The 69,619-nt window shown below is 51.6% G+C and overlaps 3 protein-coding genes and 1 long non-coding RNA gene across 5 annotated transcripts; 2 read left to right on the top strand and 2 right to left on the bottom strand.

Moving 5' to 3' along the window:
• Positions 1–10,706: 10,706 nt before the first annotated feature.
• ZG16 (zymogen granule protein 16) lies at positions 10,707–12,397 on the bottom strand. Its single transcript, XM_036412997.1, has 3 exons — positions 12,281–12,397; positions 11,985–12,117; positions 10,707–11,119 (listed from the first exon to the last, which is right to left on the bottom strand). The coding sequence occupies exons 1-3, from the start codon at positions 12,333–12,335 to the stop codon at positions 10,804–10,806; spliced, it is 504 nt and encodes a 167-aa protein (XP_036268890.1). The 5' UTR covers positions 12,336–12,397; the 3' UTR covers positions 10,707–10,803.
• Positions 12,398–20,178: 7,781 nt separating this feature from the next.
• LOC123651315 lies at positions 20,179–41,837 on the top strand. Its single transcript, XR_006739939.1, has 3 exons — positions 20,179–20,189; positions 21,059–21,061; positions 41,503–41,837. It is a non-coding gene; the product is annotated as an uncharacterized LOC123651315 (long non-coding RNA).
• Positions 29,275–41,445, top strand: CUNH16orf54 (chromosome unknown C16orf54 homolog). 2 transcript variants are annotated; one of them, XM_036412988.2, is made up of 3 exons: positions 29,275–29,364; positions 39,463–39,670; positions 40,017–41,445. In XM_036412988.2, exon 3 carries the CDS (start codon positions 40,017–40,019, stop codon positions 40,731–40,733), a length of 717 nt encoding a protein of 238 aa, XP_036268881.1. In that variant the 5' UTR covers positions 29,275–29,364; positions 39,463–39,670; the 3' UTR covers positions 40,734–41,445. The 2 variants fall into 2 exon arrangements, with proteins under 2 accessions (XP_036268881.1, XP_036268884.1); XM_036412991.2 differs by lacking the exon at positions 29,275–29,364 and having other exon boundaries at positions 39,366–39,670.
• Positions 41,838–54,217: 12,380 nt separating the features above from the next.
• On the bottom strand, positions 54,218–69,239 carry QPRT (quinolinate phosphoribosyltransferase). Its single transcript, XM_036412964.2, has 4 exons — positions 69,175–69,239; positions 55,482–56,017; positions 54,618–54,749; positions 54,218–54,544 (listed from the first exon to the last, which is right to left on the bottom strand). Exons 1-4 carry the CDS (start codon positions 69,185–69,187, stop codon positions 54,326–54,328), a joined length of 900 nt encoding a protein of 299 aa, XP_036268857.1. The 5' UTR covers positions 69,188–69,239; the 3' UTR covers positions 54,218–54,325.
• Between the last annotated feature and the right edge of the window lie 380 nt (positions 69,240–69,619).

Genomic DNA, 69,619 nt, shown 5'->3' with positions numbered 1-69,619 from the left:
TGGCCAGGCGGCTTAATCGGTGAGAGCGTCCTTGGGCTCCTGGAAAGGTTTCAGGTTCGATTCCTAGTCAGGGCACATATCTCGGTTGTGGGTTCAATTCCTGGCCTGGGTGCATTCGGGAGGCACTCTATGGATGTCTCTCTCTCTCTCCTTCCCTCTCTCCACCCCCAACCTCTTCTCTTTCCCTTCTCTCTCCAAAATCCTCTGGTGAGGATTAAAAAATAATTACAATAACAAATCCATAGAGACAAAGTAGATTAGCAGTTGCCAGAGGATGGTGAGGGGTTGGTATATTGGGACTATAGCTAATGAGATAAGCTAGTAGCCAGAACAAGCAGAATAGTGAAACTGAGACAGAAAGCTAAATCTACTAAATTGAAAAATCCCATCTTCCCTTAAACCTAAGATACTTAAAAGTAAATAGTTTACATTTCTCCCTAACCAGAGAGTAAATAGCTTAAATCACCCTACTCAAGAAGATAGATAGCAGAAATCCAATTAGTGCCATTTTGCCACCACACCCAAGTACAGATAAAGTGAGGGGAATAAGTTTTTTTTGGCACAACATAAAACATGAATATTCTATTGAGATTCTCCCCTAAACTCCCAGCCTTTAAAACCCCTCAAACCGAAGATCCCAGCTCTGACCTCTCCTTCCTAGGAGCATGCCCCCGCCTTTCCCTCCGCTCCGCTCCCTCCAACCTCCCCCCTCTCCCCTGCCCCCTGCTAGTTCTTCCCTCACAGGCACGCATCCCCTAAATGCTAAGGTGACCCTGCTAGTGGTTCTCAACCTGTCACCACCCACAGGTTGAGAACCGCTGCTGTAGGGCCTAAGACCATCGGAAAACAAAGATATTTACATTACGATTCATAACAGTAGCAAAATTCAGTTATGAAGTAGCAACGAAAATAATTTTATGGTTGGGGGTCACCACAACATGAGGAATGGTATTAAAGGATTGAGGCATTAGAAAGGTAGAGAAGCACTGTGCTAAGGGAACACACAAGAGTTGGTGGGCAGCAGCAGCTAATCCCAGGCTAACCCCCTGAACCTGTCTCCAAGGCTGCCTGTTCTCGGACTTAGTGAGCCAAAGCGACCCAGCATGGCTCATTTCCCCACCTAGTCCCCTTCCTGGTGCTTCCTCTATGCTAGACCCTTCCTTGTTTCATTGTCCCCAGCTTTAATAAACTTCCCCTAGCCCTGACCAGTTTGGCTCAGTGGATAGAGCGTCGGCCTTTAAACTGAAGGTCCCAGGTTTGATTCCGGTCAAGGGCACATTCCCGGGTTGTGGGCTTTATCCCAGTGGGGGACTTGCAGGAGGCACCGATCCATGATTCTCTCTCATCAAGGATGTTTCTGTCTCTTTCTCCTTCTTCCTTCCTCTATGAAGTCAATAAAAATATATTTTAAAAATTAAAAAGTAAACATCCTCTAAAAAGTCACCTGGACTCATGTTGTGAAATCTTTCCTGCACAAAGTCAAGAACCCACACATGACTGACAGGCCCACGGCAGATCCTCAGGGCCAGGTCCCCTTTCTAGTAACACTAATAGGTATGCAGTTTCTTTTTGGGTAGTGGAAATGTTTTGTAATGAGATAGTGATGATAGCTGCCCAACATAATGAATATAATAAAAACCACTAAAGTGTACACTTAAAAATGGTAAATTTTATGCTGTGTGAATGTTATCTTCATTTTAAAATCTGCCCCCAAATTACAATAACAAATGCATTACATAAAACATTTTAATTTAAAAAATAATGTTTCCAAAGCAAAAAAAAAAAAAAAAAAGTGAGAAGAGAGATACTGTTTTACATTTTTACAAATCTAATGTATGACTGGAGAGAAAATAGCTGGGCCCAGTTGGTGTGCTCAGTGGTTGAGCATCAACCTATGAACCTGGAGGTTATGGTTCGATTTCCTGTCAAGTCCCATGCTTGGGTTGCAGCTCAGTCCCCAGTATGGGATGTACAGGAGGCAGCTGATCAATGATTCTCTCTCATCATTAATGTTTCTTTCTTTCCCTCCCTCCCTCTCTTTATCTCTGAAATCAATAACAAAAATATATACTATATAATAAAAGTGTAACATGCAAAGCGACCAAACAGCAGAACTACTGGTTGCTATGATGTGCACTGACCTCCAGGGGACAGATGCTCAACACAGGAGCTGCTCCTGGAGGTCAGTGTTCTCCCACAGGGGAAGCACTACTCAGGCAAGAGCTGCAGACTGCCTCCGCAGCAGCTCTAAGGCTGTCCCACTGACGGCTTAGACTTGGGGAGCGAGCCAAGGACTCTCAGACTGCAAAAGGGTGCAGGCCAGGCTGAGTGACCTCCCTCACGCCTCAGTATACAAATGTTGTGTACCAGGCCTCTAGGCCTATATAATAAAGAGGTAATATGCAAATTGACCATCACTCATTGCACAAGATGGCTGCCCCCATGTGGTCAAAGATGGTCACCCCCAAGTGGACATAGATGGCTGCCACAAGATGGTCGGCAGAGAAGACAGTTGGGAGGGACCAGGTCTGCAAGGGAGGGCAATTGGGGGCAATCAGGCCTACATAGGAGGACAGTTGTGGGGGACCAGCCCTGCAAGAGAGGGCAGTTGGGGGGACCAGGCCTGCAAGGGAGAGCAGTTGGGGGCAACCATATATGCAGGAGAGGGCAGTTAGGGACAACCAGTCCTGGAGGGGAAGGCAGTTGGGAGCAACCAGCCCTGTAGGGGAAGACAGTTGTGGGGGACCAGGCCTGCAAGGGAGGGCAGTTGGGGGGAGACCAGGCCTGCAGGGGAGGGCAGTTGAGGGCAACCAGGCCTTCAGGGGAGAATAGTTAGGGGTGACCAGATCGGCAAGGGAGGGCAATTAAGGCTAACCGGGCCAACAGGAAGGGCAGTTGGGGGCGACCAGGCCTACAGGGAAGGACAGTTAGGGGTGACAAGGCCTGAAGGGGAGGACAATTAGGAGTGACCAGGCCCACAGGGGAGGGCAGTTAGAGAGGATTGGGCCAGCTGTGGAGCAGCTCAGCATTGATCAGGCTGGCAGGGGAGTGGTTAGGGGGTGATCAGACTGGCAGGCAGAAGCAGTTAGGGGCAATCAGGAAGGCAAGCAGGTGAGCGGTTGGGAGCTAGCAGTCCTGGATTGTGAGAGGAATGTCTGACTGACCATTTAGGCCCGACCCCACTGGAATTGGGCCTAAAGGGGCAGTCGGACATCCCTCAAGGGGTCCCAGATCGGAGAGGGTGCAGGTTGGGCTGAGGGACACCCCCTCCACCCCCCCACAGCCCCCCCGTGCACCAGGCCTCTAGTCCTATCTAATAAAATAGTAATATGCAGCCGAAACTGGTTTGGCTCAGTGGATAGAGCGTCGGTCTGTGGACTCAAGGTTCGATTCTGGTCAAGGGCATGTACATTGGTTGCGGGCACATCCCCGGTGGGTTGTGTGCAGGAGGCAGCTGGTCGATGTATCTCTCTCATCATTGTTTCTAGTTCTCTTTCCCTCTCTCCTACTCTCTGTGAAAAATCAATAAAATATATATTTTTTAAAAATTATAAACTTGACTGTAGCTTAAAAAAAATAGTAATATGCAGATTGACCATCACTCCAACACACAAGATGGCTGCCCTCATGTGGTCAAAGGTCCTGTCCCATGTGGACACACGATGGCCACCACAAGATGGCCAGCAGGGGAGGGCAGTTGGGAGGGACCAGGCCTGCCAGGGAGAGCAGTTGGGGGCGATCAACCTGGCAGGGGAGGGCAGTTAGGGGTGACCAGGCCAGCAGAGGAGGGAAGTTGGGGGCTGGCAGGGGAGCAGTTAGGCATCAATCAGACTGGCAGGGGAGTGGTTAGGGGTGATCAGGCTGGCAGGCAGAAGCAACTAGGGGCAAAAGAGTAATATGCAAATTAACCATCACTCCACTACACCTGCCAGCCACAGGCAGTCGGACATCCCTTGAGGGTTCCCAGATTGGAGAGGGTGCAAGCTGAACTGAGGGACACCCCCACCCATGCACGAATTTCATGCACCGGGCCTCTAGTATATATGAAAAAAATAGCTGGATTCTCATATCTGCTTCTGCTATCACATATCATATAACCTCTTGAAAACACCTCCATACACTTAAAAAATCAAATGGCATCTTAGTTTTATTATGAAAACTAGTAACCCTACACATGAATCTGTGCGCAAGTAGCTCGCTGCCGCTTGCTTCAGGGTGCCACCGGCCCACTGCCTCTGCCCTGCCCTCCTATAGCTCTCTGCCCACTGCCCCACCCTCCTATAGCTCTCCCAGGCTCATAGCATGCTGCCCCACCCTCCTGCTGTTTGGTCGTTATGCATAACACTGTAACAACCATTTGCATATTACCTCTTTATTTTGTAGGATAGTATTGAACTTGCAAATTCCCTTGAAAATGTCTCAGAGATCTCCAGAATCTTCTGGACCATGCTTTGAGAACCACTGACTTAGAGATTGGCAGTTTGATTTCCCCCCTGCACTTCAGAAAAGGCTAGCCAGGTTTTCACAGTTGTTGCCAGTCCTCAGATATTTGGTAAGATACCTGCCAGAAATAGTGGAAAGAGAATAGGCCAGCCTTGGCTGGGTGGTTCCGTCCGTTGGGGTTTTGTCCTGAACTCCAAAAGGTTGCAGGTTCCCTTCTCAGTCAGGGCCCATGTCTGGAGTATGGGTTTGATACTTAGTCGGGGCATGTGCGAGAAGCAACTGATAAGATATTTCTCTCTCACATCTGTGTTTCTCTCTAAAATCAATAAAAAACCATATCCTCGGGTGAGGGTTTTTTGTTTTTGTTTTTGTTTTTAAATCACATAATTAAAACAAAAAAGCATAGGTGAGGGATTCAGGAGTTCTAAGGGTGAATGGATAACTCGGATACAGGGCTTTGGTGCCAGGTCACCCACAGTAGGGATTTAGCCTCTTTGTGCTAAATTTCCTCAGTTTTTAAGAGAGAAAAATGGTTGGACCCGCCTCCCAGGTTTGATTTAAGGGATTCATCTGCCTTGTGGAAATTAGGATTGTTAAACACCTGACATTCAAAGACAATAAAATAATTCAGTCCACAGTGTATTATTTGCTTGTAGTGTGCTAGCCCGCTCTCCTAGGTTGTAGGGATACCATGGTGAACAAGAAGACAGACATGGTCCCTGTTTTCCTAGAGTTTATTTTTTTGTGGGGATGAGGGTGTGGGAGTGAGTGATGGTGACAGACAATAAACAGAACTTTTAAGAGAAGAATGGGTAGCAAGATCTGCATCTGCCTGGTTGAAATTAGGGTTGTTAAACACATGATATTCAAAGAGAAACAGTTATTTTTAACTTCCAAACTAGACTCTTAGAAAACAAAGGAGAGCAGAGGAAAGTAGAACATAGAGTTATGCCACAAAAATTAGAGACTAGCGAGTGACGCAGATGATTCTGTTCTTCAAGCCTAAAAAGGTTAAATGAGGGTCATCTGGGGTGAAAGCCATAGTGGCAGTGATGAAGAAGGGAAAGGAGGCTGGGGAAGAGCGGAGCACACTTGGAGGACCAAGAGGAGAAGAAGGAGTCTTAAATCAGTGATTTTCAACCTGTGAAATCTCATGGCACACATAGACTAATTACTAAAATTCTGCGGCACACCAAAAAATATATTTTTTTGTCGATCTGACAAAAACAAATAAGGTATAGTTTTGGTTCATTCACACCAGATAGCTATTGTTGTGTTGGCTGTTACCATTTCTTTGTTTGACAATCTAAGGGGAAAGCGGTCTGTCAGTGCTCTTGACCTAAATAGTCAGATATTGCATCTTTTAAAAATTCTTGTGCCACAGTAATTAGAAATCGCTGCCTTAGATAACGGAGCACCACAGCTGGCCAGGAAGCTGGCACCATGCCAAAAGGGCATGGAGACTGAAGTGAGCTTTGGTGTTTGCTGTGCAGGGGCAAGTTTGATGTGCTCACTGGAATGCTGAGCTTGCTCTGCAGAGGTTGTGTTGAGAAGACAAAAAAAGAATAGTGTATTAATGTTTAAAACAAAATATTGTAATCCCTAGAGCAAAATTTCTCAAAATGTAATTTAGGAGTTCGAGGGATTGGTCCTTGGCCTTACAAAGTTAATACCAGGATATTATTTGCCTTTTCTCAGTATTTATTTATTTCATTGATTTTTAGAGAGAGAGAGGGAGAGAGAAACATTGATTGGTTGCCTCTGCACATGCCCTGACTAGGGATCAAACCCACCACCCTTCGGATGTGCAGGACAACACTCCAACCTGAGCCACACCAGCCAGGGCAACCTTTCCACTCTTACTCTCTCATACGTGTACAGTGGAGTTTTCCATAGTTTACATGATATCTACTATCATAACAGATTGAATGCAGAATGGGCTAACTTAGTATAGTGTGAAAAAGTCAGAAGAGTGGTGCCTCTTGGGAGTTGTGGGCAGGAAGTGATTGGGAAGGACCCAAAGGAAATTTTCTGAGGTGATGGTACTGTCCTATATCTTTAAAGGAGTTTGAGTTATATAAGCATATGCATTTGTCAAAGCATGACAGGTTTTTTTTTTCAATTGTGTGATCATCATATTAGAATTCCTTATAATATTTTGTTTCTAAGATGATTGAAAATCATGGACATGTGAAAAATGCCCAATTTTGCAACATCAGAAAGACCTGAGTGTAATCCTGTGCTTCATACTATGTTTATGACTTAGGACAAATAGTGGCATTTCTCAGAGTACCTAGTAAGGCATCTGTTATATGACTGAATTAAGTAATACATTATTCAAATAGGCTTTATCCAGTCAAAGGCTGAGAACAAAACTGATATTGTGTGGTATCACTTTATATAGAATTTAAAATTATGAAGTCAAACTCATAGAAAGAGTGTAGAATGGTGGTTGCCAGGAACTGGGAAGTGCAGGAAATGGGAAGATGTTGGTAAAAAGGTGTAAATTTTCTATTATAAGGTAAATTCTGAGGATCTAAGATATACCATGGTAATTACAGTTGACTAGAGGCCTGGTGCATGAAATTGTGAACGGTAGGGTCCCTAGGCCTGGCCGGTGATTAGGGCTGATCTGCTGATCGACTGGCCAGGTGATCATGGAAGGGGGGGGGGGGGTGGGAGGTGGGGGGGAACTGCTGGAACCTGCCTTGGCCAGCCTGGGGCCTGCGGGCTGGGGGTAACTCCTGTGTTGAGCGTCTGCCCCCTGGTGGTCAGTGTGTATCATTCCCCTGGTTGGTCGATATGTGATTTAGGCTTTTACTATCCTACCTAATAAAAGAGTAATATGCCACCACCGAAACCAGTTTGGCTCAGTGGATAGAGTGTCGGCCTGCAGACTGAAAGGTCCTGAGTTCGATTCCAGTCAAGGGCATGTACCCTCGTTGTGGGCACATCCCCAGTAGGGGGTGTGTAAGAGGCAGCTGACTAATGTTTCTCTCTCATTGATGTTTCTAGCTCTCTATCGCTTTCTCTTCCTCTGTAAAAAATCGATAAAATATATTTTTTTAAAAAAGAGTAATATGCCAATTAACCATCAATCTGCTTTACCAACCAGCCAATCAGCGAGTATGCAAATTAACCCAACCAAGATAGGTGTGGCCACAGAGAGCAGGAGAGAGGCTTGGGTTTCCCTGGCGATGGAGGAAGCCAAGCTTTCCAGACACCCTGGCGGGCCCAGGCCTCCACTCAAGAATACAAAGTTTCAATTACAGAAGGTAAATAAATTCCAACAGAAATGGCAGCAGCCATGGAGCTGAAAGAGCAGGAGGCTAGGGTTGCCCTGGGAGATTAAGGAAGCCAAGCTTCTGCAGCTCTGGCTGGCTCAGGCCTTCACTCCAGGCTACAAAATTTCAATTATAGAAGACACATAAATTCCAACAGAAAGATCTGCCACAAGGGAGCAAGCAGGAGGCTTGGCTCCACTCTAGGCTACAAAGTTTCAATTGTAGAAGGTAAATAAATTTCAGATACAATGGCCTCCACTTGGGTCACCGGGGTTGTGTGGCTGGCCTGCAAACTACCACAGGCCCCTCGCCCAGGCTGCCCCATGCCTCAAGGGAACCCCCACCCTGATCCGGGACACCCTTCAGGGCAAACCAGCTGGCCCCCACCCATGCACCAGGCCTCTATCCTATCTAATAAAAGAGTAATATGCAGACTGACCATCACTCCAACACACAAGATGGCTGCCCCATGTGGTCAAAGATCCTGCCCCCATGCGGACACAAGATGGCCACCAAAATATGGCCATCAGGGGAGGCAGTTGGGAACAGGCCTGTAAGGGAGGGCAGTTGAGAGGGACCAGGCATGACTAATTTTTCTTTCAATAAAATGTTCTGCAAGATTCTGATATGTAGACTAGACAAAAGCCAGAAATCCCATCACTTAATCCTTTTCTGCTATGTCTGCCTTTTACTTGCCAGTGCCTTCACTAGGCACAGTGTGAAAAACCACTGGTTTAAAGGCTGTCCTAGCCCTAGCTGGTTTGGTTCAGTGGATAGAGCGTCGGCCTATGGACTGAAGGTCCTGGGTTCGATTCCAGTCAAGGACACATGCCTGGGTTTCAGGCTTGATCCCCAGAAGGGGACATGCAGGAGGCAGCTGATCAATGATTCTCTCTATCATTGATGTTTCTCTCCCTCTTCCTTCCTCTCTGAAGTAAATAAAAAATAAATAAAAATAAAGGCTGTCCTAAGTTGACTAGATTTCTGATCTATCAAAAGTCTGTGCTGATATATGCTACAACATGAATGAACCTTGAAAACATGTTAAAGGAAGACACTTGACACAGAAGGCCACACTTTTGTAAGATTCCATCTGTATGAAATGTCTGGGATAGGCAAATCCCTAGAGACAGAAAGATGAGTGCCTGCTTAGAGGATATGGGGTTTCTTTTTTTTTAAAGGAGGAAACTCAATTTATATTTTATTTTAGTTTATTTTTTTCCCATCACCACTTATCTCCCCTATACCCTTTTCCATCTTCACCTCCCTCTGGGGTTTCTTTTTGAGGTGGTGAAAGTATTAAGGAATTAGAGGGTGGTGATTCTGTATATTCAATCTGTGAATATACTAAAAACCATTGAAATGGCACAAGGGTGAATTTTATATTATGTGATTTATATCTCAGTAAAGAAAATTACAGTGATATATATTCCATCCAATGATATTGATTAAGAGAAAGGAATTGCTATAAAAATAGGTTAGGCATGAGTTTGTTTCTATCCTATCTTAATAAAAGAGTAGTATGTAAATTGACCATCACTCCACCACACAAGATAGCTGCCCCCATGTGGATACAAGATGACTGCCACAAGATGGCCAGCAGGGGAGGGCAGTTAGGGAAGGGCAATGTGGGTGATCAGGCCAGCAGGGGAGGGGAGTTGGGAGTACCAGGCCTGCAAGGCAGGGCAGTTAGGGGTGATCAGCCCTGCAGGGGAAGGCAGTTAGGGGTGACCAGGTGGCAGAGGAGGGAAGTTGGGGGCAACCAGGCCTGCAGGGAAGGGCAGTTTGGGGGGAACCCAGGTTTGCGGGGAGAGCAGTTGGGGGGACTAGGCCTGTAGGGGAGGGCAGTTAGGGGCAAACAGGCTGGCAGGGGAGCAGTTAGGCATTAATCAGGCTGGCAGGGGAGTGGTTAGGGGGTGATCAAGCTGGCAGGCAGAAGCAGTTAGGGGCAATCAGGAAGGCAGGCAGGTGAGCTGTTGGGAGCCAACAGTCCTGGATTGGAAGAGGGATGTCCAGCTTTAGATCCCAGTAGGATCAGGCCTAAACCGGCAGCCGGACATCCCTCTAAGGGTCCCAGATTGGAGAGGGTGCAGGCTGGACTAAGGGACACACACCCCTGTGCACGAATTTTGTGCACCAGGCCTCTAGTAATGTTAATATTTCTTTATAAAGTTACATGTAAATAACTGTTATCCTTGTCTAATTGGGAAGAAATGTTTTAGGACTGGGAACTAGAGTCCTAAGAATTATTTTCAAAGCAGCTTTTATTGCTGAATCTATCCAGTCACTCTAAGGCTTACCATGAAATCTAACCAATGCCTTATGTGCATAAAAACCCACTTTGAAAAGCCCTTTAGTTTGAGGATGGTATTGATAGCATAGAAGCTGTGAGGAAGTGGTGACTTCCTAAGGAAGGAACCTCAGTTCTGAAGGAGCTAAGTAAGGACACCAGGGCTGATGGGTAAAGGTGGAGAGGAACCAGTTTGGGTAATAGGCAGAGTCCTTGACACATTAGGCTAAACTTTGGGAGTCAGTGGGTTCTGGGAAAGAACAAAGGATATAGGTCCTGGCCACCCACATTCAGGGAGTGGGTTAAGATCTAGAGAGTAAGGTGAGAGCCTTAGTGAAGAGGTGCTATCTCAAGGGGAGGAGAGGACCAGGGGAGAGAAGGGCTGGGGAGTGAGAGTGGCATATCTTGGGTTTTGGCAGTAAGTCACATCGAGGCCTTATCCTCAGCCTCAGTACTCCAATGTGGGTAAACACTCTCAGGAGCTATCCTTGAAAAATGAATTAGTGCAAATCAGAATCTTATCCCTTTTTGATAAATAATGAAGAAAGCCCCAAGACTTTAACACCTTTTCTTCATCCTCCCATTCTTCCCTAGATTAACATCCTACAGATAGCCGAGAAAGAGATTCACACATCCATACCCAGAGTCCGGAGGTGGATCCCAGCTGCAGACACCCACATACACACAAGTTTAGCCATGCCCTTTTATTTTTTTAAATGGAGCCATGTGGGTGGGGTTAGTGGCAAGGGGGCTCTCACTCCTCACACTGCATTGCTCTTCTGGGTCTCAGCAGCTGCTGCAGTCGCTGGGATAGGTGTCCCAGTGCAGGCCGATGGCATTAATGAGGGAGCCAGAGCGGCCACTGATGAATCGGAGCACGGTGTTGGGGTGCAGGGGGACAGCATTGAAACTGGTGCCCGTGTCTTTTCCAAAAGGCAGGTAGCGGCCCTTGTCAGTCACGAAGACCAGCTTCCTCAGGTAGTACTTGTACTTGCCAGACACCTGGATCACTGACTCCCCGGGGTGCAGGAAGATCTCCTCCAGGTCTCCCTGGGTGCCACCCACATAGTCGCTCCACACCTTGCCATAGCGCACCTGGAGACTGGGGACAGGGTGAGGAGGGAGAAAGGGGAGACACTCAATAGGCCTGTACCCTGAGACCTTCAAACTGTGAAGGGGATGATAAGCCTCCTGCCAGTTCCACAGTGTGTGAGGGTTGGGTGGGCCCTTGGAGATCAGACAGGGAACTTCAACTCCTCATTTTGAACAAACAGACTCACAGAGGGAAAACAGCTTTCCCAGAGTCACCGCCAGAGCTTGAGCTTGAAGTGTAGACTCCCACTGTACCCTCACTCCCACCCAAAAGCAGTTTCTCAAAAATCTGAAAGGCTCTCGTGAGGGAGAAGACTTGTCGCTGCTGTACCAGCATGCGGATCCAGGATCAGAAGGATACACATTTTGGGAAAGGCATCATGCAAAGATGGAGGATGCAGAGGGGATTTAAACCTGGGGTAGGGCCCTGGCCAGGTAGGTCAATCCTGATATGCGTTGTCCCAATATGCTAAGGTTTTGGGTTTGATCCCAGGTCAGACCACATACAAGAAACAACTAGTGAATGAATAAAAATATTAAACAACAAATCAATGTTTTTCTCTCTCTTCCTCTCCCTTAAATCAATAATTTTTTTTTTTAAGTAAAAAACAAAACAAAACCTCGACTGGGGCCAAACCAGACAACTTCCAGGCCCCTGAGAGTTATGGTATGTGACTGATCCAGGATCACTCATGTTTGGGTTGTAGAGGTTTCAGCAGTGCAGGTCTCGAATCCAAGCCTCTAACAGCTCTCACATACCATGTTATCCCTGGGACTTATTGATTGAAACAGATGTGACCCAAAGCAACTGAGAACTTCCCAATTTAGTAAGATCCCAGAAGGTCCTCAAACCACAGAAACTCAGTGAATCTTACCCTACGATGTAGTATTTGTTGACTCGGACACGCAGGGCAGTGATGGGGCCGTCCATCTGGTTGCCAGAATGAGAGAATCGATGTCCGCCACCGCCTCCATACTCTCCATTGTAGGAGGAGGACCTAAGCTGAACTGGAAGGAAAAGTAAGAGATTGAGGGAGAAATTCCCTAAGAGCTGTTTCTCCCTACCACGCATATTCCTCCCACAACTCGGTTCCCAGCACCCCAAGCCTGCCTCTGAAAGCCTTGGCCACCAGCAGTGACCCCCGTGCTGGGCTCCCAGCTTCTCACTTACTGGCATTGGCAGAGGCCGATGCACAAAGAAGGGCAAGAACAGCAATGGCCAACATCCTGGCGCTGGAACGGGAAGAAAGGAGAAAGTGAAGATTTACCCTATTCCTCGGGACTTTATTTACTCAGTCATTCCTGACCTCCAGCTGAGACTCAGACCTAGCTGACCCAGTCTTGGCTTTGAAAGGATGGCATAGTCTCTAGTCCTGTTCCTCTCAGAGACTATCTTCTGTGTCCTTATCCCCTCTACCTCTCCCTGGTCTGCCTGTAGCCAACCCTCCTGTCTGTCCCAAGGCAGAAGATCAATCCTAACCCCCCATCTGGATTCAGCTGTATGAGTGCTGTTCCTCCTGGCACAAAGCAGGAAAGGAGTTTTCTAAAGAAGACGAGGCAATCTCCAAACCATAGAAATGGTTGAGTGTACCAGACCAGGAGTCTGAGAAAGCCTAACTGAATTCCAGCGGGGGTAGATTGGCCTGACTTATGGGGCATCTGGGGCATAGTTTAAATTCCTATATTAACCTGGTCTCAGAAGGAAAAGGACATGTTAGAGTTGTGTCTCTGTCACCTGAGGAGTGAAGGCAGTCAGAGAAGAGACTGTGCCAGCACCAGTTTCCAAGCAGTTCTGGTGGAGAGGGATAGACTGAAAAGTTGTACAAGTTGAGACTAGCTCAAGATATTAGATCCCTGGTGTGTAATCTATTTGTTATAATTCTTTCTCCATTATCACAAATATGGCCTTGTCCATGCCCCTGAGCACCCCAAGTGTCCCCAGTCTTTCAGCTGAGACCCAGATATCGATACGCCTGACTAATTCCGACCCAGATGGCCCCAGTTACTGACACCCCGCTCTCCCCTCTGCCATTCAATCTAAGCCACCTCTTCTCCTGCTCAGCTTGGATTCCCCCTAACTGAAATCCAGGTTTGCTTGCTTTCCCTTAGCTCAGGCCTCTGCCACCCCTTACCTGGCAGCTTCAGATGCAAGGTAACCCCTCAGGATCCTGCAGATCTTTTATACCAGTTCTAAGCCCTCTCCCTTCTCTTTATCGTGTGAACCTCACCTCCTGGGCAAACATGACCAATCTCTTAGGGTCAGTTGTCAGGCAGGGTCTGGAACATTTTATCCAGCCCCTCCCCTTAAAGGTTACAGGTGGCAGGGCGGGGTCCACTCTAGGCCAAGGCCCAGAGTGGCTCAGGAGGAGCAGAATAAACTTGAGAAATATCACCAAGCAAAGGGCAAACAGCTTTGGGTGGACAAAGTCACCAAATCACCTCTGGGTGTGGCCTAGGGTTCTCCCTCCCTACTGGATGTTTGCAAGTGCTCTCCCCTACAATCTGTTCTCCTTTTGAATAACAATGCCCTCTCCAGCCATTAGAAAGGAATTGCACTGACAACGTCTTATACTTAGGAGGGCCTACTATTTGCCTGACAAATTTTTTTTCCTTCTCCCCTAGTATTTTATGTGAAAAAGTCCAAACATATAGAAAAAGTAGAACAATTGTACAGTGAATACCCATACACCATGTACATTGTACCATGGTTAAATTTTGCTGGACTTGCTTTTGTTTTCATCTATCCATCCTCAAACTTCTAAAGCCTTCACAAATCTTTGAAAAGGGTGACTTGGGACTACAAGTGGACACTTGAACACATGCAGATCTCCAGGGACACACAAAGCCAGTCCAGTGGGCAAGTGGGAAGCTGAGGAACTAAGAGTAGACAGGTCCTCCAGAGGGGCGCAGGGTCCTCAGGCCTCAAGCTGTAGCCTACACAGGACACCTGTTCCTCCCAGCAGATCTGAAATTTCCCCAGGGTTGATATCAGAGATTTTTTAAAGATATATATTTTATTGATTTTTTACAGAGAGGAAGGGAGAGGAATAGAGAGCTATAAACATCCATGAGAGAGAAGCATCAACCAGCTGCCTCCTGCACACCCCCTGCCAGGGATGTGCCTGCAACCAAGGTACATGCCCTTGACCGGAATTGAACCTGGGACCTTTCAGTGTGCAGATCAACGCCCTATCCACTGAGCCAAACCGGTTTCAGCTGATACCAGAGATTTCTTGTCTTTGCAGGCCCTTCCCCTCCAGGATCAATTCCTCTCTACCTAAATCCCTAGGACTGACTTCTGAGTTCTACTTTGTGATCCTCTGACCCTCTGAGTCAGCAGGTCCTTCCAAGCAGAGAAGCAGGGAGCCTGTCAATAATGACCACCCCTTACCAGTTCCTCTCCCCTATGGCTCCCCGCCCCTTGCAGACTCACCACCGGGGACTGAGTACTCCTCCTAAAAACAAGGGGGCCCACCCTGAGGAGCTGGAAATAGGGTGTGGCTCCTGGCGGGGAGATTCCGGCGCCTGGAGGACAGTAAGGATGCCTTGTCTGAGCCCTCCATCCCCACCTTCTCCATGTCCTCTTCCAAGACGTTTGCTCATTCTAGCCGGAATGTCTATGTCTCTGACCTCTGTGTTTGCCTCGCATTGCCAATTTTCTCTTGTTAAATAAAAAACGTAACTTCTGTGGCTGAAAGCCTTTTTTAAAGGAAAGGGTTTATTGAGCCAAGTGCTAGCCGGAAAAGGACAGTCCTGGAGCGAGAAGTCTAAACCAGCAGCAGCAGGGCCAGGTGGAGAAGACAAGCGTGTCTGCTGTCCTGGAGTTACACAGCTCTGTTATACATATGTTTGGGGGAAGAAGATGTAAGTTATTTTGAAAGAATTTATCCAGACTACAGATAAAGGGGAGGTGGGGGTGGGGAAGGTTGAAGGGGGAAGTTCTAGGATAGTGCACAGTCCATAAGGAAGAAATATTTATTACTCTTGATTATGTACAGGAGACAGTCCTGAAAGTTCTGGCAGATTCAGGATGTGGTGGTGTCCAGTGGTGGCTACAGATGCCTGGACTTGAATCAAAGCCAGGAATGCAGCTGTCTTTTGCTCATTGGCCCACAGCCAATAGAAAGCTAATTGTTTGTGCTTCTTTCTCTTACATTCTGGCAGCTGTAATTGAATTTGAAATGTTTCCCTTGTCACTCTTCCTTTATGTCTTGACCTTCAAACACATCTGCTCTGAGGCTTTTTTTCCCTTCTTTTTTTGAGGCTTTTCTTTACATCACCTCTTTCATTTTTCCTTCTATATATATATATATATATATATATATATATATATATATATTTTTTTTTTTTCCCCCTTTCTGCCTCTTCTCTGTCTCTCCACCTCTTCCAAGCTTTTTCTCTCTTTCCCTCTGTCCTCTCACGATAGCCCATCTCAACTCTTTCTCTGAGGATCCTATCACACAGTATGTGTGTGACCAGAAACAGGAAGTCAATGATAGCAGCTCAGAGAGGTCTGGAGGTGGACACCATGTGAGAATGCCCTCATATTTCCATGCATGACACATCAGGGACCCTCAGAATGCAACCTCCCACACTTGTCACAGGTTCACTCTGATGTACCGATCCCGCCTATGCGAAGACCAAGAGTCTCTTCCAGGCCTGCAGACTGGTCCCTGGGTTCCCCACAGCCAGTCTCAGTCCCCTCCTCAGAGCATAAGAGATGCCTTTCCTGTGGTGGGAGGGGTCTCCGGGTTCACCCTCCTCAGGCCCCACAGACCACTGTGTAGCTAATGCTGGTGTGGGTAGGACTTGCCTGAAAAGCCAGAAGGAAGAAGGGGAAGGCAGTGGGACACCAGGCCCCACTCTGCTTCCACCTCATCAGTTCCCACTTGATCTGTTTCACATTTTTAAAATTGATTTTAGAGGAGGGGGTGAACATCTGTGTGAGAGAAACATTAATCAGTTGCCTCCCTTACATGTCCCAATTTGGGATCAAACCTGCAACCTAGGTATGTGCCCTGACTGGGAATCGAACCTGCAACCTTCCAGTGCATGAGACAATACTCCAACCAGCTGAGCCAAATGAGGGCTGCTCTGTTTTATATTTTACCCGTATGCCAGCTGTGAGCCTACCTGCCCCTTAAAATCCAGATCAAGTTACCATAAACCTCACCCCATCCCCAGTCCTACAAGCAGTGAAAGCCTAAACTCTTTCAAAGCTTCCTGCTATTGACAGCTTCCTGCTGTCTCTACCCCTCTCAGTCTCCTCTGCCCCTGGCAAAGCAACTCATTCAACACACATTTATGTGTTGAAGGCACTTTCTAGATGCTGAAGAGATAGCAAAGAGGAAGAGAGAGAAATCCAACTTGCTAGGCACTTTCACTCCAGTTTGGGCAGTCTGACAAGTGAACATTACTGCATGATATATGCTATAAAGAAATAAGCAAAGTAGAAATCAAGGAAGAAATAAAAAAAACTTCCTGGAAACAAATGAAAAAGAACACACAACAACCCAAAATCTATGGGACAAAGCAAAAGCATTCCTGAGAGGGAAGTTCATAGCTCTATAGGCCTACCTCAAGAAACAATAAAAATTTCTAATAAACTAACACTACAATTTAAAGAATTAGAGAGAGGACAATAAGAAAAGCTCAGTAAGTAGAAGGAAGGAAATAATAAAGATCAGAACAAAAATAATGGCATAGAGACTGAAAAACAAAACAAAACAAAAAAACACACCAAAAAAAAAAAAAAAAAGATCAATAAAACTAAGAGCTGGTTCTTTGAAAAGATAAACAAGATTGATGAACCTTTAGTCAGACTCATCAAGAAACAGAGAGGACCCAAATTAATAGAATCAGAAACAAAAGAGCTAAAATAACAATGGATACCACAGAAATACAAAGGATTACCAGAAAATACTATAAACAACTCTATGCCAACAAGTTGGACAAATTCCTAGAAAAATACAGTCTTCCAAAACTAAATCAGGAAGAAATGGAAAACCTGAATAGGCCAATAACAACTCATGAAATTGAAGCAGTAATTAATAATAATAATAATAATAATAATAATAATAATAATAAAAACCTCTCAGCAAACAAAAGCCCTGATCCAAACATCTTCACAGGGGAGTTGTATTAAATATTCAAAGAAGAACTAACACCTATCCTCCTCAAATTATTCCAAAAAATCCAAGAGGAAGAAACACTTCCAAACTCTTTCCATAAGGTCAGCATTATCCTATCTCAAAAACCAGATAAAAACACTACAAAGATAATTACAGGCCAATATCCCTGATGAACATAGATGCTAAAATCCTCAACAAGGCCTAACTGGTTTGACTCAGTGGAAAGAGCATTGGCCTGCAGACTGAAAGGTCCCAGGTTCGATTCCAGCCAAGGTCATGTACCTTGGTTGTGGTCACATCCCCAGTAGGGAGTGTGCAGGAGGCAGCTGATGGATGTTTCTCTCTCATCGATGTTTCTAACTCTCTATCCCTTTTCCTTCCTTTCTGTAAAATAAAATGCATATTAAAAAATCCTCAACAAAATATCAGCAAATTAGATTCAGCAATATATTAAAAAGATCATATAGCATGACCAAATGGGATTTATTACAGGGATGCAAGGCTGGTATAATATTCACAAATCAATAAATGTGATACATCACATAAACAAATTGAAAGACAAAAGTCACATGATCATATTAATGGATGCAGAAAAAAGCATTCAACAAATCCAACACCCATTTTTGATAACTCTTAGCAAAGAATAAATAGAGGGATCATACCTCAACATAATAAAGGCCATGTATGATAAACCTACAGCCAACATCATGCTCAATGGGTAAAAACTAAAAATTTTCCCTAAGAACAGGAACAAGACAGGGATGTCTGCTTTCACCACTCTTAGTCCACACTAGAGGCCTGGTGCATGAAAATTTGTGCACTGGGCAGGGGGTGGGGGGAGATTTGGGGGAGAATCCCTCAGCCCAGCTCATGCTCTCTCACATTCTTTTTTAATTTAATTTAATTTTATTGATTTTTTACAGAGAGGAGGAGAGAGCGATAGAGAGCTAGAAACGTTGATGAGAGAGAAACATCAACCAGCTGCCTCTTGGACACCCCCTACCGGGGATGTGCCCACAACCAATGTACATGCCCTTGACCGGAATCGAACCTGAGACCTTTCAGTCCACAGACCGATGCTCTACCACTGAGCCAAACCGGTTTCGGCCTCTCTTGCATTCTGAGACCCCTCAGGGGATGTCCACCTGCTGGTTTAGGCCTGCTCCCTGGGGGATTGGGTCTAAGCTGACACTCAGACATCCCTCTGGCAGTCCAGGAGCCCATGTGAGCAGGCCTAAGCCATCAGTCGGACATCCTTAGTGCTGCCTTAGCACTGCCAAGGAAGCAGGAGAGGCTCCCGCCACTGTTGGTGCCCTTGCAGCTCTCAGCTCAGCTTATGGCTGAGTGGAGCTCCCTCTGGGGGAGCACACTGACCACCAGGGGGCAGCTCCTGCATTGAGCACCTGCCCCCTGGTGGTCAGTGCACATCATAGCGACAGGTTATTCCTGGTGGTTCCACTGTTAGGGTCAATTTGCATATTACCCTTTTATTATATAGGATAGTATCAGAAATATTGGTCACAGTGACCAGACAAGAAGAAGAAATAAAAGGCATCGAAATTGGAGAGAAGGATATAAAATTGTCATTATTCACAGATGGCATGATATTGTGCATAGAAAACCCTAAAGCCCAGCCAGTGTAGCTCAGTGGTTGAGCATCGACCCATGAAACAAGAGGTAATCAGTTCGATTCCAGACAGGGCACATACCTGGGTAGTGTCGTGATCCTCAGCAGGGGTGTGTGCAGGAGACAGACAATCAATGATGTTTCTTTTTCACGGATGTTTCTGTCTCTTTATTCCTCACTTTCCTCTCTAAAATCAATAAAAACTTTTTTAAAAAGAAAACCCCAAAGATTTCACCAAAAAATCTACTAGATTTAATAATTGAATTAGGCAATGTAGCAGGATACAAAAGTAACACCTAGAAGTTAATGGCAATTTTATACACCAATAATGAACTCTCAGAAAAAGAAACTAAAAAATTACTATTTTCCATTGTAACAAAAAAATAAACTTAACCAAGGAGGTAAAAGACCTGTACTCAGAAAACTATAGAACATTGGAAAAAAGAGATAGAAAAAGATATAAACAAGTGGAAGAGTATACCATGTTCATGGACTGGTAGAATTAATATAATTAAAATGTCCATACTACCCAAAGCCATCTATAGATTCAATGCAATACCTATCAAAAGATCAGTGGCATATTTCACAGATCTAGAACAAATCTCAAAAAATTTATATGGAATCAAAAAAAGACCCCAAATAGATGCAGCAATTTGAGAAAGAAGAAAAAAGTTGGAGGGATCATAATACCAGATATCATATTACAAAGCACTGTAATCAAAACAAACTGGTACTGACACAAGAACATATACATCAAGAACAGAACAGAGAACCCAGAAATTGACACACACCATTATTCTCAATATTTGACAAAGTAGGTAAGATCATACAATGGAGTAAAGACAGTTTCTTCAGTAATGGTGTTGGGAAAATTGGACAGGTATATGCGAAGAAAATGAAACAAGACTACCAACTTACACCATATACAAGAATAAACTCAAAATGGAAAACACTTAAATGTAAGTCATGAAACCTAAAAATCCTAGAAGAAAACATAAGCAATAAAATATCAGACATCACATAGAGCAAAAATTTCAAATACATTTCCTAGGGCAAGAGAACAAAGGAAAAAACAAGTGGGAGTACATCAAAATAAAAAGCTTCTGCACAGCAAAAGAAACCAGCATCAAAATGAAAAGGAAACCCTGTGAGAAATCATATTTGCCAATGATATATCTAATAAGGTGTTAATTTCCAAAATAAAAAGTACTCATACAACTCAACAAAAGGAAGACAAACAGTCCAATTAAAAAATGAGCAGAAGAGCCGAAACCAGTTTGGCTCAGTGGATAGAGTGTTGGCCTGTGGACTGAAAGGTCCCAGTTTTGATTCCAGTCAAGGGCACGTACCTTGGTTGTGGGCACATCCCCAGTAGGGTGTGTGCAAGAGGCAGCTGATGGATGTCTCATCAATGTTTTTAACTCTCTCTCTCTCTTCCTCTCTGTAAAAAAATCAACAATATATATATATATATATATATATATATATATATATATATAGATAGATAGATAGATAGATAGATATAGATATAGATATAGATATAGATATAGATATAGATATAGATATAGATATAGATATAGATATAGATTTAGATTTAGATTTAGATATAGAGATATATAGAGATATATATATATAGATATATATTTTAAATGGGCAGAAGGCCTGAATAGATACTTCTCCAAAGAGAACATACAAATGGCCAGAGACATGAAAAAAATGCTCAACATCTCTAGTCATCAGAGAGATGCAAACTAAATGACAATGAGGTCAAATATCCTTGGGTGAGGATTTAAAAAATCAATAAATTTAAAAAGAAAACAAAGAATTTCCTTATATTTTAGTAATTTAATTCTGTACAGACATTAAGCATTGTGTAAAAAATTTTGTGGAATAAAGTATCTTCAATTTCCAGAAGGGAAAAAAAGAAACAAAGCATAGAGCCTGAGGAGAGAAGTGGACACTCTTCAGACTCTGCCAGGGAGGGGGCGGGAGGCCCTCTGTTGGGGTAACATTTGTGGAGACCTGATTGAAGTGGAGAGAGATACAAATATCTGGATGAAGAGTAGGTCAGGCAGAACAAACAAACACCAAAGCTCTAAGCAGGAAGTGTGTGGGATGAGGTTAGAAACAGCAGGGAGGGCAGGGTGGCTAGTGTGAGGGAAGCCTGCAGGAGGTGAGGTCTGGGCAGCAGCCAGTGGGCAGATTGTGCAGAGCCTGGGAGGCTGTGGTCACGAGTTTAGCTTCTTTCTGAGAAGAGAGGGGAGCCTCTGAAGGGTTTTGCCTTTAAAATAATTATTCACTCTGGGTTTTGATAAAGGGAGAATGGCTTGGAGGATGGGTAAGAGTGGAGATGGGAAGCCATGTGGGCCTTTTCCTGTTTCACTGGGTCTCTCTCTCCTGCCTTCCTGGACTGCCTGAGATCTGTTTCCTCCCTCAGACAAAGCAGCTTTGTCCTCTTCAAGCCTTGTTGCAAATTCAGACCCCAGGGTGAGAATCTGCTCCTTTATCCCCACTAAGGATTTTTGAAAAAATATTTCCAAACAATGGCATAATCTGGCCACTAGGTATATGTTTCCTGTTTAAGGCAAAAATAATTCCCTACCTCCTACTTACACGCTGGGCCTCCACAGCAGTTTCATTTGAACAAAGGATTTTATCAGATAAACAAATGTGAACATGGCTTTTCTGTTCATCCTTCATTGTTCCAGTGATTAGTCTAGTGAGCAGAAGTGACTTCACTGAGTTGCAAGAGGATCCCTCCACTCCCTACCCTCGTTGGCCTGTTTCTGTGGTTTGCTCATACTACTCCAGCTGCCTGAAATGCTCTCTTTCTGCCCACCTACCACTATCTTTTGTCCTCAAGACATTCAGCCCATACCATCACCATCACCACCACTCTCCTGCACCCACCACCTAGCCTTCTCTCACAAATTCCTGGGGTCTCTTCTCTTCCCAGCACCTCCCCTTCAAACAGAATTCCTCCTTCCTTTCCCTGGCCTCCAGCGGTGTTCTTTCCTCACGAGGCTGGTTATAATTACCTGCACGTTAATTTATCTGTTTACATGGAAGCCTCCTCCAAAAGCAGGAGCACATTCTAAGGCAGGTCTTACCCACCTCTGAATTCCCAACTCCATCTCACCTGGCACAGAGCAGGTGAGATGTCTGTCAAATGCTCCTCCATACCTCTGTTTCTCTCCTCTTGCAGGCTTGGATTTGGGTGTTTTTTTGGTTTCTTATTTACAATTCCTCTGGAGAAACTGTATTCAGAATAATACTGGACATAAAGACAGAATTCCAGATTGAGATCTATCCAACACTTCTTAGAGAAGTCACTTCATTCTTTGGAGCCTTTATTTCTGCATTTGTAAAATGAGAAAAACAAGTCTCAAGAGCAACCAAAATCTTAAAGGACAGTCTTTTTCAAACTGTGGCTCGTGTATGTTGTTAATTTTTAAAATTAAAATATAATTGACAACATATTAATTTCAGATATACAACATAATGCTTTCATATTCATACTAGAGGCCTGGTGCACGAATTTGTGCACATTGAAAGGAAATTAATTAGAAGAAATATTTTTATATTGCTATTTGCCCTTTCTCTATAATAGAATTGTCAACCAAATTCACAATCGACCATGGCAAAACAAAACACACGCATGCGATTGGTGCCAGCGAGAGCTTTATATGTATCATGCATGCGCGAATCAACTTAGCCATATATATATATATATATATATATATATATATATATATATATATGAAACTTGCTTAATTAGACCTGATCTCTGATTTAGCTAAACTTTATCCAGTCCAGTGAAGCACCCAACTTCTCTTTCAGGTAATTGTCAACAACACAGCAGTAAATATCAACATAAAACAGATTATTATTGTAGATCACACAAGGAGAACAAAGGGTAAAATATTTAGCTGCAGCAGTGTTTGATTATATTCTGTGCAGTGAGAAAACCTGAAGTCATTTTCAAGGTCCACCATTTCTTAGTTCTTTTCAGTCCAGTAAAGTTTCTAAGCTTTCTAAATCTCCCATTTTCCAGCTAATGAAAAGAAAATAGGATTCTACCAAGTCTTCTATCTACCTACTCCAGAGCTTCTGTGAGAATCAAATGAGATGAGGCATAGGAAAATGCTTCACAGACATTTGGTTAAAGTGTGAAATGTTTGCATCTGGCTATAAAGCAAGTTGTGTTCCTGGACTGAAGAAACTACAAGGAGGCTAGTCATTGCTGGGAGAGGAAGCTGGGAGTTGCTACATGATGTCATTACCTGGCGCCCACAACCATCATTTTCGGGCTGGGCTGGGCTGTGGGCCGCATTTTGCTTCATGGGGGTCTCGGCAGTGTTGGCTGTGATTTGGTGGCTGTCACTCCAGGGTGGTGGTGGGGCCTGTGTCCCACTTGGAAAAAGCCGAGTGTTGCTTTGTGGGCACCAGGTCTGCAGTGCCGCTTTTCTGTGTATGGCAGCTCCTGCATTGGGTGTCTGCCCCCTGGTGATCAGTGAACCTCATAGTGACTGGTTGGATGGTCGGACACTTAGTGTATTAGCCTTTTATATAGAAAGATCATACTACAAAATGAGTTCATCATTTTTTAAAATCAGAAACATAGCAATGTACTAAGAATTCACAGATAGGCTATCCTATATAATAAAAGCATAATATGCAAATTGTCCCCTCAACCAAGAGTTATCCAGGAGTTCAACCAGGGGGCAGGGCCAGTCAAGAGAAGGGAGGAAGGCCCTGGCTGGTGGCAGTGGCAGGCAAGGGGGAGGGGGGGAGGGGTAGAGGAGGTACCCAGCTAGAAGCTGGCAGCCACTAGGAACCCTACAAAAGCACAGATTTCATGTACTGGGCCTCTAGTTGTATTATAAAGAGACATGGGCTAAAGACTGATTCCAGCCCTTGCTTCATGACCTACTAAGTTTCTTCATATGTAAATTGGAGTTCATGAGAACAATCCATTTTTTTCAACCTTCTGGTAAAGACCTGGCATGTGGTAAGCACTGAGTAAATGTTTTTTCTCTTCTCCTTGCAGACTTCCATAAAACATAGCCTTACTTGCCTGGCCAATGTGGCCCAGTGCTTGAGCGTCAACTTATGAACCAGGAGGTCACAGTTGGATTACTAGTCAGGACACATGTCTGGTTTGCAGACTTAATCCCCAATGTGGGGCATGCAGGAGGTGCCAATCAGTGATTCTCATCATTGATGTTTCTATCTCTCTATCCCTTCCTCTCTGTTAGCTACCTTTATGCTCGAACTACCAGAATGACTAGTTGACTGGTTGACCGGTTGCTATAATGCACACTGACCACAAGAGGGCAGACGCTCAAAGCAGGACTGCCCCCCTGGTGGTCAGTGCGCTCCCACAGCAGGAGCGCTGCTCAGCCAGAAGCCGGGATCACGGCTGGTGAGCGTAGCTGCAGTGGCAGGCACCTCTCCCAACCCTGCGGCAGTGCTACGGAGCAGCGGCAACAGCCGCTTCGGCTCTGCTACCTCCCTCGGGGGATGTCAGACTGCCGGTTTCAGCCTGATTCCCAGGGATCCCAGATTGTGAGAGGGTGCGGTGCAGGCCAGGTGGAGGAACCTCACCTGTGTATGAATCCATGCATTGGGCGTCTAGTAAAAACATATGAAACACACACACACACAACAACAACACACAAAACAGCCTTTCTTTTTGGTCTCTCACATAAAGTTGATCTGGGCAGCCATGATCTTTCTCACAGGTTGCTTTATTTTATGGCTAAGCTTGAGTTCAGATTCTAGAGATGTGCCTGGTCTGGTGTGGCTCAGTTGGTTAGGCATCGTCCCGTACACCATAGGTGGAGGGTTTGATTCCCAGTCAGGGCACATACCTAGGTTTTGGGTTGGTTTTGGGTTGGGAAGCAATCAATAGATGTGTCTCTCTACCTTTCCCTATCTCTAAAAAATAACAAAACAGATTCTAGAGATGTTGTAAGACTTGAAAATGAGTTTTATGTAAGATGGTCTGGATGACTGAAGGGAACATAATTTCCTTTTATTAAGGCATCGTTACATGGTAACTTTAAAAAAATACATTTTTATTGAGTTTAGAAAGGAAGGGAGAGAGAGAGAGAGAGAGAGAGAGAGAGAGAGAGAGAGAGAGAGAGAAACATCAATGATGAGAGAGAATCACTGATGATCGACTGCCTCCTGTATTCCTCCCCCTGGGAATCGAGCCCGCAACCCAGGCATACGCCCTTGACCGGAATCGAACCTGTGACCCTTCAGTCCACAGGCCAACACTCTATCCACTAAGCCAAACCAGCTAGGACCATGGTAACTTTTTATAAGCCTCCTCATTTTTAAAAATATATATTTTATTGATTTTGTACAGAGAGGAAGGGAGAGAGATAGAGAGTTAGAAACATCGATGAGAGAGTCATCCATCAGCTGCCTCTTGCAAACCCCCCCCCCCCCACTGGGGATATGCCCGCAATCAAGGTACATGCCCTTGACCAGAATCAAACCCGGGACCCTTCAGTCCCCAAGCTGACGCTCTATCCATTGAGCCAAACCGGTTTCGGCCCTCCTCATTTTTTGCTTTCTGTCTTCAAGTCCTTACTGAATTGTTTGATCCACTGCAACTCCTTTTTTCTCTTTGTTTAGCTTATCTTCCCTTTGTTTTCTTTCTCACAATCACTCCCTAAACATATGACAATATAATATTGGAAGAGATAAAGTCCCCATCCGTATGGGCTGGGTGGACCAACCAGATCCAGTGCTCATATCTGCTGGACAAGCTGCTGTCAAAGTGGGAGTGGCTGAGGTCATTCTACCTGGATGCACTCATTCTTGCTTTGTGTCAGGAAGAATTTATCTAAAAATAAGAGCAGATTTGGCCTCCTTTATATATATATATCACATGAGATTCAAACAGTCATCTGCTCTTGCACATGGTGTGTCCCACATGCATGAAGAGAGCAGTGTGGAGTGCTCTGAAGAGCATCGCTGTGGGGACCCAGCTGCCACCACTCAGAAGCCAGCCGGGCGCCTGGGGCAAGGTATTTGACTTCTCTCTGCTTGTTTTTTTAGAGAGAGAGAGAGAGAGAGAGAGAGAGAGAGAGAGAGAGAGAGAGAGAGACTGTACCTATGTCTCAGGGTTGCTGTGAGAATCTAATGGTAATGAGATTAAAGCTCCAGCAGATGTGTGCATGGTGAGTGCTGAGGAAGTGCTTCTATATAAATCAAGTGAACTCAAGTAAATCATGTACTAGTATTACATGTTAGCATTCCACACACAGACTTCCGTCTTGTTTTGTTCCTTCTCAATTGAAGATACTGCAGACTAACTTGATGGGGAACATAAAAATACATTTTTTGGGAGGGGGCTAGCAATCTGACTCTGTACCTAGTTAATCAGTATCCCTAATGCTAACATTCTTGTTAGCCTGTAATCAAGTCACTTAATCATTTGGCCTTGCAAGACCTGTTTACCTAAATACTCACATTTTACAGAGGCCATAAACCATGAACCATACACAACCCCCGGAGGGTGTTATCAGCCCTGGCGCCAGGTCAGGCCTTTAGGTGTGGTCTTATGTCCCCCATCCCAACACACAGGGCTTTTTGCAAAGCCCGAGAGAGGTCCACAAGTCTGATCCTTATTTGGGGGACAAAGAAACCAAAGGTTATAAAGAGAAAGCTTCCTCCATATTGGGGGGCTCAGGATTTGGAAAGAGGTCACGGTACTAGTAACATCATGGGTTTTTTCTCTATCTCCGAGTACTCCTGTGTGTGTATTTTCCGGTCACCAGGTAAATTCTGTTAACAAACTAAAGCCCAGTGTATGTCCAACTGAGGCCAGAGTCACTGACTTCAGCATCACACTACTTCTCAGCTTTGCTCCTATTGTGCCAAGGTTATGAGATCTCATATCTTTTCTCTGGTATCGTCACTTTTCATGTCCACTCAATTTATAAAAGAATAAGGGCAATATGCTCAACTAACCACAGAACACTGATACACAGATCGCAAAGGTAGCCTGAACTTAATGCAATCAAAAGCTTTTAATTAGGACACTTGGAATGGAAGTTTCCTGCCCTAGAGGGGTTCAGAGCCACATGCGGGGCAAACCCAAAGGAACAGCCCTGCAGAGTGAGCTGATCAGACTAGTCAGACACTGAGGAGGGAATGCAGATCCTGCCCCTGGCCAGGAAAGTTGGTCACAGATGCCAGGACTACAGAGTGAAGAGAGAGGCTGGCCGAGGTCCAGCTCTACCATTTATTGTGGGCAAGTTAAGTCTCTGAACCCCATTAATAAAAGAAGGATAAGATCCATTTCAAAGGGTTATTTTAGAGGTTTACTAGTCAATGAGATATAAAAATTGTGCTTAGCAAATTGCTGGGCACATAGAAGACGCTATCAATTGTGGCTAGAACAGTAGCATAGGACTGGAGACATATGAACAAAGTAGGAAGATCAGCAGAAGGAAAAGTGGGACACATCTTCCTTCACTACAGAAGGTAAGTATCAGGGCAGATAAGGCTGCAGGAACTGGAAGAAGCCAAGAAGACTCCCCAGGCAGGCCATGAGTGGAGCCAAGAGTTTATTTTCTGATTACTAATCTACCATTACTGGGGTGGGGATCAGGGGCAAATGGGGCCAACCCCACTCTTGATGTTGAGAATCAACAAGGAAGAGAGCCAGAGCGCCTGCTATATGTATGGAGAAGGAAGAGGCTATCAGTTACTGGAGAGACTGTTGGCGGTGGGCAGGGCTCTCTAGGGAAGCTGTGAAAGGTTTGAAAGAGCAGCTGCATGTAAGTAAGGAAGAGAGAATTGTCCAGATCCATGTTACAGAACCACTGAGCAATCAGGTAGAGCTGGAGACTCTAAATGTGATCTTCTCCAATAGATGTTCTCTCTAACCTGGTATAGGATAAAAGGAAGCTGATTATATTGATCCAGGCAAAAGGATTATGAGGAAGCGGTGGCAGAAGGACTAGGTTGACAAGTGCTGGAGAGAGAAGGGTTGAAGCACTGCAAAGTCATGGACTAAAGGTTATAAAGGAAGTGAAGTCAGGGAGGGTGAGCAGTCAGTGATGGACTCCAGGAAAAAGCAGTGTCAGTAAGATGGACCAGCAGGTGGAGTGGGAGAAAGGTAAGGCTCAGAGCCTGGGGAATTTGATGGTCAAATAGATCAGTCTTGTATGGTATCAGGTTTAAAGTGGGCTCCTAGTGTGAAGGGGCAAATCCTTTATGATCTTTCAAAGATAAGAAGCAATCTTAAATCAAGGTGGAAGGGGATCCAATTGTTAATCCTACTTATAAGGTCCTTATTATAAACTAATATCTCCCAATAGTCCTTCAAGTTGGTGATTTGTGAAGAAATGGTAATGGCACAAATTAAATAGATTGCCAAAGGTCTCAGCTGTTAAGCCTGGCAGCTCAGATTTAATCCCAGGTTGACTGGTTCCAAAGCCCATGATCCTCTCACCTCCCCAGATTTCCCCAAAGAGTGGCACTTGAGACCTTTGTAATTCATTCTCATCGTTTTTCACAGCTCTCAAGGTTGGCATCTCTGATCTTGGTGTGTAGGGCAGCCAAGTAGGTAAGATCTGGCAGGTCCTGAGCAGTAACGTAACTCTCCTGAGCTCAACCCTGTCTTGATTCCCTGATAGCAGCAAGCTGGCCCTGTGGGAGGGCTGAGACTCTCAGCTGGGCTAGCCCCTATGCAGAGGGCAAGTGTGACGGGAAGAGCAGCAGGAAGCACCTGCCTTCTCTTGATGAAGCTCTGAGTATGCTTCGTGTGACTGCCCTGCTTAGTAAGTCACTCATTTAGTGGAAGGAGAATGTTGGAGATGGTCAGATCTGGGTTTAGATTCAGCTCCAGCACTTGAGTTGTGTGACTTTGAAGGAATGACCTTGACCAAATTTTTCAGTTGGCCCAGAATGACAAGGTTTTCTGGGACATGGAACTTTTGGTTATAAAACCAGATATTCCCAGGCAAATGGGACAGTTAGTCACCCCAAACAAGCTACTCAACTCCATTATGTCACAGTTTCTGAGTATAAAATGGGGTTATCTGTTGCCCATTTCTCTGCTTCTCACCACCTGGTGATGTGCTTTTCAGATAACGCATGAATATGGTTGTTTTTTTTTTTAATATTTTATTGATTTTTTACAGAGAGGAAGGGAGAGAGCTAGAGAGCTAGAAATGCTGATGAGAGAGAAACATCGACCAGCTGCCACTTGCACACCCACTACCCGGGATGTGCCGGCAACCAATGAACATGCCCTTGACCGGAATTGAACCTGGGACCTTTCAGTCCGCAGACCAATGCTCTACCACTGAGCCAAACCGGTTTCAGCGATGAGCATGGTTTAAATTGTCTGTTCAAGAGAAGTTTAGGATTGACTGCATGCTCCTGTATCTGCCTGAACCATGCATGAGTCAAGAGCCTCCTGAGTTGCTCACCGCCCAGTTGTTCGTGGCTGTGGCTTCTTGTTTCCAGGTGAGTGTGGCAAGATCGAAGCACACCATGCTCAATAGGCAGTGTGGAGATGGGGTTAGGTGTGTGTGAATGACAGCAGCTTGAAACAGAAGATCCAGAATTCCAGTTACGTTAACATTGCATAAGAAGAGGTTTATAGGCTTCAGCCAGGACGGGTGGCATAAGCATGGCAGGAAGAGAGCAAAGTCTTCCTGAACTAGTCTCCCCTAGTACCTGCTATTGATTCTCTTTTTTTCTGAAATTGGTGGCCTCCACATTTTGTCCAGAAGCCAGGTTCATAGTTGTACTCAACAATGTAGAGGGAGAAGGTGTGAAGCTTTTGTTCCTGTAGGAGGTGAGAGTTCTGAGCAGAAAGTAATGCCCTAGTCCGCTGGCTGGAAAACTCATTAGTCCAAGAGCCAAATATCAACAGTACAATGATTGAAATTTCTTTTGAGAGCCAAATTTTTTAAACTTAAACTTCTTCTAATGCCATTTCTTCAAAACAGACTTGCCCAGGTGGTGGTATTTTGTGGTAGAGCCACACTCAAGGGGCCAAAGAGTCGCACATGGCTCGCGAGCCGCAGTTTGCTGACCACTGCCCTAGCCAATTTGGCTCAGTGGATAGAGCATCAGCCTGCAGACTGAAGGGTCCCAGGTTTGATTCCGGCCAAGGGCACATGCCTGGGTTGCAGGCTTGACCCCAGTATGGGGTGTGCAGGAAGCAGCCAATTAATGATTTTCATCATTGATGTTTCTATCTCTCTCTCCCTTCCTTCCTCTCTGAAATCAATAAAAAATATATATTTTTTTAAAAACTAGAGAAGTGGATGAATTCATCAGATGTAAATTTGGCCATCCTCAGTTCCCCAAAAAGTTAAACATGGAGTTACAATGTGACTGAGAAATTCTACTCCTAAGTCTATACCAAAGATAAATTGAAAACATGTCCACACAAAAACCTGTACATGAGTGTTCATAGCAGCATCTATATATATAAAAGCCTAAATGACTGTTCAACCAGTAGCTATGACATGCACTGACCACCAAGGGACAGACACGCAATGCACAGGCATGGAAACATGGAACAGACCGATGAATCTCAGAGGGAAAAGGGAGGGGGAAGGTCAGGAAGAGATTAACCAAAGATCTTATATGCATACTAGAGGCCTGGTACGCGGATTCATGCACCAATGGGGTCCCTCAGCCTGGTCTGCAGGGATCAGGCCAAAACCCGCAGTCTGATATCCCCCTAGGGGTCCCAGATTGAGGGAGGGCAGAGGTCAGGTCAAGGGACCCCAGTGGTGCATACATCCCCCTGTACCAGGCCTCTTGTTACCTATAAGAGCTAAAAAAAAAAGTAAACAACCCACAAGTCTTATCAATTGATAAATGGGTAAAATGTATTGATAGTACATTGATACACTAGAATGTTATCTATAATAATAAAATGGTAATATGCTAATTAGACCAGATGGCCAAACAACCTTCCAGATGAAGCTGGGGCTGCTGCTGCTTAGGTCCGTGGAGTCCCTTGTATAAATTTTGTGCATTGGGCCTTCAGTGCAGCTTTAAAAAAGTAATGAAGTATTGATTCAGGCTATGACATGGATAAAAAGACAAAAGGCCACATATTATATTATTACTCCAGAGGCCCGATGCATGAAATTCATGCATGGGTAGGGTCCCTGGCTGCTGATCAGGGCCGATCAGGTTCCCCATCTTTCTGCCTCTCCTTCCCTCACTCCCTCAGTGTCCCACCACTACCACTGGTCACCCCCATATTCTGTACCGCCCCCTGGTGGTCAGCACACATAATAATGAGCAATTGAACTCATTCTCCCAGTTGAACTCCCGAGGGGACGCTTTGCATATTAGCCTTTTATAGAGAGAGATTTGCATAAAATGTCCAGTATAAGCAAATCCATAGAGACAGAAAGCAAATAGTGGTTACCAGGGAGTGGGGAGTAACTACTAATGGATACAATACTTCTTTTTGGGTTGATAAAAATGTTTTGGAAATAGATATTGGTGATGGTTGCATAGTCTTATGAATATTTTTTAAACCACTGAATTGTAGACTTTAAGAGGGTGAAATTCATTGCATGTGAATTATATATGATGTCTGATGGCTCACTGATGGATCCCCCCTGTATACAGTAGATAGTTCAATGGAAATAATACAGGTTGGCCACCCAGTCCTGCTACACGTAGGAAGTGCAGCAGTGGAGCGATGCATTCAGGACCCATTGGAAGCCCTTGGTGTCAGGATGCAAGTGCTGGAAGATGGATGCGTCTCCTAGAACCAGGACACAGTGGGTCCTCCAGCTGGATCTCAGGTGGCTAACAGCACCCAGGGGGAGTAAACATTCCTGGAGGGCATGAAGCTTCATGTCTTCTTGAGTGAGAACATCCATCTCCACCAGAATCAGGCTAAGAACCCAAGTACGGTCAGGCTCATTTACACGCAGGAGCTGGGGAAAGATGTGGTAGCCCCTCGGCCCTTCTTTCACCTGGCACTGGCTGGGCGTCAATGTACCCCAGGGTGTAGGGTGGGATGCTGGGTACGGAAAGCCTCCGTCTGGAATGGGCCTCAATGGCTTTCCACATGCCATTATGGCAGAGAAACAAGACCTACAACAAGTGGTCATGTGGGCAGGGGCCACTACCCACACTTAGCTCAACTGACTGCTTCCATGAGATCTAACAGATTTAGTTTATCTCCTGATGGGGTCTGTGAGCTTCAGCTTCAGTTTGGGGCTGCAGAGAACTGTTGAGGTCCAGGGTGGCGAGATTGGGCAGAGGAAACCCAAGCACCTGGTGATCAGTTAGCAAGTCCTTTCGGCTGAGAGCGAGCAGAACTCCAAGGGGTAGCTCACCAACCTCCCAAACCTGTCCTTTGAGGGTCAGATACACTAGGCCTGGTGTCACCTGTACCTACTGATTGGGTAGGACATAGCACAGAACTGTGGCTTCCAGTTTTGCAAACACATGTTTCCTCAGAGGGTGCACTGCTGGAAAAGCCTGCTTCCTCCCCCTTCCTGACTGCCCACCCCCAAATAAATCAGGCCCTGTCATACGGAAAGTCTTCCTACTCTCTCATACACCAAGGAGGGGCAGGTAATTAACGTATACTGAGACTAGCAGGAGCTGGGACATGTGTGGTTGCTTACTCCCCAGGTAAGCCCCACCAGTGCAGGGACCATGTGTGATGGCTCACTGGTGAATCCCCCTGTACATGTCACATAGTAGATAGTCAATTACTATTGCTTGGGTCTGTGATCTTATTAGTAGCCAAAATGTCCCCAACTCGAGTTAGGGTTCACAGTTTGCATGTTAGTCCTAGGAGGCTCCATTTGCAAAAGCAGCCAGACTCCCTGGAGGGGCATCATGGTTGTGTTCCTGACTGCAGCTGCATTGAGCTCACCGTCAGGGATTCTGACACCCAAGCATACAAGAGCACAAGCACATGCACACACACACGGGAGCACGCCCATCGGCACACCCATGGGCACACTCACTCCACACTGGCTTCTCTTCCCGAAAATAGGTGTCCAGCACATGTCTAGCATGATGCATCTGCCAGTCGACCTGGCTTGGCTGCTCTTTTTGGAATCCAGGCCAATCCATCCTGGTTGGCTCCTGGTAATATTCCTAGAAACCCTGAATAATAGATAAGCATCAGTGACTCTTGGCCAGCCTTCCCTGCTCACCCTCCCCACCCCCACAGAGAGGACTCCAACTCGTAGCCTTTGGAGAAGCAGCGGAAGGCTTCCCGAGGGAAGGGTGTTCTAGCGGAGTCTTGATGGGCTGAAGAAGGCCGGCTGGATAGAGGGGTGCTCTGATTTCAAAGGGAAGGGACTCTGGGCCCCAGCACACAGTAAGCTGTCCCACCACGGGGTTTTATTGGATGGGCCGATGAGGAAGTAAGTGCACACAAGAGGAAGCAGACAGTGGGCTCCCGGAGCTGGAGCTTGTGTGAGTGTGAGGCTGGAGAGGTGGGTTTGGAGCCAGACCATGAAGGGCCTTGTGTGTTTAGCCGAGGAATTTCAATGTGATCTTGTTGGCAACAGCAGGCCCTCAGAAAATTTTAAGCAGAAAAGTGATAGGATCAGAGCTGTCTTTTTAAAAGACTAACCTGGAAAAGATGAGGATGGGGAGACGTGAGAGGAAGGGAAACCACCTCACGAGGCTGTGGAGACTGAGGGGGTGAGAATGGAGTGAGGGGGTGGCTGTGGGGGTGGGAAGGGGGTTTTACATATACGGTCACAGGAGAGGGAGGAGGAGGAGAGGTTCCAGACTATCCCACACATTTCTAGGCCCGCCAACCGGGAGGTCAGGATGCCATAGTTCAGACAGACATAAATAAGCTTACAGAGGGAGGCGGCTTTTATAAAACATATTTACATTATGAAATACTACACAAATATATAAAAGTATAAAAAAGAAATATGTATACAATATTAATAGAGCTGTTCTTTACTCATTAACTTTGAGTCACTTGTGGAGTCTAGTCAGAAATTCTGTTCTGAAACATGGTTAACAGACCCAGGATTATGTAAATTAGCACTGTTTGGGTTACAAGTCCCAGAAACTTAACCCAAGTTCCTAGGCACAAAGGAAAATGTATTATTAGGACATAGGAACCAAGGACAGCAATACGGCAGGGCATTGGGAAGGAACTCAGACACCATCAGAAATCTCTGTCAGTGCTCCTCTCTGCGGCTGGCTCCTTCACTTCTCTGGCTCAAGTGATGGGAGAGGGACCACTGGCAGTTCCCACCTTTTCCGTCTAACAGCTTCAGTCTCCAGTCAGTCTTAAAACTTCGAGGGAAAGAACGACAGTAAGCCCAGCCAGTATGCCCGAGGCGTCCGACCCAGTAACTCCATGTACAGCGACTTTGTACAAATGTGACCGCTCTTACTGCAGCCGTTCAGGAAAGGAAACTCCTCAGACAGCGGGCACCCGGCAGATAACAGAGTAGTGCCAGGCAGTGGTTCTCGGCCTCAGCTGCACCTCGGAATCCCCTGGAAACCTTAGCGAGGACTGGCGCCCACTGCCCCTCAACGACTGAAGCTTTGTAAAAAGCTCCGGTGCTTCTAATGAACAGCGAGGCCGAGAATTCCGGGCGAGAGCCAAGCTTTTCTGGCGTGCATGTGCCTCCAGACCACCCGGTATCCTGATGCGCTGCAGCTGCTGACTCGGCCGGTCTGCTTTCCACGTGCTCCGGGATGCTGGCCGTGCAGGCAGCGAGGACCTGAGCCTGCGCCTCCCAGCAGAGCGCCCTGTGGCGGTGGCCCGCCCACAGCTGTGCTGCCCAGTGCAGCGCCACCAGCTGCACGTGTCCACTGAGAACCTGCAGTGTAACTACTGAGACGGGGCATTTTACTTATTTCATTCTGATTACTTTGGAGAGCCACACTGTACTGGACAGAGCAGGGCTGGTGGATCTCAGCTGGGGGGAGAGCATGTCTGAATCACCTGAGGTATTTCTTAACCAACTTAACGCTCTTGTTGCTACTGTATTCCTCTGCCCCCCGCCCCCCAATTCAGACCCTAAAACGGCGGAATAGAAAGGGGCGTCGATAAAGAACCACTGGCATAGAATGTTCCAAGTTATCTATTTCTGTGTTACAAACCACTCCGAAACTTGACCTAAAACAGCAATTTATTTTAGTCATAAACACATGTTTGGGCCGGACTCAGAGGCAGCTCGCCTCTGCGCTCCTTGGCATCAGCTGACGAGGCTGGAAGGCTGGGCTGGGCTGGGCTGGAGCGCCGGGAGAGCTGCTCATTGAGGGGTGGGGTAGTGGCTGTCCGCCGGGACCCTCGCTGGGGCCTTAGCCAGGGCACCTACCCATGGGCTTTCTCACACATGCGACTGGACACCACGGCGTGCACTGAGTGGCGGGAGCGCTCTCCGCTGTAAGTCCAGCCTCGGGAGCATGCAGTCACTCTGCTGTGCCCGCTGCAGGCAGCTGAGCCCAGCCTCTCCCAGAGGCGGAGGCCAGGCCCAGCCTCAGGACGGCAGTGCTGAGAGCTTTGCAGACTGTTTTCATAGCACCTGTGTGGCCAATGAGCGCACGGGCCCTCCTGTGCTCCAGCTCCCCTCTTCCCGCCCCACGGCAGAGGATGAAGGTCACAGTAAGCGACTGCGAGCCCGCGGGAGCCTGGCCAGCTCCTCAGGCAAGAAACAGCGCTTTGCTCTCACGCAGCACCGCCCCTCCTGCGTGCTGCTTCTGTTTCCTGTGCTCTGTAAAACCTCGTGTTGGCAACGTCTGCGTGGTGGCGAAATAGTGCCGCCCCCTGTGCGGCCTGGCCAGAGGCCGGATGGGACTTAGCAGTTCAGCTTCCCTGGGGGCAGCGGTCGGCTTGGTGAACTTCACCTGTCAGCCGCCCCCTGTGCACACGTAAGTCCTAATAAACCCGCGTCTTTCACAGCCAGGCCTCAGGTTATTCTCTGGAAGCCGGTAACAGCACTCAGCCTACCACCAGCACACAGACTCAGGAGGGAAGAGCCCTCTGCACAGCAGCACCCAGCCAGCCGCCTGTCTGCGGAGACCAAGTTTTCCTGCTGGCTCCAAGCGCAGCCCAGCCCACCCTGAACCCCGGGCCCCGGAGCCCACCCACAGTCCAGAGCGCCCTCAGAGACCTGTGTTCCTCTCCCCACCCAGAGACTTCTCCATTGCACACGCTCCTGAGTAACTTCCAGATTCCCCTTCTCAGAAATTCAGAGTGGAGGGGGAGACAGTGGGAGAAACCTGGAAGTGAGGACATCTGGGTCTGGTCCCCACCCCACAGAGCCCCTAAAACAGGATGCAGGTTTATTTGGGAGTGCGGAGATTATGGGAAATAATGTTCCTTGCCTACGTTTCCATTTTCTATATTATTAAATTTCTTACTGTGGTAAAATATACATAACATAAAACCATTTTAATGATTTGTAAAAGTACAGTTCAGTGGCATTAAGCATATTTACATTGTTGTGCAACCATCACCACCATCATTTTCAGAACTTTTTATTTTATTATTATTATTTTTTTGGTATTATTATTTTTTAAAATATGTTTTATTGATTTTTTTTTTTGCCCCTCTCCCTCCCTCCCTTCTATACATACCCTCCCTCTCCAGAGTTTTGTGTCCATTGGTTGTACTTATTGAGGTATATGCATGTATACAAGTCCTTCGGTTGATCTCTTATCTCCCCCAGATCTCCCTCCCCTCCCCACTGGAATTTGACAGTCTGCTTGTTGCTTTACTGTCTCTATATCTATCTTTTGGTTCATCAGTTTGTAATGTTCTTTATTATCCGTAAATGAGTGAGGTCATGTGGTGTTTCTCTTCATTTCCAGAACTTTTTAATCTTTTCAAACTGAAACTCTATCCCCATTAAGTAAAGTAACTCTCCTTCCTCTCTCCCCACCCCCACCCTCGCACCCACCATTCTACTTTCCGTCTCTATGAGTCTGACATGCTTTGTTGCAGGCTCTAGGAACCTGTGAGTAGAATCATTCAGTGTTTTTCCCTTGTGACTGGCTTATTCACTTAGCATCATGTCCTAGAGCAGGGTGGGGAACCTTTTCCCAGCCAAGGGCCATTTGGAAATTTATAACATCATTCGCTTATTATAATGCACTTGCTATAAATTTTGTTGCTATGAAAAAGCTCCTAGGTTTATTGAATTTTGAGTCCTGCTTGCAGACGCCTTGGCAGGGCCGGACCAAGTGATTCCAGGGGCCTTATGCAGCCATAGCCACCCCTCTGCTGGAGGGTCGACCATAGTGGACTGTGCCCTCGCCAGCCGCTCGGCTGGTTGAAGCAGGTCTGTGTGCACGAAGGGGCAGGTTCCATTCCCGCTCGGGGCACACACCTAGTTTGTGGTTTGGTCCCTTCCTCTCTCCTAAAAATAAAATATGCTCAGGTGAGGATTAAAAAAATACATGCATATTTAGAATGTGTCAGAATTTTCTTTCTTTTTGGGGTGAATAATATTCCTGTGTGTGTGTGTGTGTGTGTGTGTGTGTGTGATGTTGTCTACCCATTCATCTGCTGATGAACATTTGTTTCTACTTTGTGGCTTATTGTGAACAGCACTGCTATAAACATTGGTGTGCAAATATCTGTTTGAGTCTGCTTTCAGTTGGTTTGTTTTTTTTTGTATATGCATAAAATATATAGAGCATAATTGCAGGATCATGTGGTAATTCTATTTAATTGTTTGAGGAATCAATGGAAAAAAAATTTAAGCTTTTAAAAAAACTGATAAAAGAGCCCTAGCTGGTTTGGCTCAGTGAATAGAGTGTTGGTCTGCAGACTGAAGGGTCCCAGGTTCAATTCCTGTCAGGGCCCATGTCCAGGTTGCAGGCTCAATCCCCAGTGTGGGGTGTACAGGAGGCAGCTGATCAATGATTCTCTCTCATCATTGATATTTCTATCTCTCTCTCTCCCTTCCTCTCTGAAATCAATAAGAATATATTTTTATTTTATTTATTTATTTTTATTTTTATTTTTTTATTAAATTATTATCTGTGTACATATCTTACCATTGTCCTCCCCTCCCATACATACCCTCCTCCCCAGAGTTTTGTGTCCATTGATTGTACTTATATGCATGTATACAAGTCCTTCGGTTGATCTCTTATCTCCCCCAGATCTCCCTCCCCTCCCCACTGGAATTTGACAGTCTGCTTGTTGTTTTACTGTCTTTATATCTATCTTTTGGTTCATCAGTTTATAATGTTCTTTATTATCCGTAAATGAGTGAGGTCATGTGGTGTTTCTCTTTCATTGACTGGCTTATTTCACTCAGCATGATGTTCTCTAATTCCATCCAGGTTACTGCAAATGATGAGAATTCCTTCTTTTTTATGGCAGCATAGTATTCCATTGTGTAGATGTACTATAGTTTTTTGATCCAATCATCTGCTGACGGGCACCTAGGCTGTTTCCAAATCCTAGCTATTGTAGATTGTGCTGCTATGAACATAGATAAGAATATACTTTCAAAAAGTGATAAAAGACTGTTAAGAATAAAACACCACCCAACTGGTGTGGCTCAGTGGTTGAGTGTCGACCTACGAACTAGGAGGTCACAGTTGGTTTCCCAGTCAAGGCACATGCCTGGGTGCGGGCTTGATCCCCAGGAGGGGGCAGGCAGGAGCCAGCCAATCATGATTCTCTCTCATCATTGATGTTTCTCTCTCTCTCTCACTTCCTCTCTGAAATCAATTTTATATATATATATATATAAATTTTTTTTTTAAAGCTCAGACTTTAAGGCTTATAATCTCATCCAATTCCAGTCTCATCAGGCTCCTGCAGACCTCATAAGGCCCAGAACCACGAGCTGTTCATTTCCACTGACTCCACCCCCCGCTGCACTTCTCCATCCTCTGTCCCTTTCCTGCAAACCACCCGGGCAGAGCGACCTGAGTCAGGCTGCCCCGTGACCACCTTTTGTAAGACACTAGCATTTCAACCTATTTTTGTAGCTTTTCACACTAAACGGTTGTCATTTTGCAAAACAAAATATTAATACCCGGTAAGGGTTGTGCTATGTTCCCGGAGCTTGCTAGACGAGGCATTTATATCCCTGCTCCCCCCATCCCTCCTGTGTGCGTGGCTGTGTGACTGGGCACAACACCTTTCGTATTTGGGGCTCACTTGTCACCTGTCAGTGAGTGAGTCAAACTACACAGCCTGAAAGGACAGCAGGAGCTGACACCACCCGTCCCCACCCAGCTCCTCCCACCCTCAGCCTCGGAGGGAGGGGCCAGGACGGCCAACATCCGGGGTCTCCGAGACCTGCCCTGAGCCTGCTTTTTACCCTGGACTCTCCCCAGAGGCTTGACATTGTTGCTACCAGGCCTCACCTCCCAGATAGTTTCTAACCAAAACTGGGGCACACGATCTGAGAACAAGGAGACGTGAAAGGCGTGTTCCGAGGGTGTGGGGGCCGGAGGCAGGCCAGGCCGGGCAGCCTCCGGAGAGCAGGGGAGGGGGCCACGGTGCTGGGCGGAGGGGCGGGAAGTGGCCTCTGGGTGAGTGTTCTGGGGCCTGTGGGGTGACACTGAGTTCAGCAGAGCCGCTGCCCAGTCTGGCCCCACCCCGCCCGCCAGAAACCGCCTCCCCACCAACCGCAGTGACCACATCCCCTCGGTTGCCTTGGAAACAGGCCTCAGGACAGGGGAGTTGGGGCACAGTTGCCCAGCAACAGGTGGTGCCCTCCCTTCCGCCCTCCTCTGAGGCCGCTCTGCGCCCTCCCGCAGGCAAGGAGGCCAGGGAAGAGCTCTGAGGGGAGAGGGGCGCCCAGGACCGAAGACTGAGGTGAGCACAGAGGCCCCAGGTGGGAGCCCCTGGGACCAGCACCCACCTCTTCCTCTCCGTGGGCCCAGCGAGACCGAGGGCTGAGGAGACAGGGACGACACCCCTGGGGCCCTCAGAGCGCTGTCTGGAGGGGAAATGGGGGTTCCGAGCAGGCTGAGGGCCCCAGTGGTGCTTCCCCCCATTTTGCCTCCTCTGGCCCTTCCTGGGGTCCCTCTGCTCCTTCCCGTCCGGGCCTGTTTCTGGGGCCCGATTCCAGCCCTGCCCGCCTCTCTCCTCCGTCTCCGCTGGGCACTGGCTGCCTCTCTCCGCCTCTGGCCTGTGCTGCCCTCCTGACCTGTCTCTCCAGATGCCGTGGACCCCGGAGCAGCCGCCTGGGCACATGGAAGGGCACCCTGCGTCCGAGCCGGCCGCGTGGCCCCCGCTGCCCTGCGGGCCCTGCATCCCCATCATGCTGGCGCTGGCCGCGCTGGCCGCCCTCTTCCTGCTCACCACGGCCGTGCTGGCCGAGCGCCTGTTCCGCCGCTCCCTGCGCCCCGACCCCGGCCGCCACCCGCCCACCCTGGTCTGGCGCCCGGGCGGAGAGCTGTGGATCGAGCCCGCCGGCACCCCCCGGGAGCGCTCCGAGGACTGGTACGGCTCCGAGGTGCCCCTGCTGCTGGACCAAGCCCCCGACCCGCCCGCCCCCGGCCCCGGCCCCGTCCGCGGGGGCACCTTGGAGGCCCGGGCGACGGCCCCGCCTGCCCCTCCACCCCCACACGCCCCTCCCACCTTCTTTGCTCCCCAGATGCCACCCAAGGCCCCAACCCCAAGCACTTTCTGGGGGCCCCAGGCCTGGGAAGGGCGGCCCCACGCCCCAGGCCTGGTGAGCTGGGCCGAGCCTGAACAGAGGCCTGAGCAGAGGCCGGAGCAGAGGCCGGAGCCCAGCATGAGTGTGGGGAGCCCCCCGGCCCGCAGACTGCGGCCGGGCAGCCCTGATCCTGAGTGGGGCCTGCAGCCGCGGGTCACCCTGGAGGAGATCTCGGCCTTCTGGAGGCGGGAGAGCCGCACCAGCGTGGGTTTCTGAATCCCCCGACCCTGGAGGGCTGGCCTCGCAGAGACCTCCGGGCAAGGCCCCGCCTCAGAGGCTCCAGCCGGGGACCCAGAGACATCGGGGCCGGGGAAGGCCAGGCGGCTGGGTTTCCGTTCAGCTGGGTCTGCTCTGGCAGCTGGGTGTGGACAGCCTGTGCTGCCAGGAGCTCAGGGTGCTTCTGCTTGGCTGCCTGGAGGGGGCGCTCAGTGCAGAGTGCAGGTGGGGTGGACTCTGGGCCAGAGCCGCCAAGATCACCTTCCTGATTAGGAATTCAAGGCACACGACGGGCATGAAGGAGCACCGCCCGGCGGCTTCCCCCTCCCGCACTGTCTGAGCGCCGTGTCGGAGGCAGAGTCCAGTGGACGCCGAAGAACAGCTGCCAGCTGAGCTAGCCGGAGATGCAGGGATCATCCCTCCAGGAAAGCACAGAGGTCAGGACCGGGCACCGGAGCATCTCACGGAAAGTGAACTGAGACTTTGACCCCAGCTCAGAGCAAACTAGGGACGCCAAGCTGGAGAGGCCCTCTCTGAGTCAGAGAAAGCCGGCGGGCTCCTCTGCCCGTCTCTGCAGGCTGGCACCAGCCTGCGAGTCTCACCCTCCATCGTAAGGGAGGCCTGGGCCAAGGCCATCTGAGGCTGAACTGACATGGAAAACCCTCCCAGGGCAGGGAGCTCCCAAAGGCAGCCTCTTGTCTCCCGCCCCCCCCCCCCATCTCCCCCTCCACCCCCCCCCCAAGCCTGCTGGAATGTTCCGGGGAGACAGGGCAGGCTTACTTATAAGCCCCAGCTCCTCCCGGAGGAATGGAGCCCCCGGCGTCCTTGGCCCCGGAGCACCTGCGTCAGCTGACCTCTGGGAGCGGAGCCAGCTCCGGGAGAGGCCAGGGAGTCGTCACTCTGAGCTGCAGCCATGCTGTTAGGGTGCTTGCCGTATCAGCTTGCCACTGTACCGCTGTTTACTCATGTTTTCTTTGAATCGGTTTACTGTTTGCTTAATAAGCTTATTTTAAAAGGAATGTTTCTTGTATCACCTCTGTAAATGGAAAACCAGTATCATTTGCCATAAATAGAAGGTCAAATAAATACACGTAAACAAAGACATTGCGTCCTAAGTAGACATTGTTCCCTGCTGGAGGCCTGACCCCAGGAGCTCATCTTCCTTTGTTGTTGTTTTTTTTAAAAAAGAGGGATGATGTCAGCAAGGGTTAGGCGGTCTAGCTGCCACCCTGAGACTCCCTCCAAGTGCTCAGAGGAGCCGCACAGGAGGCAGGGACCAGCCTGGCTACTCAACGCGGGCAGGGGCCTCCTCGCTTCCTGCTCCGAGGGCCGGGCCTCTTGGCCTGGACCTGCCCTCTCATCCTGGGGGGCCGGAAGTCGAAGGAGCAGTAGAGGAGTGAGAAGCCCCCTGGTGGAGGGACCAATCACCAAGGACCCTCATCCCCCACAGGGTCCTGGCACTTCCCCTGAGCCTGCCGGAGGGTGGGGGGGGCGGTCAGACCTGGTGCCTGCACTCAGGACCTCCCACCTCCAGGGGCAGGTGGAGGTGGAGGGGACAGAACAAGAAGGGGCACATAGCGGATCCAAGGCAGGGTTCCTGGCCCGTCTGTCTCTCAGGCTGGGTGATTATGTCACCTTGTCAGGTCAGGGACGGGCCTGGTTGTGGGGACTCTGCCCCGAGGAGGGAGCAGTCCCCCAGGAATCAGCAGAGGTGCCGCGTGCAGAGCTCCCCAGCCTGGAAGGGGCCCGGAGACAAGGCCCCGGCTCTCAGCTGGCTTGGAGACTTGGGAGGTGGTTTTTATGTCACTGGGCCTCACGTCCTTCCTCTGCACAGCGAGAGGAGCAAGGTGCTCTGCTGGGACTTCTCTGGCGACGGCGCCTCAGGCTGGTGTGGAAGGAAAGATGGATGACGGTGGGGGCATGTGATCCTCCTGAGGCAGAGCTGTCCCCAAAGCCGCCTTTATGTTCCCGACCCAGGACCTGTCCTGGAATCCAACAGGAGCCCAAGGTCAGGGAAGGAGTGAGCGGGCGGACTCAGACACGCACAGTTTTACATGTTAGACCTCCCCTCTCCTTCTCAACACCTTGGTGACTTCCCATGTTCCGTCCCTCCCTGTGCCTTCAGGCGTCTGCAGCGTCCTTGCTGTAAGGTCCTGTTGCCGGAGTTCTCGGGGCTCCTTTCATGACGGTGGTTTCCTCTGGGGCTTTCGGGGGGGCGGGGGCCGGGACCTCGGCTTCAGCGGGAATCCATGCGGTCAGTCTGAGGGGTGTCTGCCGAGATTCCGTGTTTGCTCCTGCCTGGGACGCCCCAGGGCTATTACCATTGCTGGACCACATTCTTCATTAATTTTATCTGAGCTTCTGAGACGATGGAGTAAACATGAGCCCCAAATTCACGTGAGGGGAACCTCTGGTTATGGATTCTCAGAGGAGACTTCCCACAGCCCAGGACCCAGGGAGAGGCAGACAGGCTGTCTGCCCCAGGGCTGCGGGAAGATGTTTTCTTGCTGCTCTTCTCAGCGCCGGGCAAGGTCTGTCCCCAACCCCTTCGTCACACAGCTCCGGCCTCCCACTTCCTCCTGGGTGGCCCCTGGGGGCTCCCCTTCCTTCCTGAAACCCAGCTGCGCGCTTTAAAGGCTGTTTGTTTGATTTTGTGCGGCATTTCTAGAAGTTTCGTGGTGGGAATGTGTTCATCCGTTATAAGGTTCACAATATCACAGCGAAACCAGACTGTTTCCTCCACAAACAAGTCTGAATCTCCGCTTAAAACGGCAGCTCCCTCCCCTTGGCTGAGCATCGTCCGAACCCCAAGAGGCTGCAGGTCTGGCTCCCAGTCAGTGCACACGCCCGGGATGCGGGCTGGGTCCTGGGTCAGGGCGCATGCAGAGGCAACCAAGTGATGTGTTTCTCACATCAATGCCTCTCTCTCTCTCTCTCTCTCTCTCTGTCTCTCTCTCTCTCTTTCTCTCTCTCTGTCTCCCCTTTCCCCCACTCTGGCTTTCTCAATGGAAACATATCCTCTGGTGAAGATTAAATAGAACAAAATAGTCCTGGCCTGTTCTTCTCAGTGGTTAGGGTGTTCACCCTCAGACTGAAAGGTCACGGGTTCGATTCCTGGTCAAGAGCATGTACCTGGGTTGCAGGTTCCATTCCCAGCGTGTTTGGGAGGCAGCCAGTCGATGTGTCTCTCTCACATCTCTCTCTCCTCTCCCTTTCTCCCATCTCCCCTCCCCTCCCTCTGTCTTTTCCACGCTCTCTAAAAATCAATGGAAAAAATATCCTCGGGTGAGGATTAGTGAACAAAACACCACAACTAATTCTCCATCCTCCACCACATTAACGAGCCCTCTCACCTCGCTCACAGACAAACTTGTGGAAAGAGCTGCCTGTCCAGCAGTCCACGCCCCGCCCCGCCCCCCGCCCCCGCTGCGGCACCGGGCACCTCCGCGGTCCACGGAAACCGCGTTCACACACGCAGAGCTGCGTGCTCTCGCCCAGGGCCTCCGATCGCTCCTGCCAGCAGCACGAGACACGGATTCCACTGACAATGCTCTCCCCTCGCCGCGGGGACTCCGCACACTCCTCTGCGGGCCGCCTGCCTCGGGGGCAGCCCCGGCGGCATTGCCCTCCTCCCACACTCTTCCCGGCGGCCTCGTGACGCCGAGGCTTCGTCACTCTCACACGGTCCTCCCGCCCGGTCCTCCTGTCATTCCAAAGAGTGCCCGCGGGAGAGGAAACAAGATGAGCAACAAAAGGTGGTCTCCCCAGTGCATGGCCATCCCTGGGGAGTCAGTGTGGGTCCCCAGGGCAAAGTCAGCACCCCCCCCCCCCCAAAAAAAGTGCAGGGGTCATGAATTCACACGTATGAAGAGGCCCAGCCAGAGCCGCGGCGAGTGCTGTGGGCCAGGGGACGGAGGGGAGAAGAGACCAGCTGCTGCTCGGTGCCACCACTCAGTCCTTCCTTCTGACTCTGCACCAGAAGCTAGAAGCCTGGGACTCAGGGTAAAATCAACCAGAATGTTTGTAAATATTGTAAGTACTGACCCATAAAAGCCACGTGACGCAGGTCCATGGACCACACGTGGCTCCGGGCCATGGGCACAGCCTGGAACACGTGCCCATCATCTTGGCCTTCGATGGGTCGAGGCTGCCACCTGCCCCCAGAAGCCTTACGTCCGGCTTCCCGCCTCTCGCCGTGGCTGTGTGGGCCACAGTGACTGCCCTCGGGCAGCCTCGCTGCGCCCTGTGGGACACTGAGCGTCACCTCTGGCCTCTGCCCACATGGGGCCAGCAGCGCCCCCTAGCTGTGACCACCACAGACATCTCCAGACTCACCCATGTCGCCCGGGGGCGGGGACAGGAACCTCTGATCTAAGTGACGTGTTTTGATGAATTAACACACCTGCCCACGGCGTAAGCCCGCTCCAGGGAGAGGCCAGGAACCAGTGACACCAAAGGAGTCAGAAGGAGAGACAGCAGCCAGCCCGGAGGAAGCAGAGGGCAGATCGTGCCCCGCACACATGGAGGCTTCTAGGGACACACGCAGCCGGAGGAGAAAAAAAAAAAAAGGTCCCGGAAATTACAAGTACAACCCCCAATTAGAAGGTCAAAGGAAAGCTGAAACCGGTGTGGCTCAGTGGATAGAGCGTCGGCCTGCAGACTGAAGGGTCCCAGGTTCTATTCCAGCCAAGGGCATGTACCTCGGTTGCGGGCACATCCCAGTGTGTGTGTGTGTGTGTGTGTGTGTGTGTGCAGGAGGCCGCTGATCGATGTTTCTAACTCTCTATTTCTCTCCCTTCCTCTCTGTAAAATATCAATAAAATATATATTAAAAAAAGAAGAAGAAGAAAGTTAAAGTAGGGGAGGAAAGAGTTTAAACGTTTTTCAAGATGTAGAGCAAAATGACAAAGACACGGGGAATATGAAAGAAAAGCTAAGAGATGAAGGGTCATTCCATTCAATGTTCACCTAACGGGAGGGGAGTCCCAGGAAAACACCGGAGGAATAGCCAGGCTGTGTGAGGAACACATGGCAGGCAGAGCAGAGGTCAGTGCAGTGGCCCCGACTGGCTGTGCACCACGAGGCCCGGAGAGACAGCAACACGTGGAGACTCCTGCCTCGCACCAAGCTGACCCTCCCGCGTGAAACCACCTCCACCGCCACCGCCACCAAACCAACAAAATACAGGAGTAACAGTTTTCAAAACACTGGGCGCCAGTCAAGGAAAGCCCAGAGAGAAGGGAGAGCGGCCATGGTGGTCCTCTTTGGAGGCCAGCCTCCTGCTGAGGTGCCCAGCCTGCAGGCAGAGCGGGGGCGGAAGGACCGAGGACCCCCGGAGCTGAGCCTGGGGAACAGCAGCTGCAGGTGGCAGAGCAGAACGCGGAGAAGAGCGAGCTGCCCGGAGAGAACCCCAAGATCTGCAGAGAGGCCCCCTGGAGTGCTCAGCAGAGAACGATCAGCACCTGTGTGTGAGGAGGCCCCCGAGCCGGGCAGAGCCACCTGAGGACCAGCGTGCCGGTTCACACAAGGCCAGGCCTTCCGCCAGCAGATGGAAATGTCAAGGACACGGGCCAGTCCTCCGAGGGCCTTGGCTTGTGCTGGCGAATAACTCATTAACCCGGAGACCGAGCACAGCTCGGAGCCTGCCCAGCGAACCACAGGTTACAAAGCACCTGGTCCCACACGGTTAACCCGCAGTGCCAGGCCAGCAATCCGAGGTGAGGAAGCAGCACCCTAACCCAGACTGCGGGTAATAACCCACCAACTGAAACCAGCCAGAACCGGCACAAACATCAGCGTGAGAACACTAAAGCAGCCATTCCAACGGTCTCCCATGCGTTTAAAAAGCGAGGCAGAGACAGGGAGGTACACAAAAGGCATATCAGACTTCTAGAAATGAAAATTACGATACCAGAGGTGAAAAATACACTAGTAATAACAGAGTAGACATTGTAGGAAAAAATTAATGTTGTGACATAGCAATAGCAACTACCTAAACATGAATAAGAGAAAAAGAAAAAGAAAGAAACTACATAAAATATAACAGAGAAAAGCGAATTTTAAAAAATGAGAAGCACATGAGAGAGCTGTGGAACAACTCGTGCAGCCCAATAGGTGAGGAACTGGAGTTGAAGGAGAGACATGGGGCACAGGAACAGTAGTTTAAGAGCCAATGGCTTCTCCTAACCGGTTTGGCTCAGTGGATAGAGTGTCAGCCTGCACAGAGTCCCAGGTTTGATTCCGGTCAAGGGCCTGTACCTTGGTTGAAGGCACATCACCAGTAGGGGATGTGCAGGAGGCAGCTGATCGATGTTTCTCTCTCATCGATGATTTTCTAACTCTCTGTCCCTCTACCTTCCTCTCTGTAAAAAAATCAATAAAATATATTAAAAAAAAAAAAAAAAAAAAAAGAACCAATGGCTGAACAATTTCCAAATTTGATTGAAATTTGTAAATCTGCTGAAACCGGTTAGGCTCAGTGGATAGAGAGTCGGCCTGTGGACTGAAGGGTCCCGGGTTCGATTCTGGTCAAGGGCATGTATCTTGGTTGCAGGCACATCTCCAGTAGGAGGTGTGCAAGAGGCAGCTGATCGATGACTCTCTCTCATCGATGTTTCTAACTCTCTATATCTCTCCCTTCCTCTCTGTACAAAATCAATAAAATATATTTAAAAAAAGAAATTTGTAAATGCAAGAAACTCAACAAACCTCACACACAAGAAACTACACCAAGGCACATCACAGTCAATGTGCTCAAAGCCAACGAGAAGGCGAAACTTCTCGAAGTAGCCAGGAAAAAAAGTAGCCAGAGATAGCTCACATCACTGATCATCAGAGAAATGCAAAGCGAAACCGCAGGATACCAGCCCACGCCCAGAGAGATGGCCGCTAACAAATGCAAGAAGAAAACAAGTGTCGGTGAGCCGGAGAGAAGCTGGAGCCTGAGCCCTGTTGTGGGGATGGAGAATGGCACAGCCACTGTGGGAAGTAGCGTAGAGGCCACTGAAAACATTAAAAACAAAGCTACCATGTGACTTAGCAGCCCCACCCCTGGGCATAGGCCCAGAAGAATTGAGATTAGGGTCTCAAAGCCCACCATGTGCTCAGAGCACTGTCCACACTGGCCAAGAGGTGGGGGCAATGCGAGTGGCCATCCACAGGGGAGTGGATAAGCAAAATGTGGTGTATACATGGGCACAATAGAATGTTATTCAGCCTTAAAGAGAGAGAGAGAGTCCTACCACATGCTACAGGATGGATAGAACTTGAAGACATTGTGCTGAGTGAAGTGAGTTAGTCACAAAAAGACCAAGACTGTATGATTCCCCTCATGTGAGGAATCCAGAGAAGTCAGGTTCATGGAGGCAGCCGGGGCGTGTGGCTGCCAGGGCTGGGGGCAGGTCAGGGGGGGGAGCTGCTGTTCCCGGGCACAGAGTGTCCATTGGGAGGACGGAGCTGGAGGTGGCACACAGCCTGTGAACACACTGACTACTGGACGGCACCCTCAGAAACGGCGCAGGTGGTCACGGGGAAAACTACAGAGAAAGTCGAGCTGGAGACCACAGCCGTCCAAAAGGTCATGACCTCGGAGCAGGGCCCAGCCTGGGCTCGGGGTGGGGCTCTGGGAAGCTGGCAATCTCTTATGTCTTGGTGGAGGTGATAGTTCCTTTCACGCACATTCTACAGCAAGAGAGAAGAAACACGTAGAGGGTGGCTTTGCAGATTGATGGGGCCCAGCACAGATTGTTGGGGTCCAAACGGGTCCAGACCAAGACTTCCAGAGCCGGGGCCAGGGCAGAGGCCGCCTGCTCCACAGGGGAAGGCTCTCTGACCGTCTAAACCAGCGTGGACCTGGGCTCCCAGGGCTGACAACGGGGGCCGGAGGGGACGGCCGTGCGTTCAAAACACCGAGGACAAGTGGCTTTCCATCTTGATTCTCTATCCACTGTAAAGTGGGAGAGTAAAATAGACGTTTTCCCACTAGCAAACTCTCAAAGATGTGCTTTTCTTACCAAGTCCTAGAGAAAATACCAACCAAAGCAAGCGCTAGAGCTAGACAGAGAAGACACTGCATCCAGGGAACCAGGGATCGACTCAAGAAAGAGGTGAAGGCCCTAGCTGGTGTGGCTCAGCGGATAGAGTGTCAGCCTGCGGACTGAAGGGTCCCGGGTTCGATGCCAATCAAGGGCACATGCCTGGGTTGTGGGCTTAATAATCTTTGGGGAATGTGCAGGAGGCAGCCGATCAATGATTCGCTCTCATCATTGATGTTTCTATCTCCCTCTTCCTCTCTCTTCCTCTCTGAAATCAATTAAAAAAATAAAAAATAAAAATAAAAAATAAAAAAGATGTGAAGGAAGCCCAGTGGGCGGTGAAGGAGCCTCAGGGACCCTCTGCAGCAGCTGCGGAACAGCCATCCAGGGGCAGGAGGGTCGGAGGGCTGCGGAGAGGTGTCCCTAAGAAAAGAAGCCGCCAGAAAGCCTGATGTGTTTGAATGTAATGAGATATTTCAGTCTCCGGGGAAGACCGGGGAGGGGGCGAGGGTGAGGCGGGGACATTTGTCATATTTTCAACAATAAAGTTTTAAAAAAAATCTCAAGGTAGAGTTTAGGCTTGAATTCGTGTTCCACATACAAAGCAAACAAAGACGCTTGCTTTTGGCTGGAAGGCAGCCAGAGGCTGCGGACAGCCCTTTGCTGGGCTCAGGCCTCTGAATCTCTGCACTCAGGAAGAGGGAGGTCTGCAGGGACCCGCCGAGCTGGAGACGGCAAAGGCTCTCTGCCCGACCGTGTTCCGGAGTGCTGGGCCCGGCCGCTGCTCTGAAGAGCACTCCGAGCCGGAGGGGGGGAAGCCGCAGAGCTGGGCCGGCCTCCCGCGCAGGGACTCCCGGAGCCGCCCCCACAGCCTCGCGGTCAGCTCTCCCCTGCACTTTGCAGTCTGGCCTGACACGCCGCTATTAGGGCCCAGAAAGCTGGTCTTAATTGTTCCTGAGTAACTGCCAGACGACCTTACTCAGGAAGGGACTGGAGCAAAGCACGGAGGTGGTGAAACATTTATGGGATTTTACCTACCAGGTTCCCTTGAAGGGCTAATGATGACTTAACACATGTGTCTGCACCACATAATGCCGCCCTGGGATGTTTTAAAGATCCAGAGTCTCGTTGGCTGCTAATGTCTTGCCATGTTTTAATGCTCTCAGCTCTCACCGGCCTTGGCATCCTAAAACGCATGCGCTGAGTTCACCGGCGGTCAGTCTGGTTTGACCTCTTGCCTTCCCAGACCCTCTAGACCAGCGGTCGGCAAACTGCGGCTCACGAGCCACATGCGGCTCTTTGGCCCCTTGAGTGTGGCTCTTCCACAAAATACCACGGCCTGGGCGAGTCTATGTTGAAGAAGTGGCATTAGAAGAAGTTTAAGTTTAAAAAATTTGGCTCTCAAAAGAAATGTCAGTCGTTGTATTATTGATATTTGGCTCTGTGGACTAATGAGTTTGCTGACCACTGCGAGTCTAGACTGAAGGCCCCAGCTGGTGAGTGGGAGGAGGTGTGGATGGACACATGGAAGGAGGTGGGCGGATGGGGTCCTGGGTAGCTGAGAATTAAGAGAGAGAGAAGCTGAGAGGTTGGCCAGGGGGGTGGATGGAGGAGGGGTGAGAAGGTGGGTAAGGAGAGAGGATGGATGGGTTGGTGAATGAATATGAGTCTCGGTGATCTCTGCGAAACACAAGGCCTTGAAAAGTCATTGAGATATCTTGGGCAATTGGATGGGGATCTGATAAGGGGATTAACCTGGAAAAGCAGGTAAAAAGGGAACTACCGCATACACACACACACACACACACACACACCCCTCAGCTTTCATTCTTTTTAAAAATATATATTTTATTGATTTTCTACAGAAAGGAAAGGAGAGGGATAGAGAATTAGAAACATCTCTATCGACCAACTGCCTCCTCCCACACACCCCACAACTGGGGATGTCCCGAAACCAAGGTACATGCCCTTGACTGGAATCGAACCCGGGACCTTTCAGTCCGCAGACTAATGCTCTATCCACTGAGCCACACCGGCTAGGGCTCAGCTTTCATTCTTGAGCAGATGCTACACTTAGTACCCATAGCCTCCTTGGTTATTATCTTTGGAACCTGGAAAGGGAGCATGGGAGATGGAAGCAGAGAATGGAAGACGGTAGAATTACAGTGCCCTCTGGTGGCCATGAGTGGATTTGACATTTGGTATGTTCAGCTATTTTTTCCATTGTCTATTCTTCCCCCCCTCCTCCACCCTAGAACATAAACTGAGGACGGGAATTGTTACTGGTTACTCCTTGTTGTACATTCGGTGTCTAGAATATTGCCTGGCACACAGTAGCTGCTCCACCCTGCCCCACACTTTACCGGTGCCTGGCCCATCTCTTAACTTCACAAAGCCTCCGTTTCCCAGGGGTGAGCTGGGCCGCCACACCCGCCCAGCAGGAGCGCTGAGGGCGGGCGGGAGGGAGACACGCTGAGCGAGTGTGCCGGCTGCCTCTGCCGGGCGAGGGGCGGCCTGAGGCAATCATCCACACCCGCCAGCGGGCCAGCAAGGAGGCAGGGCAGCCAGGTGGACAGGGCAGTGCCAGCTGAGAGTGAGATTCCTCTTTGCCATCCGCCCCCACCTCTTCCCCCTCCCCCGTCTCCCCACCCGCAACTCTCCCCGCGGCACCCATCCCAGAGGCGTAAGCGCGCTGAGCCTTTGCAGCTGCTGTCTCCTCCGCCTGCATTCCTTCCGAGCCCCACGGCTGCCCCCACGGCCCCCCCCACGGCCGCCCCCACGGCCGCCCCCACGGCCGCCCCCACGGCCGCCCCCCACGGCCGCCTCCCACGGCCGCACCCACGGCCGCACCCACGGCCACCCCCACGGCCGCCCCCCACGGCCACTCCCACGGCCGCCCCCCACGGCCACCCCCACGGCCGCCCCCCACGGCCACCCCCACGGCCGCCCCCCACGGCCGCACCCACGGCCGCCCCCCACGGCCGCCCCCCACGGCCCTCCGCCACGGCCACCCCCACGGCCGCCCCCCACGGCCCTCCGCCACGGCCGCCCCCCACGGCCGCCCCCCACGGCCGCCCCCCACGGCCCTCCGCCACGGCCACCCCCACGGCCGCCCCCCACGGCCCTCCGCCACGGCCGCCCCCCACGGCCGCCCCCCACGGCCGCACCCACGGTCACGCCCTCGGAGGTCAAGCCCGGGGAGTGGCTGCTGCAGCCTCCGGTTCCTCAAACAGATCTCCCCGCAGGAGACGCCTCGAGCAGCCAAATGGCTCCACTGATTGCTCTCGGACGCAGTCCAAGCCCTCTGACTCCCGTTCTGTGGTCTGGGCCCCGCCTGACTCCGAGCCACCTCACCTCTCCGACCCCAGCTCCGATCTCCCACCCAACATCCAAGTGGTCGCTGCCTCCGAGCCTTTGCCCAGGCTGTGTGTGTGTGTGTGTGTGTGTGTGTGTGTCCCCGCAGCCGGGGTCCAGCCACCTCCGGAGGCGACTGAGGCAGAGCCCTTCCCGGGCGCTGGGAGAGCTGGGGACTCGGCCGGTAGATTTCATTCTTCTCTGCCCTCTCTCATTCCACCGGCCGCCCCTCCTCCCCAAACACACACTCACACACACACACTCACACACACACTCACACACACACTCACACACACACTCACACACACTCACACACTCACACACATACAGTCACACTCACACACTCACACACACTCACACACACACATACACTCACACACACACACTCACACACACATACACTCACACACTCACACACATACAGTCACACTCACACACTCACACACACACACACTCACACACACACACACTCACACACACATACACTCACACACTCACACACATACAGTCACACTCACACACTCACACACACACACACTCACACACACATACACTCACACACATACAGTCACACTCACACACTCACACACACACACACACACACTCACACAAACATACACACACACACACACACACACTCCGCCCACCTGGGTCCTAGTGTGAGTGGACTCTGGGCACACTTCCCTCTGCTCCTCTCCGCCAATTCCCTCCTGGCCCCCCTGCTTTGCCCCAGTTCCCAGCTCCTCCAGGGCCGCCACTCCCCTGTCCTCACACCCAGAAGCGCCCCTGGCTCTCGGGGTCCCGTTCTCCTGCTTCAGTCCGGCCTGAGCGGGCGCGGAGGCCTCAGCTGCCTGGAGGGGACGGTGCCTGGCCGAGCTTTCGTGGTTTCCCTGGGGAAGGACGGGGCTGAGGGGCGCGGTGTGAGAGGGGGCTCCGGGCGGCACCTCTGAGGGTGTCCTGGGACAGGGCCCTCCCCTCCTTCGGGCCGTTATGAAGGCAGCGTCCACCCGGGAGAGTCTTCCCCGGCCCAGCTGCTCCCGGCGGGCCTGAGCGGCCGGGGCTTTCACATCGCAGCTGAGCGCATGGTTTTCCTGACCGGCCCCTTCCCAGGCCGCTCCGGGTGGGAGAAGGGGCTCGGGGAGGGTACCCACAGGCAGAGAAGGAGCCTGTGGGAGAGCAGCTTTCTCTCCTGGAAAAGGGAAGGGAGGGGGTGCTGGGCGGGGAGTCACCTCAGGGGCCACCTTCGTCCTAGGGGGGCCCTGTGTCCGGTGCCTCAGAGCCACCCAGAGGGTTCCAGAGAGATGAGCCTGGGCTGGGGCTCGGGCAGGCGGCTACACGGTGAGCGAGGCCTCGGTGTGCGCTGGGGAGGAGGATTCAGCTCCCAGCTCAGCCCCCCGCCTGGCTGTGCCTGGAGGAAGGAGCCCCTTTCATGGACCCGCCTCGCCCACGCCTTCCGCCCTCAGCACGCCTTTGCCCGGCCCCACTGCTCTACGACCGACCGACCGACCTCTCCCAGCTGACAGCCCGTGGAACCAGCCGGAAAGCTGGATCGAACCATGAGAGCCTTCACCTCGGGGAGACACAGGGGGACGTCTGCTGGGAACCCAGGAAGCGAGGAATGGGCAGGTTCCCGCCTCCACCAAAGAGACGGCAACAGCAGCCAGAGGTGAGAGGCAGACAGTGACCTACAGCCAGAGCATCAGCCAAGCGACGTTCCAGCCGAACTTCACGCCCGAGGCCACATGTCCTGAACCACGAGGGCAGTCACTGCAAAACACGTACTGTCACTCAAAACAAAACAAAGTGTCGCTCAAACTATGACCACGGTTGCTTACCCCTCACGTCTCTTTACACTGCAGACAGGGCCCTCTGGACTTACTTCAACAGAGAAGATCGGCGTTACCTGTGACCTGCACATACAGGCCACCGCAGCGCCAGGGTGGCCGGCCTGGCTGACCCGGCCGTCAGACACTGCCGATTAGACACAGCCGCGCTGGCGAGAAGGCAGAGTGTGAAAAGGGTGCACAGCAGAGAAGACAACTCTGGCCATTTCTGGTATTTCCCGAGCGCATATCATGTGTTAACGACTGCCCACAGAAGTGTGTACGGTTGCTCATTTATTAGACACATTTTACGACTAGGAAACCGAGGTGAGCAGAGGTAAAGTCCCAGGAAACCGCGTCGCCAGTGCCATCCGCCTCGGCGTCAGGACGGGCGGGCGCGGGGCTCGGGGGCGGCCCCCTCGGCAAACAGCTTCAGGGAGAAGTCCAGCGCCGGCGCGGCCTGGGTCAGCATCCCCAGAGAGATGACGTCCACGTGCGGCCCGCAGAACCGGGCCAGGTTGTCCAGCGTGACGCCCCCGCTGGCCTCCACGCCCACGCGCGGGAACCGGGCCTTCAGCGCCTGGGCCGTGGGGTGCAGCTCCTGCGGGCACAAGCCGAGGGGAGGTGACGGCCCGGCCCCGGCCCCGCCCCGCCCCCAGGCCGGCCCCACTCACCTCCGGCCCCAAGTTGTCCAGCAGCACGAGGTCCGCCCCGGCCTCCGCCGCCTGCAGCGCCTCCTGCAGGCTGCTGCACTCCACCTCCACCTTCAGGGTGAAGCTGGCCGCCTGCCGGGCCCGCCGCACCGCCTGCCGCCGGAGAGGGACAGGGGGTGGCGTTAGGGGACGGCGGGGTGGGGACTGGCAGGCAAAGGTCCCAGGGGGCAAGCTTGGGGCTAATGAGGAAACCGGGCATCAGGGTGGTTCCTTTCGTTTAGGCGGAAACCACATGAAATGGTCACTCTTGTGGGTCAAAAAAAAAGTCCAAACATCAGCAATATTTGGCATTTGGATGAGTTCAATTTGACTCAGAGCATGAAACTGGAAGGCTCTTTAAGAACCTGTCACAGCCCTAACGGTCTGGCTCAGGAGAGAACCTCGGCCTGAGGACCAAAGGGTCCCCGGCTCCATTCTGGCTCAGGAAGCGGTTCCATTCCGGTTCAGGGTGCGTGTGTTGGTTCCTCCCGGAACCTGGATGTGTTTTTCTCACATGGATGTTTCTTTCCCTCTCTTTCCCACTCTCCCTGAAAATCAATGGGAAAGTGTCCTGGGGGAGGGTAAGAAGAAAACAAGAACATTTTCACAGCGGGAGACGGGGTCAGGGACCCAAGGCTGAAGCCATGGACACTGGCTCCCCGGCTGGTCCTTTGCTCTTGAACATCAAGCCAAGCTTTAGAGAAGCGCATGCAAGCCCGTTTTCAGAGGGAGCTCCTACCCTCCCGCCCTGGGGTGCAGGGTCTCCCCCCTCCCGCCGCGGGGTGCAGGGTCTCCCCCCTCCCGCCGGAGGGTGCACGGGGGGGGGCTGGGGGGCTGTGTCGGCACCTCGGCCACTCCGCCGGCGGCCGCCACGTGGTTGTCCTTGACCATCACCAGGCCGCCCAGGTCGTAGCGGTGCGCCGCGGCGCCGCCCACCAGGAGCGCGTACTTCTCCGCCAGCCGGAAGCCGGGCGTGGTCTTGCGCGTGCCCGCCACGCGCCCGGCCCAGCCCGCGCCCCGCGCCGCCGCCACGGCCCGGGCCGCCGCGCTCGCCACGCCGCTGCAGCGCGCCAGCGCGTTCAGGGCCGGCCGCTCGCCCCGCAGCAGCGCGTGCGCCGGGCCGCGCACCTCGGCCACGCGCGCCACCGGCCGCAGCGCCGCGCCCTCGGGCAGCAGCCAGGACACGCGGCAGTGCAGGCGGGCGAACACGGCGTCGAAGAAGGGCCGCCCGGCCAGCACGCCCGGGGACTTGGCCCACAGCGCCGCCTGCGCCGGTTCCGCCCCCGAGGCCGCGGCCGCCAGGTCCAGGCCCGGGCAGTCCTCGTGGAGCCAGCTGTCCGCCAGGGCGTCCAGCGTGGCCGGGGACAGCAGGAGCGCCAGGCCTGGGGAGAAAGGGGGAGGTGGTTATCAGACACGTGGACCCTGAGGGGCAGCAGCCCCGAGCCATTGAGCATGCCTATGCAGCTTTTTAACAGGTGTCGTCATTGATCAGCCGGTGTGGCTCAGTGCCTGCGCTCTGACCTATGAACCAGGAGGTCACGGTTCGATTCCCCATCAGAGCACAGGCCCGGGTCAGGCTCCATCCCCAGAGTGGGACATGCAGGAGGCAGCCAGTGAATGGTTCTCTCTCATCATTCATGTTTCTCTCTCTTCCTCTCCCTGCTTCTCTGAAATCAATTTAAAAAAAACCCACCTTTTTAAATAAATAAATAATATTTGTATTGATTTTTAGAGAGGAAGAGAAACATCAGTGTGAGAGCAGAACATTGATGGACTGCGTCCTGTTCGCCTCCTACCCAGGAATCAAGGCTGAAACCTGGCATGTGTCCAGACCAGGAATTGAACCAGCAACCTTAGGGTGCATGGGATGATACCCAAACAACGGAGCCACACCTGCAGGGCTCCCAAAAGCCTTTGACTCCCCAGAACTTCAGTTATCCATTGGCATCGATGGAGAATTGCTTCCGGTACCCTCCCCTCCCAATGACACCAACATTCACGGATGCTCAATCACCTGTATGAAACACGGCAGATCCATGCGCCCCAGCCATGGCAAGTGTTTATCGAGAAAAAAAAAAAATCGCATGTGTTGTTCAAGGGTCAATTCTATTTAACAACCAGAAACATTGAGCACTAGCCAGCCAGGGTGAAGATCTGGGGGTCCCGGTAGAGGGGCTGGGGTGCCGGGGGTCCCTGTGGTCTGGCCAGGGTGGCAGGATTGAGCAAGTAAAAGCACACATCGCCCAGTTACATTTAAATTTCTGACAAACATCAAGGATGTTTTAGTATAAACATGTCCTAGGTGAGGTTTAGGACATACGTTTACTGTAGTGTCTGTTGCTGCCCTGGCCCGGCAGCTCCGCTGGCTGTTCGAGCCCTGTCTCAGTGAGCCAAGGTTTCGTCCAGTCCCCGGTCAGAGCACCCGTCAGAGTCAGCCAAAGAACGCATAAACGGGAGGCGCAGTACCTCTCTCTCTCTCCCTCTGAAATCTGTAGGTTAAAAATACATCCGTTGGTTATCTGAACTGCACCTTTTGGCCACGTCCTGTGTCTTTCCTGGCACCCTTAGCGCTGGCTCAGCAGACGCAGACCAGCCAGGAGCGGGTGAGCAGCGTCTCCATCGCCTGCTGCCTGCCAGCCCCCCTGAAGCGCCAGGAAAAGGGGAGCTGTGTGTCTCTCATCCGGGCTTCTCCTGGCACCGTGTTCTAAAGCTGGGGTTCGGCTTTTCCAGGTGAGACAGGAACGAGAGCAAAGGCAAGTGGGCCGAGGGCCACACAATGGGCAGCAGAGTCAGGCCAGCCAGCACTGTGGTGGCGGCTGTCCCTCTGACGCTGCCCTCCGGCTTGGAGACCCTCCCACACCTGATGTTTCCATAAATTGTCGTCTGTCTAGAGATGGGAGCTGTACCCGGGGACACTGGGTGTGAGCCCCGCTCTGTGGAACAGAGCTTCAGGAGTGTGGCCGAGTCCTTGGCCTGTAAAGTAATAGTTATAGGCCCGGTGGCTGGTCCCTAAGGTCCTTCCTGCTGCATCAGCGAATGTGCCCTCCCGCCTGTGAAATGAATGGGATGAGAGCAGAGGAGGCTCAGGCCTGGGGCATCAGCCCCCTCTGCCGGCCAAGAGAAGATCTGCAGCCTCACAGAAGCCGGGGAGAAGGGAAGACAACCGGATGATGACAGCCTGTGAGGGCGCTGGGCTGGGCTGGGCTGGGCTGGGTTTTGTTAACGCACTTTTGCTCCAAGTTGAAGTAACGCCATACCCTCTGGCTTGCTCTACTCTCAGAAGTGGGCTCTTCTTCCCCAAAGCCACGTCCCTGATCTTCACCCCTCACCCCTACCCTCAGCCACCGGCCTGTAGCTGAACCTCGGTGCCCTCCCCACACTCCCCAGCGCTGTGCCAGCGGCTCCCACGGCTCACTCAGGCCCAGCTGTGCCCGCAGGGTGCTGGGACAGCGCCAGCACAAGGGACAGCGACACAGCGCCCGTCTCCGGTGTTGGCACCAGTGCCGCGGGCAAAGGCCTGTGGCAAACAGCAGAGAGGCAGGGCCTGCGTGCCACTGGACTCGGTGCCACTGGACTCGGTGCCACTGGACTCGGTGCCACTGGACTCGGTGCCACTGGACTCGGTGCCACTGGACTCGGTGCAGCGATGTTTGCTTTTTAAAGCGAACTGGAATCCTTCAGCTGGCAAGTGGCAGCTAAGCAAACGGCGTATCTGTACCAACAGGTTCCCCTATTCGGTGGAACTCCATTCAGCAATGAGAAGGGAACCAGCCACCGACACAGTCACAGGGACACATCTCAAGCGTGCAGTGCTAAGGGGAGAGGCCGATTCGAGGGCTGCCTTCCACCTGAGTCATCCACGTGACATTCTGGAAACGGCAAACCCACAGCCACGGAGAGGAGTGGGAGGGGCTGGCCAGGAACGGGCAGCACAAGGGGTTTGGGATGTGATGGAACTATTGACGGTGGCTGCACGGCTGATGCCTTCATCAGCCGCATAGAACTTCACAGAGGAAAGGGAAACGTCACTGTCCACAATCACACCTCATTAAGCCTGACTTTAAAGTAAAACAACAAGCAACTAAATCTGAGTGGATCACTCGCCTCCTTTAAAACCCCACTTTCACTCTGGCCGGTGTGGCTCAGTGGTTGGAGCACTGGTGCATGCATGCACTGAAGGGTTGACGGTTCAATTACTGGTCAAGGGCTCGTACTTGGGTTGCAGGTTTGATCCCCGGCCCCGGTTGGGGGTGACCAATGGATGTGTCTCTCACATCAATGTTTTTCTCTCTCTCCTTCCCTCCCCCACACTCCTACTCTTTAAAAATCAACGGGAGCCCTAGCCGGTTTGGCTCAGTGGATAGAGCATTGGCCTGTGGACTGAAGGGTCCCAGGTTCGATTCCGGTCAAGGCCACATGCTGGGTTTCGGGCTTGGTCCCCTGTGGGGGTGTACAGGAGGCAGCCAATCAATGATTCTCTCTCATCATTGATGTTTCTATCTCTCTCTCTGAAATCAATAATAAATAAATAAGTAAATAAATAAATAAATATCAATGGGAAAAATATCCTCAGGCGAGGATTAACAATAAAACAAAATAAAAAAAACCACGCTGGCCGGTGTGGCTCAGCTGGTTGACCACTGTCCCATGCACCAAGAGGTCGCAGGTTCTGTTTTCGGTCGGGCAGATGGAGAAGGCCTATCTATGTTTATCTCTCTCTGGCTCTCCCCTCCCCTTTTTCATTGTATCATCTTTAGCTCTCTTGACTTCTTTGCACGTTTAATATATTCTTTTGACAAAACCTTATTGAGCAACTGGTCAGTGCCAGGTACTAACTGGAGGTCACAGGGTGGGCAGCTGTTTCTCTTAGCTTTCAGGCCTTAGCCTATGCTATTCCAGGCTGTGCCTCTGCCTGGAAGCCCCTTCTGCTTCCCTCCCCCTCCCGCTCCCCTTCCACCTCTCACTCCTCTTTCAGGCCTTAGACTCTGTCCTCCTCGTCAGGGCCTCTCAGACCCGGAATCAGGCCACTCGCTCCCTCCGCCCCTTCTCCTTCCCTATCACCTCTCTCTAACCTTGTGTCCTCTCTGGGGGCAAAGGTATGTCTTTCCAGAGTTTCTGGCTGTGTCGCAAGCGCCCGGCACAGGGAACCAGATGAATGTGCTGCTTTGATTGGGCAAACAAGCCCGACATCGGGGTTTTCCTATCGCTTAGCTCAATGCTAAGTGCTCAGTGACGCTCATCCAAGCAGAGAGGCCGCACGGTGGAATGGAGCCTCGCGACCTGGGCTTCAGGGCAGGCTCCGCCTCCTTCGGCTAAGTGATGGGGCAATTGACCCACCCTCTCTGGGGCCTTCGGCTCCTCAGCCGTAAGAGCGATAGCACTAATAACCCCCTCATTGAGTGGTTATAAAAATTAAGTGAGTTAATGTTTGCAAAGTGCTCGGGAACACCGTCTGGCACACGGAAGACGTGTTTGCTGAAGGAATGACTGAAGCATTTACCCAGGGTGGTGGGAGCGGGGAGGCGGAGATGACTGAGTCCCCTGCAGCCGGGGCGGTGGTTCCCGTGGCCTTGAAGGATGAGTAATGTTTGCCAAGCAGAGGTGTTGGGTGGTGAGGAGGGAGGGCAAGATAGTTCAGGCTGAAAGCACAGGGGGTTCAAGGCTCGGCAGCAAGAAAACAGAGAGAGACGGGCAGGACGGCGGAGTGGAGTTCGCAGGAGACGTGGTGGGAGTTGAGACCAGAGAGAACAGGGACTAAACTAGCTGGAGTCTGGATGGATGGCAGGAGCCATAACGGAATTGTAAGCCAGGGAATGGCATGACGGTGACTTTTTCTAGGAGGTCACCTCAGCCACCAACTGGAGACGGGTTGGGGGCAAAAGGAGGCTGGAGCCAGGGGCCAGACGAGAAGCATCTGGCGGCACCGCGGGCCTGCAGGATGAACAGCTGATAAGACAGTTGCTGTCCTGGCAGCTGGACACGGCCCCCAGAGCTGCTGAGGGGGGAGCAGGCGGGTGGAGGAGGGGTCGCGGAGGACAGCAGCCCCTGCTCATGGGGCCTCACCACAGGCAGCGTCCCTCTGCAAGCACAGAAACCAGCACCCCCACCGGCTTAGCAGCGGCAGAGTCGGGGGGCGGGGGAGAGGCTTCAGGATGACTTGGTTTTGCAGACGCCAAGGTTGAGATGCCAGAGGAAGCGTGGGCGGCTGTGCCCGGTGGTGGGTAGGAGAGCGGTTTTGGGGCTCAGAGGGGCTACAGGGATGTGGATGGAGATTTTGGAGCCGTCAGAGTACGTGGCTGGCGACTGAGCAGGGGCGGGGGTGGGGAGGGGGTAAGAGCACCTGGTGAGGGAAGAAGAGGAGGCCGGGAGGGAGGGGTGCCTGGATTTCAAGAAGCAGGGTGTGGCCTGGCCATGTCCTCGGTGGTTAGAGTGTCAGCCCACGCCCTCAGTCAGGGTCCGGGTGCATGCAGAAGGCAACCAGTGGCTAGGTCTCTCTCTCTCTCTGTCTGTCTGTCTGAAAAGCAGTGGAAACAATACCCTCGGGTGAGGATTCACAAGGGGGGTGGGGAGAAGCAGGGTGTGAACAGAAGGAAGGCCCGGCGGGTGGGCTCGACAGGGGAAGGCCTTTGCAGAGTTTGGTTCCGTGTGGTTGGGCAGGAACCACGTGGTCGTGGTCACGCGCGTGTGGAGGTGAGGAGAGCAGGCGTGGGTGTGGACACCCTTCACGGAGGCCGAGGAAGCGGGGCCTCCACCGCTGCCCACGGGGCCACCGGGGGCTTCCCAGGCTCACGGCCTCGCAGGCCCATGGCAGACCCTGCCTCCGAGGCTCCGGTGGTTCCCAGGCCCAGGCTGCAGAAGCGCTCCCCTGGGGCCCAGATGCACGTGAGGGCAGGCACGGACCGCACACGGACAGCACACACCGCACACGGACCGCACACGCACGCCTCCGTGTGGGCGAAGTGGCCGGAGGAGGCACAGGGAGGCACCAGGCAGTGCTCCCCGAAAACCAGATCAGGCTTCTGCTCCTCCCTGCACCAGGCAGTGCTCCCCACAAACCAGATCAGGCTTCTGCTCCTCCCTGCACCAGGCAGTGCTCCCCACAAACCAGATCAGGCTTCTGCTCCTCCCTGCACCAGGCAGTGCTCCCCGAAAACCAGATCAGGCTTCTGATCCTCCCTGCACCAGGCAGTGCTCCCCACAAACCAGATCAGGCTTTTGATCCTCCCTGCACCAGGCAGTGCTCCCCACAAACCAGATCAGGCTTCTGATCCTCCCTGCACCAGGCAGTGCTCCCCGAAAGCCAGGTCAGGCTTCTGGTGCCACCACTGGGCAGAGGGACATAGGAACGTGTCCCGCGGGGTTGCCACCAGCAGGAGTCAGACCAGAGGCCCCCCAGCCAGAGGATCACCCGATTTCCTCGGCAAATGCATTGCAGGGAAAGAAGAGGCTGAATAATCCTCACACACACTAACCAATCAATCAGTGTATTGATCTTATTTGTAACAGAATTCAAACACACAAATTGAAACTAAATTAGGACATTTACGAAACAATTGAAAATCTGAACACTGTCTGGATATTTGATAACATTAAGAGAATTTTTAAATTTTAGTTGTGATCATTGCATTGTGAGCGTAATAAAAAGAAGTCATGCCTGGCTGGTGTGGCTCAGTGGTTGAGCATGGACCCATGTACCAAGAGGTCACCAGATTGATTCTTGGTCAGGGCACATACCCAGGTTGTGGGGCTTGATCCCCAGTGGGCGGGGGGGGGGGGCATGCAGGAGGCATCCAATCGATGTTTCTCTCTATTCCCTGCCCTTCCTCTCTCTCCAAAATCAATAAACTCACTCTCTCTCTCTCATTCTCTCTCTCTCTCTCATACACACACACACACACACACACACACACACACAGACACACACACACACACCTATTTAAAGCCCAGCCGGTGTGGCTCAATGGTTAAGCATCAACCTGTGGACCAGAAGGTCACTGTTCCCTCAGGGCACATGTCGGGTTTCTGTGCTTGATCCCCAGTAGGGGGCATGCAGGAAGCAGCCAATCAATAATTCCCTCTCATCATTGATGTTTCTATCTCTCCCTCCCTCTCTGAAATCAATAAAAATATTTTTTTAAAGAAAAGTCATTCATTCTATTTAAGAAAATACATGCTGAGAAGTTAATGTGTAAGAGCTGGTTTTTAAATATATAAGTATATTTTGATTGATGACGTGAAGATAATCTAATGTTAACCACTCGGGGCTGTGCCCTGAGCAGGAATGGAGCCGTGACCTCCTGGTTCATAGTTCGGTGTCCAACCAGTGAGCCACCTGGTCAGCCAGAGCTGGCTTTGCTGTGAGGTGGCCTGGAAGGCAGGACTAGGAGGGTGTGCGGATGGGGCTGCACGGGCACAGCTGGTGGCTGCTGAGGCTGGGTGATGAGTACCGGAGAGTTCATCAGACTTTTCTGTCTGTTCACGTGAATGTTTGACATAATAATAATAATAATAATAATAATAATAATAATAATAAAAGAGTTAGAGAGAGAGAGAGAGAGAGAGAGAGAGAGAGAGAGAGAGAGAGAGAGAGAGAGAGAGAGGGCGCCCTCACTTGAGACAGGGTCAAGCGAGGAGAGCATCGGTTCAAAACGCAGGCTCCACAACGGAATGTTGGGGAGCTTTGAGAGATGCTGCCCCTCCCCCAGAACATCGGAGGTAACGGGTCTGGATGTGGTGACGTCATTCTAAGGCGGCAGAGACGGAGACCCTGACCCGCAGGAGGAAGGGGAGCTGCCGCGGGAGCCTCTAGGCGCCCGCACTGCCGCGCGTCACACCCGCCCGCAGGCTTTCCAGGCGGAGCCACCGCGTTCGCGGGCGGAGGCTGAGGTTAGGACACACGTTACCGAAGGGCAGAGCTGGAAACGGTCCTCCTCCAGCCGCAGGCTTCCGCCCGCCCCGCCCGCCAAACGGAATGTTCGGACCAGGTCTGACCGCCCGCGGCAGAGGCAGGTGCCCGGCCCCGCGTTCCATTTGCCAAAAACAAATCAAGGCCGGCGCCATTTCCTCCAGGCCCGACTCCCAGCTGAAGGGGCTCCTGTGCAAACGCGGGTCTGAGTGTGGCTGTGAGTGAGCCACAGCCGCAGCAGCTGGAGGGCACGGACACACACACACACACACAACACACACCGCCGCTCCCTGCCCTCGCAGTGGTGTTAGAGTTCTCTCAGATGCCTGACCTTCAGAGAATTGTTTCATTTTTGCTCTCTCCACGTGATGCCTTTTTCATTGGCTTTCCAGAGTTTTATTAGCTTTCCAGAGTTTTATTAAAACTGGCATCTCTGATGGTGATGAATAGTAAGAACCTACAGCCAAAGATAATCTATCCAGCAAAGCTATCACTCAGAATCGAAGGTCAGATATAGAGCTTCACTAATAAAAAAAAAAAAAAGCTAAAGGAGTTCATCACCACCAAATCAGAATTATATGAATTGCTGAAGGGGGTTCTTTCAGAAGAGAAAGTAAATAAAGATAAAAATCATGAACAACAAATACGTAACTATCAACAAGTGAATCTAAAAACCAAGGAAATTAAAAAAAAATCTGATGAACAATATTAACTGGTGAATATAATAGAATCAGAGGTATGGAAGGGAGTGGACTGACGATTCTCGATTCTCGGGGAAAAGGGGAGAGGGGGATGTGGGAAGAGACTGAACATAAACTGTGCACCTATGGATGAGGGCAATGGGGGGGGGGAAAGGGCAGAGGGTGGGGTGGGAACCTGGTGGAGGAGAGCAATGGGGGAGGGGGGGAAGGAACATTTGTAATAATACGAACAAAAAAAATTTATAAAAATAAAATAAAAATAAAAATAAAAAATCAATTAAAAAACAAAAACTGGCATCTCTGGCCCCGCCCTGTGGCTCAGGGGCTTGGCGTGTCCTCCCCACACCAAGGGGCAGTGTGGCACCTGCGGGGGGGAGGGGGAGAGATTAGGGGACTGGCAGCCTCTCGGTATTTCCCCCCCTCTTCTCTCCCTCCCTCCCTTCCTCTCTCTAAAATCAATTTTAAAAATAATAATTTTTTAAAAAGAACTGAAGTTTTGAAAACATTGGTGTCTGTTTCTGAGGGGTCTTTTCTGCGTCTCTCCTCACTCACAGGAAAGGGTTGGCACCATGCAGGAGCTTTTCCTTGCTCGCGTTTGCTGGTCTTGTCTGTGCTTCCAGGCTGCCCTGGCCGGACAGTGGCTCCCTCGCCTTCCTTCCTCAGGGCTGGCGGTGGGCATAAGGGAGGGGCAATGGGCCACAAATGAATATTAACAGTCTATGCTCCGAGTTGTAGGTGGGACGATGTGGCCTGTGGTGGCAGCAACGGCGGTTACGAGAGGCTGACAAGGTCTCCCGGCTAAAACCGGGCAACGATGGTCCCCCCAGTTCACAGGGGAAATTCATGTGGATGGAAGTTGTCAGTTTTAAAGTTTTTGCCTTCATAAATTTTTCTTAAACTCTGGGGCCTACACCATCTGTCTGTAATCAAATCCGGAATGACATAATGTACAGTAATAACAGCCCACACTTTTGCTGTGCTTCCCAGGCACTGTGTCAAGCCCTTCATCTATATTAGCACATTCAGTCCTCACAACAACCCTACGGGAATACTATTATTATCCCCATTTCACAGATCAGGAAACCGAGGCACTGAAAGGGCAAGTAGGTAGCCCAGAGTTCACAGCTGGGAAGTGTGCCTCAGGAGCATCCGCCCAGGAGGCGGGCTCGAGCCCCCTCACTCCCCACCGCACTGACAGACAGACCCGGCAGAGCAAGGACCAGGGGCTGGTTTGGACACTCGCCAGGGCAGAAAGTCCCGGGGGCCCAGCAAGGGCCAAAACTGGGGAAACAAGGACCTCCGCAGGTGACCTGCCTCCCCTAGCTTCTCACTGGACATGCGGGTTGACCCCTCACCTTTCCTCCCTAAGATAACATCGAGGCCTCAGTTGTGTTTCAGCTCCAGGCCCAGAAAAGCAGCGAAACCAGACAAGTGATGCCAGGCTGCCTGGGCACCAGCTGCACTAATGATCCTGCCCTGGCACCGGCCAGACAGTGGAGACCCTGACCCTGACAGAGCACAGCTGGGAAGCTGATGGATATTCTAACAAGGCCCTCCCCCAAGATTTCCAGCTGCAGGAAAGCGATAAACACGCTCAGGACAAAGGACCAGCGCCCGCCCTCGCTCCCAGGAGCAGCCTGTGCCATTACCCCCCAGACACGATTCCCCAACCTCTCAGGGGCCAATGAGACCTGCAACCAGGGAGCAATGGGCAGTGGCAGCTCGTCCCGGGCTGAACCCTGAACCTGTCTCCGAGGCCTCCTTTCTCTGACCTCCTAGGGAGCCACCCAGCCTGGGCGCTCCTGCTTCTCCCAGGCCCTTCCTGTTTCACCGCCCTCAGTGTGCTTCTGCTCCACCCTGGGCCCAGCGCCCTTCACTCAGTGTGCGTGGCCCTGTCTCCATTCCCCGTCCCTTTTCCGTAAATAAACTCAATTCTCCGTCGTTCGCCATCTGAGACGGCCATGTAGCCCGCGCACCACCGACTCGAACCTTTCACTCACCACACTCAATCTAACCCTGAGTCCTATGTAATCTGGCAGATGTTCATTCTATCAGCATTCAGAGCTCCGTCAGCCGCAGCCAGGGTCCCAGGGTCCCTGGAGCTGGAGCTGGAGCCTGGACTGGGGTCAGAAACGCTGCGTGTGAACCGAGCTCCACCCCACACGGGCCCGGCAGGCAGTCGCTGCCTCTCTGAGTCGCTGCCCTCTCTGAGTCGCTGCCTCTCTGAGTCGCTGCCCTCTCTGAGTGGCCTCCCGAGGAAGCCCAGAGCCTGAGCCGGGGCCTGAGCCAGGGCCTGGCATGCTCTCACCCCCGTGTCTCACTGGCAGCGTTGGTGACCCGTTTGGCAAACACCAGGTGGAGACAGAGCTGGTTTGCACCACAGCTTCTAGACCAATGCTCTTTTCTTCCCCCTTCTCTCCAGAGCAGAGAACCCCCTCCACGAAGGCCAGATGTGATCACCCAGTATGCAAGGGTGCAGTAATCCACAGCACCTCAGAGCAGCTGGAGGCAGCAGGAGGCAGCGGGGCAGCTGGGCCAGACTGACAGGCCTCAGTGACAGAGGCCACGGGGAATCACTAGTCACAGCATCAAAATGCTCAGGAGTTACTGTTGGGACGGAGCCTGTGGCTCCTGAAGGAGGAAGGGGAGGCTGTGGCTGTGCTGGGCAGGAAGCAGCAGCAGGTGGAGGGTGAGGTGGCGCCTCCTGAGCTGAGCAAAGGGCCCGCTGCCTGCACTGCAGGCTGGGGCTGGGCCGCCCCTGGCCCCTCGGCCAAGCCTGACCCGCCCCCTTCGCCCACCAGCCTGCCCTCTGCTTCCGCCCACTCTGTCCTCGCCCCCACCCACAGCCTTTGCCTCGCCCCCTGACTTGTCTGCTCCCCCAGGTGTTCCCCGGCTCAGTGACCCAGCGCCCGCCCTGGGGTGAGAGGTCAGGGGTCACACGTGTGGGGGAGTGGTGACAGGAAGCTCGCCCGGGGGGGGGGGGGCAGAATGGGAAAAGGCGCGGGTGACGCCACAGAGTAAGTGCATCGGACGCCGATGACGAGGCAATGGCCCGGGTGTTGGGTGCGAGGACAGTGAGGCTCCCAGTCTGAGCAGGAGGGGTGAGACTCGAGCAGCGACGGAGGCTCAGTGCCGAGTAGCCCTGTCTCCATTCCCCATCCCTTTTCCTTAAATACATTCAGGGAGACGGTGGGGTGGAGGCGGACATACGGGGCTTCCAAAAATGCAGCGGAGGCTGGGAAGGCTGGGGAGGCTGAGGCTGAGGAGGCTGGGGAGGCTGAGGAGGCTGAGGCTGGGGAGGCTGGGGAAGCTGGGGAGGCTGAGGAAGCTGAGGAAGCTGAGGAGGCTGAGGAGGCTGGGGAGGCTGAGGAGGCTGAGGAGGCTGGGGAGGCTCGGGAGGCTGAGGAGGCTGGGGAGGCTCGGGAGGCTGGGGAGGCTGAGGAGGCTGAGGAGGCTGGGGAAGCTGAGGAGGCTGAGGAGGCTGAGGAGGCTGCGGCTGGGGAGGCTGAGGAGGCTGGGGAGGCTCGGGAGGCTGAGGAGGCTGAGGAGGCTGGGGAGGCTGAGGAGGCTGAGGAGGCTGAGGAGGCTGGGGAGGCTGGGGAGGCTGAGGAGGCTGGAGAGGCTGAGGAGGCTGAGGAGGCTGGGGAGGCTCGGGAGGCTGAGGAGGCTGGGGAGGCTGGAGAGGCTGAGGAGGCTGGGGAGGCTGGGGAGGCTGAGGAGGCTGGGGAGGCTGGGGAGGCTCGGGAGGCTGGGGAGGCTGAGGAGGCTGAGGAGGCTGGGGAGGCTCGGGAGGCTCGGGAGGCTGGGGAAGCTGAGGAGGCTGGAGAGGCTGAGGAGGCTGGGGAGGCTGAGGCTGGGGAGGCTGGGGAGGCTGGGGAGGCTGAGGAGGATGGGGAGGCTGAGGAGGCTGGGGAGGCTGGGGAGGCTGGGGAGGCTGGGGAGGATGGGGAGGCTGAGGAGGCTGGGGAGGCTGAGGAGGCTGGGGAGGCTGGGGAGGCTGGGGAGGCTGGGGAGGCTGGAGAGGCTGAGGAGGCTGGGGAGGCTGAGGAGGCTGGGGAGGCTCGGGAGGCTGTGGAGGCTGGGGAGGCTGGGGAGGCTGAGGGAGCAGCAGCCACCCGCCACAGGACCGCCTCTGCCAGGCCACACGGACACGCACAGCCCCGGGCGCTGGCCTCGCTCTGAGGAGAACACAGTCAGGCGGGCACTGGCCGGCCACACAGGGCCTTGAACCCAGGCTCTGCTCTGAGGTCCTTCCCGTGCCAAGAGCTGTTTCGGGCCAGCAGAGCTGCTGACAGGACCACAGGGGCCTGGCGGACCGGCCGCTGAAGCCACCGGGCGGGGCCGAGGGGGGCGCAGGGGACTCAGAGGCACACGGGCCTCCACGGCCCCCGTCCCCTCAGTCCCCTCGGTCCCCTCACCCTGTGCTGCGATGGCCGCCGGGGAAGAGGCGCTGAGCTCAGGGGACCGGCCGAGGTCACAGCCTGTTCAAACAGCACCTTCGGACCCAGAACCGGCCCCACCCCCACCCCTTCATTCAGTGTTCAGCGCCCCCCCCCCCGCCCCGGGCCCCCACTCCAGCCCCTCACGCGGCCGGAGGGCAGGCCTGGGGCCTCTCAGCGCCAGGGCTCGCCCTCCCTGCCTCCCGCTGTGGAGGCGGCCCTGAGGCCCCCACCATGTCTGGGCTGAACCCCCTTCTTCCCCAGAGCTCCCTGAGGCGAGAGAGCCGAGGGGAGGCCGCTGGCGGCAGGAGGATCGCTCGGGGTCGGAGGGTTGGAGGGATCGGGGTTAAGACCCTCCAGGACCAGAGGAGCTGGTCTCGGGCGGGGGTGGCGATCAGGGACTGAGGCGAGTTGGGGGGCAGGGAGAGGGGCAGAGTGGGGGTGGGGTGATGGCGGCGCAGGGACGCAGGGGAGAGGTCTGGGGGCTCCATTACCTTCGGGATCCATGGCAGCTTGGAGCCGCTCAGCTGCTCAGAGCCAAAGTCCGGAGCGCTCTGAGGCTGGGGGCGGGGCTGCAGGGAGGGGGACGGAGGAGGCCCCATCAGCCCTGCCCGTCCCCTGGGGCTCCTCTGGACCTCCCTCTGGGCCTCCCTCTCGGCCTCCCTCTGGGCCTCCCTCTCAGCCTCCCTCCCGGCTGTGGTATCTGCTGTCCAGACCTGCAGGAGCTCCCTGTGCAGAGCTCAGAAGTCCTCCTCTGCCAGAGGCCTTGCTAGCTTGCCCTGACGAGCACTCTAAGATGGTCTCCTCTTCATTCTGCACAGTAAATGCTGTAGTTAATACAGTTATTCATCGTTGCCATTGTGTAAATTGCTGCCTACAATCAGATGACCCTTGGCCCGGCCAGTGTAGCTCAGAGGCTGAGCGTCCATCTACGAACCA

Source organism: Pipistrellus kuhlii, unplaced genomic scaffold, assembly GCF_014108245.1.
Source record: "Pipistrellus kuhlii isolate mPipKuh1 unplaced genomic scaffold, mPipKuh1.p scaffold_m20_p_48, whole genome shotgun sequence".
Classification (NCBI taxonomy): Eukaryota; Metazoa; Chordata; class Mammalia; order Chiroptera; family Vespertilionidae; genus Pipistrellus; species Pipistrellus kuhlii.
The sequence above is the reverse complement of the archived record's forward strand: the minus strand, read 5'-3'. Positions and strand labels throughout refer to the sequence as shown.

Bases quoted from the DNA above. Each gene is read 5' to 3' on its own strand.
- ZG16 (XM_036412997.1), bottom strand. From the start codon at position 12,335: ATGTTGGCCATTGCTGTTCTTGCCCTTCTTTGTGCATCGGCCTCTGCC. The intron at 12,118-12,280 runs GTAAGTGAGAAG...TTTTCCTTCCAG, and splicing joins ATCGGCCTCTGCCAATGCCA to TTCAGCTTAGGTCCTCCTCC. The intron at 11,120-11,984 runs GTAAGATTCACT...CCCTGTCCCCAG, and splicing joins AACAAATACTACATCGTAGG to TCTCCAGGTGCGCTATGGCA.
- CUNH16orf54 (XM_036412988.2), top strand. From the start codon at position 40,017: ATGCCGTGGACCCCGGAGCAGCCGCCTGGGCACATGGAAGGGCACCCT.
- QPRT (XM_036412964.2), bottom strand. The intron at 54,750-55,481 runs GTGCCGACACAG...CTCCGGCGGCAG, and splicing joins CCGCCGGCGGAGTGGCCGAG to GCGGTGCGGCGGGCCCGGCA. The intron at 54,545-54,617 runs GTGAGTGGGGCC...TTGTGCCCGCAG, and splicing joins TGGACAACTTGGGGCCGGAG to GAGCTGCACCCCACGGCCCA.